The sequence below is a fragment of the Caretta caretta genome, chromosome 4 (genome assembly GCF_965140235.1).
Source record: "Caretta caretta isolate rCarCar2 chromosome 4, rCarCar1.hap1, whole genome shotgun sequence".
Taxonomy (NCBI): domain Eukaryota; kingdom Metazoa; phylum Chordata; order Testudines; family Cheloniidae; genus Caretta; species Caretta caretta.
In genome coordinates, this window is record NC_134209.1 from 47,959,680 (window position 1) to 48,031,768 (window position 72,089).

The 72,089-nt window shown below is 38.3% G+C and overlaps 1 long non-coding RNA gene across 1 annotated transcript; it reads left to right on the top strand.

Annotated features, from left to right (window-relative positions):
* The first annotated feature begins 29,943 nt into the window (after positions 1 to 29,943).
* LOC125635509 (uncharacterized) lies at positions 29,944 to 47,361 on the top strand. Its single transcript, XR_007356285.1, has 3 exons — positions 29,944 to 30,024; positions 34,897 to 35,018; positions 46,328 to 47,361. It is a non-coding gene; the product is annotated as an uncharacterized LOC125635509 (long non-coding RNA).
* Positions 47,362 to 72,089: the final 24,728 nt, after the last annotated feature.

Consider the following 72,089-nt stretch of genomic DNA (forward strand, 5'->3'; position numbering starts at 1 on the left):
AAATAAAATACCCAGCCACATAGAAGCTCTGAATTGATAGACAGAGCCAAGTTAGTTCTAATTGTATGTACAGTGAACACCCATAAAAAGTTCCACTACTTTGAAATATTTTACCAGTCATAGATATATTCCCTCTCTTTAAAATGGGGAAAGCCTTTGGAACAGGATTAATCTTTCAAACTGGTGGAACTTTTTAAGGGTGCCTACAATACAGTGTGCTCATTAATAACCATATGCCAAACAGTGCAAAATAAATGCATCAGACCCGCAACCTACTCAGACTGTGCATTGGGTTCAGTCTTTAAAGTGTTGGAGAACTTTAGTCCATGCTAATGAAAGTTTGGTGAGTGTGTGCCGAACGTTAAACTTGAACCTCCAAGAGAACCTGCAGGGCTAGGTTTATATTTGATTTGTGTAGATTGGATAGCAGGTATCTGTGCCACCTGGGGGCATATCCAATTGAGCTACTAGGTAAAATTCCAAATGTTGCTTGTCAGCAAAATCTTGGGAAGCTGCTTGTGTGAAGTGCCCAACAAATTAATGCAGTTGTAATTTCATGTGTGGTCTCCTTCATGTCTTATAGAGGAGGATTCTTTATACCTCTATGGTATGTTAACTCTGCAAACAAACCCAATTTGCATTAGCTTTCTCCACCTCTGACCATATCACATTGCACATTTGGCATCTGGCATCATCTTTAGAGCTTTATCAACCATTTCAGTCCAACTATTCTCTTCCCATGAAATACACATAAGATGTGGCTCTGAAAAATACGAACATGCCATCCAGAATATTTCCTCAAAATTATTCTGTCAGAGTGGGGAACCTCCATAGCAGCACATGCACACACAAGACAGGCAACAGTGTCACTCCCCTAACCCAAGCAAGCAAAAGCTCAGGACCATTCACACAGACTCTGAGCATCCAGTACCTACTTTGGGGCCTTTGCCCTTCCTCTCACCTCACTGCCCTTTGGAATCTTGACTTCTAATTTACAATGAGCCCATGCTTCTAGAGTTTTTCCTGCCTACTGCTACATCTGGACACTGCTCTCTAAAGGGATTTTCCCCCTAACATGGGGATATGAGAGATAGGGTTTCACTCATCACCAGGGTACTGTCTCTGGGGATTAACCCCTTCCAAGTCCTCTTCGTGGCTTGGTCAGGTCACTATCGTCCTCCCCTTCCACGGGAGCAAAGTCCTATCGGATAACTGTCCCAGTCTTTGGCACCGCTGCCCAGTCCTATTCCACTGGCCCAGTAACTGGTAGGGGAACCCAGGCCCACTCTCTACTCTGCATTCCAGATCAGGGACTTATGTCTAGCAACTGGGATCTGCTTTCTCCCAGACCCTGCTGCTCTTCCGTGAGACTGCTTCACACATATTCTGACTTCCCTCTCTGGGTTTACCAGCCCAAACTCCCTCCTCTGAGGGAGTAGCCACAGACTCCTTAACTCCATAGCCCCAAACACACCTTCCTTCTCCCAGTAAGTGACTGCAGACAATTCCTCCTGCATCCCCTTTCTACTGCCAACTTCCTGGTTTTATACCAGCCCCACCTGTTCCTTCTCAGCTGGGCTCCATCATCAATCAGCCTTTCAATCCCTGACTCTCCCCCAGGTTCAGCCTAGCAGGCTAATTAACCTTACAACCTACTCTAGCTTGTGTGAGGTGGGCACCCCAAAACAGCAAGTAATGTAGCAGGCTGTATTAACCTTCTGCCAGCTTTTTCTCTGGTATCTGGAGGAAGGAAAGGAGAACAATGGCCTTGCCCTTTTGACTCCTTCTTTTAGCTTTTCTCCTCACCCCAAATATGGAATGCAAGCCTAAAATGGTCTCTCCACGGGGTTTAGGGCAGGTTGGGAATGCTGTCAGAGATTGCTGACCTCTAACTGGTTAGGAGAGTGCCACACAGAAGATCCCCAGTGCACTGCTGGTATTATATAATGGAGCCCTATGAATGTACTCTGGCAGTATATAGTACCTTCCCCACTATGTATGAGTTTTGTGAATTGGAAGAGGCCGCGTGCATTCCATTCCGAATGGTTTTCTGAGAGTATTAGACAGAGTTCATAGTAATACAATTAATAGTTTATCCCTGAAATTCTTTCAGTCCATTGTATTTTTAAAAGGGAAAATATCTTTTTTCCATTACCCCTGTCCAGTGACATTTAATGGGTTCCTCTAACACTTCAATGTGTTCTTCCCCTGACCATATTTATTTACCAAGCAAAGAATGCACATCAATAATGGAACAATGTTCGCTAAACCCAAAATTTCATTTTGAGCAAAGTGATTTCACTCTACTTTTATTACCAAACATTCAACAAATATATATTCTACAAATCTTCCAAGTATCCAAAAATAATTCTGTAAGCATGTCTGCAACAGGTCAGCAATAGGTCAAGTATTCTGAATGTTCTTTAAATTTTGAAAGCTATTGCCTCAGGAATTTTTACGCGGCATGTCAGAAGTACAACTTTCTGTAAAGGCCTGCAGCTCTGGGTTTTGATAATAAACAAAAAAAGCCAACCCCAGAGGGTGACCAGGTTTCAAACTAAAAATTAAACACTGAATCTGAAGTAGAAAAGGAGAGTACTTCCTTGACAGTCATTTAAACAGAAATTCATCAATGTTGTTTTGATAATATTAACTTTCCTCATTTCCTTTAGAGACTGTGGTTGATTTTCAAACTTCAGTCAGGATCTATCAGGGAAAGAGTTTAATAACATTTCTTTTGTCAGACTGAAGTACAGCTTAAACCAACATACTTTGCCTGTGTGACTCTGTCCTCCCCCAACAGTCATGACACTAAAAGCCTGAAGTAATTTTCAGCCATATGTCTTTGTACCCATACCTCTTCTGGGATGGTTGTCACTCAACTCAGACAACAGGCCTCAGAAAAGTGGGAGGGAGCGTATTACTGCTTTTTAGTTAAGTAGCATTAGCTCTCTTCTGTTTACGAAGAAGATAATAGAAAACAGACTGTAGGCCAAATTCTGCTCTCAGTTATACAGTGTCCTCAGTGGAGTTCCTTCAGATTTATTCTCTGTTTTCATGAACATGGTGTGAAATCCTGAGTCCACTGAAGAGAATAGCAATTAGATAACCTATTGGATTTCAGTGAAGCTAGGATTTCATCCATGGAGTAAAGCCTATCTACTTCTAAATCTTCCTGTTCTTCTTTTGCCATCAAGTAATAACTGTGCAACCCAAAACCATTTTCTGTATTCTAATTATTGTCAGTAGTTATAAATTCAAATAAGCTTGATTTTTATCAACTAATTTCTATTTCAGACCTTTAGGGCAACATTCTGCCCTGACAGATGCACCTTGCCACCCCAATGACTTTAAAGTATGTTAAGGAAGACTAACAGTAAACTAAAGCCAAGGGGGAAATAACCTACAACACAAAGTGGACCAAGTATCTCTTCCCCCTCTCCAATAATCTTTTAGTCCAGGGGTTCTCAAACTGGAGGTCATGACCCCTCAGGGGGTCGTGAGGTTATTAGGTGGGGGGTCACAAGCAGTCAGCCTCCACCCTCAAACACACTTTGCCTCCAGAATTTATAATAGTGTTAAATATAAAAAAATGTGTTTTTAATTTATAATGAGGGTCGCACTCAGAGTCTTGCTGTGTGAAAGGAGTTGCCAATGCAAAAGTTTGAGAACCACTGTTTTAGTGAATATCTATAACAATTAGTAGAGGGATTCAGGGCTATGTGTAGCTCAGCTAAATTTACTTTAAACTCATCCCTAAATATTTAATGACTGCATCATAACATTTACAGCAGTTCTGAGAAGTGGTGAAAATATTTAAGCACTTATATTTCTGAGCTGCAAAGACAAGGAAATGTTACTTGTCAAAGAGATGAAAATTAGAGCTATACAGAGCAATTAATAAAGTCAATGCATAAATCAGTATGAATATTTCAGTTCAGCTGTTTTTTAAAACTCTTCATTAGCTGGTCATAATGGACTATTTTTGCTATTTACTTGAAAGAAATAACATATCAGTGTTATCAAGAAATTGAAGTGCACTTTTGCTCATTTTGGTATTCCAGAACAACTAGTGTCAAAAACAGACCACAATTCACTGCAGCAAAATTTAAGTCATTATAAATGGAATATGATTTTGATCATATTACTAGCAGCCCACATTACGCACAAGCAAATGGGGAGGCTGAGAGAGTTATACAAACATGCAAGAAAATCCTACAGCATGAAGATACATTCTTTGCTCTCTGAGTTACATATCAACATCCACAGCAACTACTGGATATAGTCCAGCACAACTCCTGATAGGAAGACAACTCAGAACTACTGGTCCAACTTTGGACAAAAATCTATCTCAAAAGTGACTCAACATGAAGAGGATAGCCAAGTCAAATAATAAGAAAAAAAAAAAAAAGCTTACAAACACTTTTACAACAAATTACACTCAGAGAACTGCTAGAACCTGGTGACCATGTTTGTGACAAGCTGGATGGAGAAAAAGGATGGACAACTCTAGCCATAGGAAAGAAAAAAGAATTCAGTACTCTGATTATATGTGATCAAGTCCAAGAGAGGACAGTTCAACAGAAATTGTTGACATCCACAGTTTGTTCCTCAAAAAGAACAATCAACAGAGTGAACTCTATAGATGGAGATGCAGAACAAGAAAAAGAAGACTCGAGGATTCCAAACCAACCAGTTATTGCAACTAATGGATGGCCAGATGACCAAGTTGTAATATGTTTAAGGTCATGTAGTTAGAAAACCAGTATGATTCAGAGACACTTAACAGATTGATATGTACTGAACTTCAAAGAGTGGGAAAGTGTTAATTTTGTAAATGGTAGGAATGTCTAACTTAAAGGAGAAGATGTAATAGAATGCTAAGCTATATTGTACTGCTCAGCTACTAGGTGGTGCCATGCGTAACATACCTTATTTAAGCTAACCTGAGACATACCTTGCAGAGAATTAAAGGATCTTATGGATGACACAGCTGGGGAAATCTCTCTGAGAAGGAAGCTCTGAAGCCAGTCCATATCTGGTACAGAAGTCTGACCTTCTAGTAGCAGTCATGCAACCTACTGTGTATAACGTATACATGATAGTGTTACTCCACTTTTATACAAACATGTATTCACTGTTTTCACTCTGCAATAATGTTGTGATGAACCAAGACCGATATTTCTCAGGGTCTTTTTTTTTTTTAATTTGGAAGAAAGTAAATGAGCATGCATATAATGCATAGATTAAAAATGGGATTAGCGGGGAAACATTTATCTCATAAAAGAACATTATTAGAAGGAAAACAAACCTTATTAACATACAAGAATATTAAACTCCATAGACTGAAAATTAATGGAAAATAATAGTTTAGTAGCAATGTGAGGCTCAGAATAAAAGGACTCTGTGCGATTGTATGGGCAATTCTGCAGATTCCATAACAAACAACAGTTACAATTCTGGAAGGGCCCAAAAGACGACAAAAATTCCTGACATAGCTAATGCCACATGCTTTTGCAATATTCTACTGTATTCCAAGTAGTGTTGCCAGATGTAGTAGCCAGAAAGCAGACAATCAAAACCAAACAAACAACCCCAAAATACCAGCTATTTATTGGTTAAGACATCTATTCAATAAGACTAGCAGCCTATAGGGATCTAGAATCACTGGCTACTGGATCTGTGACTTTCCTTTGATTTTGTTTTGAATACCTAAATAACATTTTCTATTGGGCCATATGGAGCTTGCTAAGCTATAGATAACATTAGCAGTTCAAAAAGCTGTGAACTGCTTTAAAAACTGCCCAAGGTATAGTTACTTTGGGCAAATGGGAATGAATACACCACTGAACAAATACTGGAAGTCATCTTTTTTCTCTCCACTCCTCTCCGAGAGACCAAAGGTGAACATAAGGGTAAAAAGCTGGGTAATTTTGTGTCTGGTCCTTTCTCTAGTACTTTTGTAACAATCATAAGAAAGCTGGTCACTGCATCATGACACCATGAAGCTGGTAGCATCTTTCTCATTAGCAGAGAACCTGCTGCTTAACAGGAGCTGCTCATTCTAGGTTTGAACTTGTTTAGAAGAAACAAGTGGAGGGGAGTGGGGTAAACTATATGCTATTAAAAATAACAAGCCAAATTAGGGGCAACAACGACTGAATATTGCTGTTCAGCATTTTTCATTCAAACTTTTTTTTTAAAGGAAAAGTGACCTTTTAAAAAAATACAATAAATGTCCAAAAAATTTCTATTTCTAAAATTTCTGATTTTTTGACAAAACCCCAGAAGATTGAAATTTCCACTGTTTCATATTTTCCTCCTCTCTCTTCCTTTCCACTACCTTCCCTCTCCCACCATTTTGCCACTAAGAAAGGGAGGGGAGGAAAAGAGGAAGAGAAGTAAAAACCTGTGAGGGGTGTTCTCATTTTTTTCTTGTTCCACTAAAAAAAAAAATTGTGAAAATTTTCGAAATTTTTCCCCACCAAAAATATTTTTTTCCCATTTTCAACCACTTCTACCAACGAAACCTCTGGAAGTATATCACTTTACTAGGCATCTCTCAGTGCCTCATTTCTGCAACACCCCTTCTGCCAAGTCACACCGATTTCCAGAGATAGAACCATTCAGGAATTCTCTGCTTTTCACTAGGGTACAGTAGGGCTCTGCCTCTCCTACTCCAACCTGCACAGCATGAATGAACTGCCTATCAGCAGGTTTCTGCAACATGACAAACCTGACTTTGTGGAAGCAGACTGAAAGATTTTCCACTATGTTTCACTAGGGATGAAGTATGCCAGATCTGTTTGATATAAATCAAGAGGACAATAGTAGAGCAGAGCAAACTGATTTAAAAAAAAATTGTTTAAAAAAAATTGACAATTTCAACCTTCACCAAAGTCAGACACATGTAGAAACAACAGAATTAGCTGAAAACAAATGCAAAGAGACTGAGAAGCTTATGAGAGCAAGCAAAGCAACTCAGGAACTACTCCACCTCCATTTCCCCGCTAATCACATTCACACATACAGATAACATTATTTAGAAACAAAATACAAAGTAAGGCATAACTATGAAAAAATTACTCTTAATCCAGATACCAAACTAGCATGGACTTCAGGGCAATTATTTTTCATTTGTACTAGGCAAAAAACAGACAGTAAAGCGTATTCAGTTTAGTCTGAATGTGGTTACATAATAATAGACCTATTAAGCTATTTCTAGCTATAGATTTATTTTGTTTCATTTTATTTTTGAGGCGCTCACTTTTGTTTTCCAAATTTATATGCTCAAGAAAAAAGTTTTGTTACCCCTGAACTGAGAGTAACCAACACTTTCACTACAAATAAACTCAGAACAAAATGTTGCAGCATTTTCTGTAACTGTGTACTGTGTCCATCAGAATGGAGCTCAATCTGCCTAGCCTCCAGGCACTACCCCAGTGGAAGTGTTTGATAACACCACAGTTTCTTGTCTCAGAGGGAAACATATTGCAAGGTACTATACAAGACAGACAGCAAAAAGTTTTAACTAATGGCTTTCCATTAACCACATTCCAATGCTACTATGCTTTTGGAAGACTGTCAGCTCATGGGCTAGCAGGATGTCTCATGACATCCTTTTAGCTCAGGACCTGCTCAGGATGTAGGTACATTTCAACAGCTTCCAGCAGACAACAGCCCCATCTGTAATTTTAATAAAATCTGTTTAAACATTTACTGCTGCTGGAAACTCTAGTACAACATCCTTCTGTCTGGCAGGCTACCAGAGAGCCAATGCAGGTCACAAATACCATGATATGAGTGATATAAATACATAGGCAGATAAAGAATGATTTGGTGATTCTCAAAGGAAAACAAAATAGCACCTACCTAGTTTTGTTATGCTGATTTTTATTCTGGAAAAATTTAAGGGGAAACATTTACCTTACCGTAAATACCCCTGCTTTCCTCCAGTCCCTCCCGTTGTACTTTATGTGTCTTGGTTTTCAACAGTTCTGTTGTCAAATCTCTTGGAGGTTTTAAAATTCACTTACCAAAGCAATAAATAGAGTATGTTCACCCATTATTCATATTTGGTCCCCTGTTTACCTTTGTTTCAAAAGGATTAAGTATTGTCTTCCTTTTATTATTATTATTGTTTACAGCAGCAGTTTTAATCATGAAAGGAAGATTATTTTAAAAATTAATTCTATATCCCTTGAAATCACCTCTCTAAAAATGTCTTTTGTGTCTTCGGCCAAAGACTTTTCCCCACATTCAGGGCATAGTAGGTTGAGAAGTGCCCTAATATAAATGGATAAAAGTTTCATTTAACCTTTCAATAAAATAAGAACTTGTTCTCAGGTAGTGCTCATCTCTGTAAGCAAGCCAGAACTGAAAGCTTGTTCAGTCTAGGATAGTCTCTTCTAAGCTCCACCCATCAGCCATTGGCAAGTTCTCTTAAGCACGTGTCATGTAACACTCTTCCCTCTACCTGCAAGACATTTAGCAGACATCTGATGAGATCCTACGAACAGGTCCTCTTCTGGGAGACGTTGGCCAATACCTTTTCTGAGATTTGTTCTCCACGATATGACTCAGCCACCCTTCCGTTAGACCTCCAGCTATACAAAAGTTATTCAACTCTTGCAGTCACTCTATACAAATTTAGCACTCTGCAGCAGCCATAGAAACTGTGACATACTATATACCATGCTTCCGAAATTCCAGAGGGCTTAGAACTCCTCTTTTGTCTTCCCACCAAGCTGGAAATTGATGGGCATGTCTCCTGAAGAAAATCTGCAGACTGGGAGTGTATGAATGGTGATGTTATCCCTGAAGTGAGCCTGTCATGGTGCAAAGGTATAAAATGGTCTTTTTTTCTTTTTTTTTTTTTGTAGCCCTCCCAGGGTTCTAGGTCTAGAGAGCATCCAAAATTTGGAAGGTTCATCTGAACTAGATTGAATCTTCAAAAACTTTTGAAAATTGTCCATAACTAATACATAGCATAATCAAGAGATCTCAAGAATAATTCAGGATAAAATCAGCCCATCTTACACATAGGATTTTCCACTGCAAACCTCCCCCTATCTCTTCTAGTACGATCTGTCTTTTAAGAGCCACAATTTGATTCAGAGAGAATAATAATCAGCTGTGCAGACATTGTCCGCTGGAAAACACAAGTGGCTTTAATGCTGATCCTACATAAATTCCAGCAATGTGACAATGAATGGTTTCCAAAGTGCACAAACTGCAGCAGGAAGAGGTTCTGAAACTGCAAATGTGGGATTTCTTTGTTGTATTTTTTTAATCTAATGAAGAAAAAAAATCAACACAGCAGGCAATAACATTCTCATCAGATGAGAACATTACTAAACAGATACACTGTAAATATGATTTGGCCTAGCAAAAAAGAGGTGTTTTCAGCTTCAAGACCTGTGTTAAGAGCAGGGGCATGGCAATTCTAAAGCAATCAAGGTTTAAATGCTTAGTAGAAATGGAAAGCTAAGTTCTGTAATCACATTTTAAAAATAGCCAATTTTCACACACACATCCTTTTTTGGTAGCCTTAAACTTCCACTGTTTGGGAAATGGCAATGCTGGGGGGAGTGGGGGAGCTTAATTTTTATGACTGAAATAAATTTGGGAATGGGCAGTTGTTTAAACATGTATTGTTGCACTCCCTATAGATATGCCTTGTGCTTTACAAACATATGCTACCCATTACCTGCTGTGTTGATTTTTCTTCATTAGATTAAAAAAATACAACAAAGAAATCCCACATTTGCAGTTTGAGAACCTCTTCCAAAGGCAGCTTGTGCACTTTGGAAACCATTCATTGTCACATTGCTGGAATCTATGCAGGATCAGCATTAAAGCCTCTTGTGTTTTCCAGAAGACAATATCTGCACAGCTGATTATTACTCTCTTTAAATCAAATTATGGCTCTTAAAGCACAGATCATGCTAAAGGAGAGAGTATTCACAATTGTATTGAGTATCTCAAGATACTTTGTATTATTTTTGTTCAAAGTCCCCATCCGTGGGATCAGCAACTGGGTAAGAAACTCAACTTTCATTTGTAAAGATAATAACATGAAGCAAGTTTCTAGCTTTTACAATTGCAGAGACAAGCTTAAAAGTATGAACCCCAATTAATCAAACATCAGAAGGCAAAAAAAAGAATAAAAAGGAAACCAACATTTAAACAAATAGGCAGACAAAACTTCATGATTTTTAGGCCAGTTTCATATTTTTTTTGGCACCTGAGTCATGGTTTTGGAATCCTTGAGTTTGAAAATATGGTTATCCCCAACTGCTTCTACACAGAGTTGCCAGCCTAGGATAATCTGCTTCCAAAAAAAAAAAAAGGGGGGGGGGAAAGAAACTGTCCTTGGGGTCCAGTGAAACTGGAGCTGCCAGCCACCAGAAGGAGAGAAATATCCAGGGAAGAAATTAACAAGATTTGGGAGAGCAGGGTGGAAGAGAGCCAAGCAGCAGGGAATTATGTGCAGAGGAATCAGGTAAGAAGGGGTCACATAGAATTATACAATTGTAGGACTGGAAGGGATCTTGAGAGGTCATCTAGTCTAGTCCCCTGCACTCATGGCACGACTAAGTATTATCTAGACCATCCCAGACAGGTGATTGCCTAACCTGCTCTTAAAAATGTCCAATGATAGAGATTTGACAACCTCCCTAGACAATTTATTCCAGTGATTAACCAACCTCACAGAAAGTTTTTCCTAATGTCCAACCTAAACCACCCTTGCTTCTTGTCCTATTCTCAGAAGTTAAGAAAAACAATTTACTTCTCTTTTCCTTGTAACAACTTTTTATGCACTTGAAAACTGTTCAGTCCCCCGCCCTTTTCTTTTCAATCTATCCTCGTAAACCATATTTTCTTGATCTTTAATCATATTTGTTGTTCTTCTCTGAACTTTCTCCAATTTGTTCACATCTTTTCTGAAAGGTGGCACCCAAAACTGGACACAATACTCCAGTTGAGGTCTAATCAGCGTGGAATAGATTGTGAGAATTACTTCTTGTATCTTCAGAAAAAAAGGAGTACTTGTGGCACCTTAGAGACTAACAAATTTATTTGAGCATAAGCTTTCTTGAGCTACAGCTCACTTCATCGGATGCATGCAGTGGAAAATGCAGTGGGGAGATTTTGTTTTCAACACTCCTGCTAATACATCTCAGAATGATGTTTGCTTTTTTTGTAACATTATAGTATTCACTCAAATTTAGCTTGTGATCCTCTGACGCCCCAAATCCCTTTCTGCAGTACTCCTTCCTAGGCAGTCATTTCCCATTTTGTATGTGTGCATTTGATTGTTCCTTCCTAAGAGGAGTACTTTGCATTTGTCAGAACATGACGAGCATAAGAATGAGACATTTCCAGTGTTTTTTTTTTAATGAAAATTGATCTTCATCCAAAAGAATCTTCAAATATTTCTTTTTTTTTCTCTCAAAAACTCAAGTATTTTTCAATTGAACTATATTTTAAGCTGGGTACAGGAAAAGGCCACATTTTACAGGTATATTGGAACATGTAGCCATTTTTTAATGCTTGCTACAGAATAGACCACATGTAGTGTGTAGAGGTGTGCAAATCATGTCTGAACAAGTCATGAGAAGAGTCATGGCTCTTTATTGCTATACGGATTGCTAATAAACATTAGAAAAATGTGTTCCACAGGGTTTATATTATTGTAGAGTGCTTAGGTCATATTTCTGACATATGGTATGCACAAGATATGGTAGTTTCAGAGTAACAGCCGTGTTAGTCTGTATTCGCAAAAAGAAAAGGAGTACTTGTGGCACCTTAGAGACTAACCAATTTATTTGAGCATGAGCTTTCGTGAGCCACAGCTCACTTCATCAGATGTGTGATGAAGTGAGCTGTGGCTCACGAAAGCTCATGCTCAAATAAATTGGTTAGTCTCTAAGGTGCCACAAGTACTCCTTTTCTTTTTAAGATATGGTAGTGTTTGTTCTATGAACTGTAGAAGGAAACTATCTGTATACCCTTATGTTGTAGAAGTTTACAGCCACTTATCACATAGGAAAGTCACTATATAAATTAACTAAAGCTTTCTCTTTCCACTGAAAATGAAAGGGCTGTTTGAAATGTAGATGAGGACAGGAGATGGCAGTTTGTCATCTCTAAACCTTGTTAATGAAGAGTTCTCTCAAATTCTAAAGTTTCTGTTAAACTCAGTCTTGGAATTTGACAGCTAAGGTACAGCAGGATCAGTAAGTGACAGAAACCAGCATGCCTTATTCACCCTAAAAGATATAGTCTACAACAACATGGCTTCATGCTAACTTTTATCTTACAGATAAAGGAAGTAGTGGTAGTAAACTACTGATGAATAAGCATAGTCAAACTCGTCAGACAACTGTTCTGAATAATATTTAACAGTTTGACACAATTTGAATTATGCTGCATTAAGTTAGCATCAGAATGCTAAAATAATGACTAGGGTTCTATAGTGTATATATAAAATCAGTATTTTACCACACTTCAGTTAAGAAAATAAGCATTTTAAACACACAGGTTTATATGAATATATAAAAGATGTGAATAGAACAATTTTCTCTGTGGATTAGAAAACTAACAGGGAATACAAAAAGAAATGAGGGATAATCAAAAAGGTCAATTTTAAAATGATGATCCCCATACAATTTTTCATTCCTATTAGCTGCCCTCATCATATTCCTTTCGTATTCAACATTCTAAGGGGGTGGGGATCTCCCTCAGCAAATGATGCAAACATGACTAGTAGATCCAAACACAGCTGTATATGCTAGCAAGATGTACTGCATGGGAAAGGCTGGCCTTTACTCATCCCTTACCCCAATTACTACAGAAATAAAACTGAGTCCCAACCTTGGACAGATCCTGTGTCACATTCTGAACTTAGAAGTCCAATGATATCCAGTGACCAGGATGATCTCCAGCCAGTTTTGTTGGGATTTAAGCTTAAATCAAGTAGCCAATTACATTTTTAATAGTAAACTAGGCCCTACCACTAGGGTGCAAATGGACTTAGACTTCAGAGGTTCACATGCATTCTGCTGCCCATAGGTGAGGGAATCAGGATTTAGAGATCCCACGGTTCCAAAGATGTCCTTGTGCATGGCAGACAGGTGCAATTTAGGGTTAAGGTAAAGATGGTGTGGTGTGATTCAAAGTTTACTGTAATCCAGAGGCTTCAGTATGTGATGCAGACACTCATACAAAACTGCTACAAATAATAAATCTGTATATCAGTGCTGGTTATACAGGCCCTCAGAAGTATATTCACTTGTTAAATGGAATAACACTACACAATCTCAAGCTCTGGCATCCTTCAAAATACATCTCATAACTACATCAGACTTTCTATAAAGAAAGTGATTAAAAATTCCAGAACTGAGAGTGTATTAAGGTTATTTGAAACAATCTAGATGCAGGCTCTTTGAAATGACAAGCGCCACTGTAAGAGTAGGTTTCAGAGTAACAGCCGTGTTAGTCTGTATTCGCAAAAAGAAAAGGAGTACTTGTGGCACCTTAGAGACTAACCAATTTATTTGAGCATAAGCTTTCATGAGCTACAGCTCACTTCATCGGATGCATACTGTGGAAAATACAGAAGATGTTCTTATACATACAAACCATGAAAAAATGGGTGTTTATCACTACAAAAGGTTTTCTCTCCCCCCACCCCACTCTCCTGCTGGTAATAGCTTATCTAAGTGATCACTCTCCTTACAATGTGTATGATAATCAAGGTGGGCCATTTCCAGCACAAATCCAGGGTTTAACAAGAACGTCTAAGGAACGGGGGGGGGGGGAGGAAAAGGGGAGACGGTGTAGGTAGGAAAAAACAAGGGGAAATAGGTTACCTTGCATAATGACTTAGCCACTCCCAGTCTCTATTCAAGCCTAAGTTAATTGTATCCAATTTGCAAATTAATTCCAATTCAGCAGTCTCTCATTGGAGTCTGTTTTCTAAGTTTTTTTGTTGAGGGATAGTCACTGAGATCAGAAATCGAGTGACCAGAGAGATTGAAGTGTTCTCCGACTGGTTTATGAATGTTATAAATCTTGACATCTGATTTGTGTCCATTTATTCTTTTACGTAGAGACTGTCCAGTTTGACCAATGTACATGGCAGAGGGGCATTGCTGGCACATGATGGCATATATCACATTGGTAGATGTGCAGGTGAACGAGCCTCTGATAGTGTGGCTGATGTTATTAGGCCCTGTGATGGTGTCCCCTGAATAGATATGTGGGCACAGTTGGCAACGGGCTTTGTTGCAAGGATAGGTTCCTGGGTTAGTGGTTCTGTTGTGTGGTATGTGGTTGCTGGTGAGTATTCGCTTCAGGTTGGGGGGCTGTCTGTAGGCAAGGACTGGCCTGTCTCCCAAGATTTGTGAGAGTGTTGGGTCATCCTTCAGGATAGGTTGTAGATCCTTGATAATGCGTTGGAGGGGTTTTAGTTGGGGGCTGAAGGTGACGGCTAGTGGTGTTCTGTTATTTTCTTTGTTAGGCCTGTCCTGTAGTAGGTGACTTCTGGGAACTCATCAGGCTCTATCAATCTGTTTCTTCACTTCCACAGGTGGGTACTGTAGTTGTAAGAATGCTTGATAGAGATCTTGTAGGTGTTTGTCTCTGTCTGAGGGGTTGGAGCAAATGCGGTTGTATCGCAGAGCTTGGCTGTAGACAATGGATCGTGTGGTGTGGTCAGGGTGAAAGCTGGAGGCATGTAGGTAGGAATAGCGGTCAGTAGATTTCCGGTATAGGGTGGTGTTTATGTGACCATCGTTTATTAGTACTGTAATGTCCAGGAAGTGGATCTCTTGTGTGGACTGGACCAGGCTGAGGTTGATGGTGGGATGGAAATTGTTGAAATCATGGTGGAATTCCTCAAGGGCTTCTTTTCCATGGGTCCAGATGATGAAGATGTCATCAATATAGCGCAAGTAGAGTAGGGGCGTTAGGGGACGAGAGCTGAGGAAGCATTGTTCTAAGTCAGCCATAAAAATGTTGGCACACTGTGGGGTCATGCAGGTACCCATAGCAGTGCCGCTGATTTGAAGGTATACATTGTCCTCAAATGTAAAATAGTTATGGGTAAGGACAAAGTCACAAAGTTCAGCCACCAGGTTAGCCGTGACATTATCGGGGATAGTATTCTTGACGGCTTGTAGTCCATCTTTATGTGGAATGTTGGTGTAGAGGGCTTCAACATCCATAGTGGCCCAGATGGTGTTATCAGGAAGATCACCGATGGATTGCAGTTTCCTCAGGAAGTCAGTGGTGTCTCGAAGGTAGCTGGGAGTGCTGGTAGCGTAGGGCCTGAGGAGGGAGTCTACATAGCCAGACAATCCTGCTGTCAGGGTGCCTATGCCTGAGATGATGGGGCGCCCAGGATTTCCAGGTTTATGCATCTTGGGTAGTAGATAGAATATCCCAGCTCGAGGTTCCAGGGGTGTGTCTGTGCGTATTTGATCTTGTGCTTTTTCAGGGAGTTTCTTGAGCAAATGCTGTAGTTTCTTTTGGTAACTCTCAGTGGGATCAGAGGGTAATGGCTTGTAGAAAGTGGTGTTGGAGAGCTGCCAAGCAGCCTCTTGTTCATATTCCAACCTATTCATGACAACAGCACCTCCTTTGTCAGCCTTTTTGATTATGATGTCAGAGTTGTTTCTGAGGCTGTGGATGGCATTGTGTTCTGCACGGCTGAGGTTGTGGGGCAAGTGATGCTGCTTTTCCACAATTTCAGCCCATGCACATCAGCCTGCACATCTATGTAGAAGTCCAGTCTGTTGTCTCGACCTTCAGAAGGAGTCCACCTAGAATCCTTCTTTTTGTAGTGTTGGTAGGGAGGTCTCCGTGGATTAGTATGTTGTTCAGAGGTATGTTGGAAATATTCCTTGAGTCGGAGACATCGAAAATAGGATTCTAGGTCATCACAGAACTGTATCATGTTCGTGGGGGTGGAGGGGCAGAAGGAGAGGCCCCGAGATAGGACAGCTGCTTCTGCTGGGCTCAGAGTATAGTTGGATAGGTTAACAATATTGCTGGGTGGGTTGCGGGAACCATTGCTGTGGCCCCTTGTGGCATGTAGTAGTTTAGAAAGTTTAGTGTCCTTTTTCTTTTGTAGAGAAGCAAAATGTGCATTGTAAATGGCTTGTCTAGTTTTAGTAAAGTCCAGCCACGAGGAAGTTTGTGTGGAAGGTTGTTTTTTTATGAGAGTATCCATTTTTGAGCGCTCATTCTTTATCTTTCCCTGTTTGCTGTAGAGGATGTTGATCAGGTGGTTCCGCAGTTTCTTTGAGAGCCTGTGGCACAAACTGTCAGCATAGTCTGTGTGGTATGTAGATTGTAATGGATTTTTTACCTTCAGTCCTTTTGGTATGATCTCCATCTGTTTGCATTTGGAAAGGAAGATGATGATGTCTGTCTGTATCTGTACAAGTTTTTTCATGCAGTTGATAGATTTCCACTCTATATGGCTAAATGCAGTGCCTTGCATAATGACAGGTTTCAGAGTAACCGCCATGTTAGTCTGTATTCACAAAAAGAAAAGGAGTACTTGTGGCACCTTAGAGACTAACCAATTTATTTGAGCATAAGCTTTCGTGAGCTACAGCTCACTTCATCGGATGCATACTGTGGAAAATACAGAAGATGTTCTTATACATACAAACCATGAAAAAATGGGTGTTTACCACTACAAAAGGTTCTCTCCCCCCACCCCACTCTCCTGCTGGTAATAGCTTATCTAAAGTGATCACTCTCCTTACAATGTGTATGATAATCAAGGTGGGCCATTTCCAGCACAAATCCAGGTTTTCTCCCCACCCACCCCCACAAACCCACTGTCCTGTTGGTAATAATGGTAAGAGTAAGTTCTGTTACTAGGAGCCCATAACCACAACATGTTGTGATAACATTCTTATATTTTAATTTTAAGAAGGTTGATTAATGAACATACTTAAAAATAACAAATAAAGGTATTGATATTATGTCTATGGGATGAGGATGGGGGTGAAGAGAGAAATGAAGGCCTTAATCTAGTACAAGTGCCCCACACAGTGAACTGCATGATCAAGACCTATGTTAATATGTTGAACAGCCAAAGGAAAGTGCAAGTCTTCAATGTAAACCCAAACAAAAATGTGTCATAATGAAGCAAATGGTCACACAGAATGGTTAGCTGCTAGATTAGAAGTACACATAAGCAATTACAGCACATAAGAAAATCCTCTGGTAGTGATATAAAAGATTCTACACCGCTGTTTCATACTAATGGTTAAACAAAGCTACGACTTCTGGAAAACAAATTATTCAAGTCACTTGTATTGCAGTTTATGGGTTTTGCTAAACAACTCTATAATAGTAAAGAAAGTAGAACGATTTGATGAAAACAAGAAAATATAAAGGTGGGGTTTGCAAAGACACTACATTATCAGAAAAAAATCAAACAAAAAACATAACAGAGCTGTTTTATGTCAGTCAATGATGTTCCAGCACACTGAAAAGAAGGGCCCTGCACAAGCTTTGCTGACCGAAGAACTGAAGGTAAAAAAAAGGGAAATCCCAGAGAAGAGGTTGTTTGGTAGCTTACAGTGTTGAAATCCCCCAAGCAAAAACTGGGACATTCTAAGGCATTTACATTGCAGATTTATGAATCTTGGCATCTAGGAACAAAACCCACAGTAGCAATGTACAGTTATCAATATAAAACCTCAAAAGAGACACTTTGGTTTATGAAAAGGTGAAATCTGAAACAAAACTTGTTCACTGGGTGGAGGACCTGCATTCTTTGTTTGAAGCATGGATTATATTCACATCAGCTTTTAAAAAGTGAACCAAAAGGACTGCCCAATAAAACTCAGTGTAAACAGCATGGTGCCTTCAACAAATTGCTTCCCACAGGTCAAACACAGCTGGACAGAAGGGCTAATGGATCGGACAGATGGCCACTGAGAAGAGACTTATCACAGATTAGTACTTTGTTTTGTCTCTAAGGGAAGACCACAGTAATATCAGAACAAGACTCTGTAATAAAGCCTTGAAATAAAAATACCCTCAGCTGAAGTTTCTATCTCAAGAGACCCACTGGTCAAACCTATCAAGCTGAGCTAGAAAATTTATCTACAACCAGATTTCACTTGTAAAATGGGCTTTTAATTATTTTATTTTTTTAACCCAAGTGATGACTTGATTAAGCCTAATTTAAATAATTTCCAGATAGTTACAAGTTTTTAATAATTCAAGTATAGCACGTTAAATGTATAATTGGCACTTGTATTTCAATAACAGGTTTAACCCTAGCTACTTAGAAATGAATCAATAAATGGTAAAGAGTGCTGAGACTTGAATACATTATATTAGTTCAGCATAGCTTTTCTTTCCCAGGAAATTGTATTTATATGAAGTTAAAAGATGCGCAGTGTTGTCAACACTCACTATTTTATCGTGAAGTTTGCAATATTTGGTGTTTTTCTTAAAACCCCAGTTCTTGCAGGGGAGAAGGGGGAATGATTATGTGACAATCTCAGATTTTACTGAAGAAAAAAGGTAAATTCTATCTCATCATGGTTATGCAGAAAAACTTGAAAAATGTGAATGACTGTGGTACTCCAGAGGCTCAAAAAACCAGAAAACAAATTAAAAGAACTTCAATTTTTGTTTTGTTTAATTTAATTTTGTGATTTTCATGGCAAATGTCAAGGTTCCTCCCCCACTCTGAACTCTAGGGTACAGATGTGGGGACCTGCATGAAAAACCTCCTAAGCTTATCTTTACCAGCTTAGGTCAAAACTTCCCCAAGGTACAAAACTAAAAGTTCTAAGACTCCATTCCTGGTCTATCCCCGGCAGAAACCAGTATAAGACAGACACACAGACCCTTTGTTTCTCTCCCTCCTCCCAGCTTTTGAAAGTATCTTGTCTCCTCATTGGTCATTTTGGTCAGGTGCCAGCAAGGTTACCTTTAGCTTCTTAACCCTTTACAGGTGAGAGGAGCTTTCCCCTGGCCAGGAGGGATTTCAAAGGGGTTTACCCTTCCCTTTATATTTATGACAGCAAATCTCACAGATTCTGGAGATCTGAATCATGCTTTTTGGTCATTTGGGGTTAACAATACTGGATAGGTGAAAGAAGGCAGGCAGGACTAATAATTATAGGCTTGAAATTTTTAAGATAATATCGAAGGTACTTTCATAGCTCCACTGCTGTGAGTGCCTCACAATCTTTTATGTATTTATCCTCAGAACACTCCAGGACCATTATTCCCATTTTACACATGCACAGAGAGACTAAGGCCCAGATCCACAAAGGTATTTAGAATCCCAACTGTCATTGGCAATTGGGAGCCCTAATATGTTTGTGGATCTAGAGCTAAGTGACTTGCCCAAAGTCACACACTTGGATTGACCAAGTCCCAAGCTAACAGCCGAATCACTAACGCATCCTTCCTCTCTGCAGTACACCAGTCTTTCTTTCCAGGTGCTTTCAAGCTTTACATGAACTTGCCAGTCTCGCAGGCTACAGAAAGAAACTTGTTTTAATGAGTTGAACGCTAACAAGTGTAGAGTTGCTTTAATATTTGGTTAACCATAAAAGAGGCATTCTAGTTTATGACAAGTTGACACCTGAAGTAAAAATTTGTACACTGATTGATTGGACTATCCTATTTCTTTCTTTGAAGACTAGATTGTATTCCAATTGGTCCACATCAGATTTTAAAAAGGGAGCCAGCCAAAGGGATGAGGTTAGCATTAGGGCTGCTCTAACTTGAGACAACTGTCCCCAGAGGTCCATACAACACTCAAGAAGCATAGTGCAGGTCACCTTCCCCACCTCTGACATGCCCTCTGAGCCAGGGGATGCAGGTGGGAAGAAGAAGAGCTGGCTGCACTAGCTTTACATTCACTGGAGACTCCCCCATGTCAACAGAAGCCCCAGCAAAGGATCTGAGCAGCACAGAAGTAAGCAGACAGAGGCAAATAATCCACCGCAAAGTATTTATTGTGCCATTTGACTGATTCAGAGTAGGGACTTCAACCTAATCTCCCACATTCCAACTCAAAGTTCTAATCACCAGGCTATTCTGGGGTTGGGAGCAGAGGGCTTGCGCTCTCTCGTTTTTCATGAAAAGTTTTGAGAGGTTTTAGTTTTGCCCCAGTGTGGAATGGGAAATATTATGAAATCTTAAAAGTTTTTGCAGGACAAAAAGCCATTTTCTGCTGAGCTTGAATGATAATGCATTGCAAGGGGGCTGAATTAAAGTTTCAAGGTTAACCTCAACTCTGGCGTGCTGGACTTGTAACATAAACAACATCCTTTTAACTTAAGTTGTGTAGGTTTTTGTTGTTTTTTTTCTGACTGTAACTTCCTCCGTGGGGAGGGGGAATTTGTTTTGTTTATTTTAGGAGGGGGGAGGAAAAAAACATGAAAACACAAATTTAATTCTTAGGTAACAACCTCCAAACATCAGGCATCATTAGCAGGGGGTGAACCTAGTCCATTTCTTTCCCAGTGTGACACCAAAGGAATGATGGGGCACCGAGGCCTGCCATGAGCCTCTCCTTCTCCCCCACCCCTCCCACTCCAACTGCTCTGGCAGCTGCTAGGCATTCCAGGCACAGTGTGTGTTGCTGTTGTGCCGGGGCAGCTGCAGCATTGGCCCAGCTCTTCAGAAGTTTCAGGTTTCACAGCCTGTGAAAATTTTCCCGTGGAACGCACTTTAGAGAAAGGAAACGACAATTTTCAACCATTTATGTCTCAGAAAAACCTGCAATGGAATTTCATGGGACAACCCCTCCCCCCCCAAAAAAACAAAACAAAACAAAAACAAAACAAAACAAAAACAAACAAACAAAAAACCCCACCCCACACTTCTGTAGCACATGGGCTTTCCACTCATGAATTTCAAAGGTCTGCTGCAAATAATAAAGATATCAGTGCTGCTCAAAAAAGCACTACCATTATCATCACAAGAATCTTTTACAGTGGAAAAGTATTACACAACCCAAATAAAGGTGTTGCTACCAATTCCCCCTCTAGTAAAGGAAATGTTTGTCAGTTATTTTAACATTTGCTCAGATGATTTGAAAATTAGGACTAATAAACCATAAAATAGGCCTGATAAAATCTCAGCCTTTTGTTGTCACCATCCTTTATGGTGGTTCGATATTTGTGCAGAACTTTGACGATGTAAATTGCTACATAAGGACTCAGTATTTTATTATTCTGTAATTTATCGTACTTGAGTTGCCAATATAAAAGTGATGAACAATAGATCAAACTCAAAAGAAAAACATTGGGAAACAACTTGACTCATTCATCCTTTAGGTTTCCCTCTAGATATAAGCCAATAATCTGGGATGGGAGTATATTCATTTATTTACAATTAATCTGAGACTGGATCTATTCAACTCAATAGTTGTTGTCCTAATACAAAATACATAGATAAAAAGGAGGTGAAGACTGTTGTATAATATAATATTGGTAATGGGGTAATGCTCAGTCCCAGTTCACTAGTGCCCCAGAAACTGCCCGGACCCGCTTTATTTTAGTGTTCAACCTGTATTTTGTTCCAAAACTTTTCATCAACACCAGTACGGTTCAACATTACAGTTTTTAATCCCTATGTGTTTCAGCCCCTCTTTACCAGGGCTCTACGAGGAAAAGCAATTGCACTATCTTGGGAGCTTTTTCAGTCTAGCTCAGCTAGCTCTATCCTCCCTTTTTCATATTTTCTTCCGGGCTTTTATCAGGTTAGCCATTTGAGGGCTAATTAGTTCCTTCCTCCCCAGCCTCTTCTTCTGATTAGCTAAATTACTCAATCAGGCATCACTGGAGAAACTAATTGATGTTACAGTGCTCAGAATGCTAACCCACCTGTCAGGCCTTAGCACTCTGTCACTGTGTTACTGTAAATTCATAGAATCATAGAATATCAGGGTTGGAAGGGACCCCAGAAGGTCATCTAGTCCAACCCCCTGCTCGAAGCAGGACCAATTCCCAGTTAAATCATCCCAGCCAGGGCTTTGTCAAGCCTGACCTTAAAAACCTCTAAGGAAGGAGATTCTACCACCTCCCTAGGTAACGCATTCCAGTGTTTCACCACCCTCTTAGTGAAAAAGTTTTTCCTAATATCCAATCTAAACCTCCCCCACTGCAACTTGATTCCACAGAATAATGCACGTATGATGGATAGGGTACCAGTCACTGACTAATCATATTTGATATTGATTGGACTTATTGATAAATTGGCACTAAGAATTATGTTGTTTTGTTTTCAAATTACAACTACGTGAGAGATCCTGATAAATTGCTTCAGGGTTAACACTTAAAGCCAATACAATGAAAGCCTAATTAGCATTCTAAAAGGTCCTCAACTAGGAAAGGTAGGAAAAAAAGAACCTTAACCTGGTTTGCAAGATTCATGTGTCAGGCTAGGATGAGGAAGATTTACATGTTCATGGGCTTTAGCAACAATGAAGAAGTCACTGTGTGGGAGTGTCAGAGAATTGTACAGGTCCCCCTTGATATTATCACATAGCTCTGAATAGGTCCATGCAATAGAGAATAAAAGTAGAACGTACAAGGGATTTGGAGCCAGAGAAGGGAGGTCTAACACATAACCAATCTTTCTATGAAAATGTTACAAGTAATTTCATGCCCCAGTGGGTAATAAACATATTGACACCTGGCCACATCAAAGGAGTCGATGGAGTAGGGGCACAGGTAAAAGATCCATGAAAGCTTCTGATGACATATGGCCCCAAAATTAGACCCCTATGATATAAATGAATATTGGCTGAATTCATTATAATTGCTATCTGTCCGATACCCAGTTTTAGGCTAGATACAATGTCAAAGACTTTTAAAATTTTTGTTATGATACAATTTTCTCTGCCTTTCTCTAATTACAACAAAGCTTATTAATAGGTGGTCTATGAGATTTTGGGATGGTGTTTACTATACTCTATCAGAAGGACAGGTAATGAAGATAGATTTATGTGTGTATGTTTTAGCCCATAACAGGGTTCAGAGCCAACAGCCCAGCTCAGTGAAGCTCAGTCTCCATAGGTGCTTTGTTTGCAGTGAGCTTGAAGCACAGTACAAGCCAGAAAATCACAGATAAGAGAAGAGTTTGAGTGACTAAAGAACAGGAGGACTTGTGGCACCTTAGAGACTAACAAATTTATGGAAGCATAAGCTTTCGTGAGCTACAGCTCACTTCATCGGATGTATTCAGTGGAAAATACAGTGGGGAGATTTATATACATAGAGAACATGAAACAATGGTTGTTGCCATACACACTGTAACCAGAGTGATCACTTAAGGTGAGCTCTCACCAGCAGGAGAGCGGGGGGGGAGGGGGGCACCTTTTGTAGTGATAATCAATGTGGGCCATTTCCAGCAGTTGACAAGAACATCTGAGGAACAGTGGGGTGGGATAAACATGGGGAAACAGTTTTACTAAAGAGACTATCACATGTACCATACCTATACAAGTCTCTTTTCTGTGGAAAGAACACATTGTTCTTACTATGTCTCATCTTGCAGACTGAGAAAACAAACTATGGCCCTGCTGCAAAGAGAATTATGTTTTAGCCTCAATATAAATAAAATTACACAGATATAGAAATAACTTAGAACTTTTTTTTAATCCTGACAATAGAATGTATCATAAAAATTTTGCTTCTGAGCCACTGTTAGCTAAACAGTTGAAGAAGCAGTATCTTCCTTTGCTGGCATAAGAAAGCCTACCTATCAATTAGCACTTCAGAATATTGTAGCATGAGCTCATCATTCCTACAGTTCAGGTTTTCAGACAAAATTTCTGTCATTCTGATGGTTGTTATGCAAAAGCCAGGTAAGACCTTCACAGTTTAGCTTCATTGATGTATAAGGACTTTTTCTCAATATATAACATTCTTACAGTCACTAAGTAGTTCATTTTGGTCACACTTTTCAACAGTGAATTCTGTTTTTCCCTCCCTCACTTCTTTGGAAACATCTGCTAAAATGGCTATTTCTGAAAGAAGAACCTTACTAAGTTTAGTTACTGTTGTGAACCATCTGCCTGGTGATAACTCATATTATTCTCAAACCCTATGTCTGTCATACCTTTGATTAATTGTTGTTACTGCTGAAACAGGAATAATCTGTTGGAAGAATAATATAGACATACAAGTCAACACATCAAACCTATAACCATATGTTCACTCTTCAAGCAAATCCTCCTGAAGCATTGTAAGGGATTTATTTTAGTCTGCTCAATGCCAATAGATGGCTTCCATTTCTGATCTTGGCAGTTAATAGAACATAGCATGACATTAAAGAAAATCAATAGAGTTCTTATTGTTTCCTTTGAGCTTCTACTTCAAGATTTAGTGGATATGTATACAGATAACTGTTTTTTTTTCCTTCTGCATCATCAGGCATATAACACAGGAATATTTATTTTTAGTATTCTATCAGTAGCATTTCACAATGCCCAGAACTTGTCAAACAAAAGTGCAAGTGAGATGCATATTAATGTGAATATATATTCATGTGGCAGAGAGGTAACCTAGTCATAATAACAATTTTTTTAAGTGTAATGGACAATTAGGAAGGCAGTGCTTTTAAGCACAACCTTGATTACTTTTGGTGTATACATGCTGACTGCAAAGGAGTGATAAGAAACTAGAAGCTGCATAAAGGTAAGTTAATATACAATCCAATGTGCAAAATCCACAAGGGACTAACTGCTGAATAGCTTTGTGTACAAATTATGGGGTATATACACATCAGTCAATTTGTTTCATTAGTGATGGGCAAAAAACCTCAAAAGGTTCAGATAATTTCTCAGTAAGCTTCCCTTTTCTAATAGTTTTGTTTATATCTCTTTGGTCCAGAAGTATTTTAAAGTCAGGCTCTCACTAGAATTTCCTGGTTTTAGCTAGGTAGGAAATAAAACACTGCACGTTTTTGTCTCTTAGAATTAGGGTACTTCTCATTTAGGGCCAAGTATCTGATCCTTTGAAGTGAGCAAAAGTCTTCCATTGACTGCAGTAGTCATGGGATCAGGGTCCAAGTCTCAGTTAAGTTCAAAGTGGGGCAAATATTTAATGTTCTGAGTTCTGACATTTGTGTTCTTAGTAAAGGTTGTGTCTGAAATCATTTGCTCATACCTGTTTAATATATAGGGCACTGTGTCTCCTCCTACTTTCCATTAAAATTTGGAGAAAGGTCAGCAGTGATATGGATTATTTCAAAATATTTCTACTTCACATTTCTAGGTTCACCAACACACAGAAGAGAAAAGCCTTTAGAACAGCATAAAAAAAAAGTCAGATCATTAATTCAGAAATATTCTTATCCTGAGGAAACAATCATAATTAACTGCTTGCAGGAAGCTATTTTTCTTTATAGTAACTTCAGCAGACAAACTAAAACACAGAAACAAAGAATAATATATTCCAAGATCTATATCTTTGATTTCACTAATTGGCACTGGAAACATTTGCTTTCTAAAGGAAGTGAGAACTTAATAAAACAAGTGGTGTGGAGGAGTGAGGGGCATGGCTGAATAGTCAGTTGAACAAATGTGGCCAAGATCTTCAAAAGTGACAAGTAAAGGTCAGTATTAGGATTTGGGTTCCCTACTTGGGACCTGGTTGTCAGAAAGTGATACACACCTGTCCTAAAGACCAGGCCCCTTTAAAGTGTCTCAAATCCAGATTTTCAAAGTCAGGTGTAGAGTTGATCAGGAATTTTCTGATGAAACAGGGTTTCCATTGGAAAATGCCAATTTGTCGAATGCAAAATGTTTCACAGAAACAGATCAGATTTGATGAACTTTCAATGAACCACAGGTAGAGTTCCACTGGAAACCTGTTTGCTTTCCTGCCATCTCATCTGGTGGGCTTCTGTGGAACTTGGGCTTCCAGGACTGCCCCAGGGTTGAGAATTCCAGGCTTCCAGGAGAGCCCTGCCAAAATTTGAAGTGTTGAAATTTCCCACAAACTGGAAAAATCCATGTTTCAGCCACCTTTAGCTGGATGAACACAATTGTTCACATACATACCATAATCACTAGTTCATGAGCAAAGTCAAGCTTTTGCATATCTAAGTGGCTACATGGTCACTGTTGTATCAATTTAGATGGAATACATGGGCTAAAGCTGTTAACATAATAACCCAGTCACCATCTAACATTAAACAGTGTTTAAACAAGTTTTGGAGTTTGGTATACAGATACCTCAGCCTGGTTAGTAACATGGCAAATACATCACTAAAGAGCCATTTAACCGTTGATTAAAAACCAAGAAGAGAAAGAAAAACTGTTAAAACATTTGAAATGTAAAATAATAAGGCTTTCATTTTAACAACATTTTTTATTCCCTTTAGCTGGAAAGAGTTTTAGAAGGAAATAAACCCCTAATTTGACAGTCTCTTACATGGTACCAAAGAGGGTAATAATTGTCAGCCCAAAGGTGTTTGGGAATCAGCTGAAGCTGGTAGGGGTGGCAATGTCATCTGGGGCACTCTCTTTCTGGCTCATCAGGACTGCTCTCCAGATCAGGGTAATGAAGGCCCAAGGTCCCAGGAAACTGAGGTAGTTAGGATCGGGAAGCTCACTCCGATAGCCTCTGTCTGTTATTCTCATTTGTTCTTCATTTTCTTCTTTTCTCCTTTCTCCACAAAATCTTTTTCTTTTAAAGGATCCAAAAAGGGAGTGATAGGTAGAATAATCTATCCTCCTCATTATTTTGTCCAGCAATTAGGCCTAATATCCAACAAACCAGTTTTGGCTCATTAAATTCTGGCTCTGCATCTCCTGTTTTTAAAAAGCATAATTTCAACTCAGTTCTTGAATTGTATCAACTTGGCATTTTTGCTTAGGTAAATTGTGTTATTCGGCCTCCCTTTTGTATCTTTTCCTATGAACAATTGCGCATAATTCAAGCTAATTTGTAGGCCCAATAGTTTAACAACACAAATTCATGATTTCGCGGACATCATATGCTGGAAGTTTAAAAATCAAGGTCATGTGACCTAAAGATCTGGTGCAAAGCTCATCTGAAAAGACTGAACATTTTAAACTAAATTATTTATTATGTATTTAATATAGGGCCCAGTGCTGATCCCTTTGAAGTCAATGGCAAAACTTCATGGAAATTTTCATAGATTAGGGCTAGAAGAGACCTGGATAATGATGTAGTCTGATCTCCTTCATAACAAGGGCTTAGATTTACAGGGCAATTCCTGCTTCTAACCCAACAAGTTTTAGATAAGTTAGAGCATACCTGTATGGAAGCAGAATCAGGCCATTGACCTTTGCTTACTTTTAGCTATTTGTTAGTATGTGTCAAGGTTCCTTCCCCACTCTGAACTCTAGGGTACAGATGTGGGGACCTACATGAAAACCTCCTAAGCTTACTTTTACCAGCTTATGTTAAAACTTCCCCAAGGTACAAACTATTTTACCCTTTGCCCTTGGACTTCCACTGCCACCACCAAACTTTATCTGGGTTCCTGAAAAAACATAGTTTGGACACATCTTTCCCCCCTAAATCCTCCCAACCCTTGCACCCCACTTCCTGGGGAAGGTTTGGTAAAAATCCTCACCAATTTCCATAGGTGACCACAGACCCAAACCCTTGGATCTTAGAACAATGAAAAGCATTCAGTTTTCTTACAAGAAGACTTTTAATAGAAGTAAAAAGGAATCACCTCTGTAAAATCAGGATGGTACATACCTTTCAGGTAATTAGATTCAAAACATAGAGAATCCCTCTAGGCAAAACCTTACATTACAAAAAAGACACACAGACAGGAATATTCATTCTATTCAGCACAGCTATTTTCTCAGCCATTTAAAGAAATCATAATCTAACACATACCTAGCTAGATTACTTACTAAGTTCTAAGACTCCATTCCTGTTCTGTCCCCGGCAAAAGCATCACACAGACAGACACAGACCCTTTGTTTTTCTCCCTCCTCCCAGCTTTTGAAAGTATCTTGTCTCTTCATTGGTCAGTTTGGTCAGGTGCCAGCGAGGTTACCTTTAGCTTCTTAACCCTTTATAGGTGAGAGGATTTTTCCTCTGGCCAGGAGGGATTTTAAAGGGGTTTACCCTTCCCTTTATATTTATGACAGTATGTATAAATATATATTAGATTAATGTAAATCTACATTACCAAAGACACATTACCACTTTTTAAATTTCCTCTATTTTATTTAGTTTGTGATATAAGTCATAGGATAGTGGACTACAATTTTTTAGTTATTAAATTAATGCAAAAGAACCATTTTGATCTCATAAAATACTACTCTATTACATCAAGTCAAATAACTAAACAATCTGTTCTAAAAACCTTCATTTTCCTTGAGGTTATTCTATTAAAGTAATTTGTTACAGGTATTAGTAGTATCAGACTTATTAGGTACTGGGGGTAATCCATGCCCAGGGCCATCTGGAAGGTAATACCCTGGGATCAAATTTTCAAACACTCCTAAGTAATTTAGGAGCTTAAGTCCCACTGATTTTTTGTGGGAAAAAACCCCACCCCCCGACCGACAAATGTTTTACCGATCAAAAGCGCCGGTGTAGACAGCACTTTACCAGTGGGAGACGCTCTCCCGCTGACAAAGCTGCTGCTCCTCATCGCGGGTGGTTTTATTTTGTTGACAGGAGAGCTCTCTCGACCAGCTATGCTGCTATAAGGTGCACAGTGTAGACATAGCCTTAGGCTCCTCATTCACTTAAGCACTTTTGAAAATGTTACACCTAGCCTTTTGGTGAAGACAAACAGAGGTCCAATGACTTGTAATTGAATGGTAGATAAATCTGTTAGAACTGTATCAAAGGTGGTTTTCCTATCAAATAACTATTCTCACCCTCCAGAGTTTATGTAATAATTCTGTTAATATTAATTAGATGATTTTAATCAATACATTTCACTTTTTAAATTATTTAGTTATGGACAAAACACAACATTGTTGTAAGTGGGCAATATTCCATTGAAGATAATGGAGTTGTACCTGATTACTATAATTCTGATTTTGACCCGAAGAGTATCCCAAAGAAAACTGCAAGGATACCATTATGTCTCCCTATACAGGAAGCAAAACCTGTACTTTGAGTCTAAAATCATCTGTGATTAAAAGACGAAAGCAAAACTGAATATTAGCAATGCTGCCAAGAGAGACTGCCATCATGCAGGTGCCTCTTTAGTTATTGGCTGCTGAAGTTCTCAGAACAAAATGTCTCCTGAGTTCTGAACAGAGGGAGCGTTCTTAGAATGCTTATAAATGCAGAACATAGGTAACAAGCAATGTTTTCACAGGTATCTCCATCCATGTCTGGCCACAGAGGCAGTTTTTGATCTCTCAGACCTTTCAGATGCAAAATCTACCCTTTTGTGACAAATGTCCATTAGGTTCTCTTAAATCCTCAATTTGAGCATCGCTCTATGGACTCTACTATGAAATTAAGCAAAGATTAAATGATTATTCTGACCAGGATGGTTAGGTACATAAAATAATCGGATAACCTGGCATGAAAAATACTGTTGACAACATTTACCAGGTGAAAAAGTGGTAAAGTCTAGACTGCTAGAAGGGACTTTATTTAAATGTGTCACACAATACAGTTGACACAGCTGCTCAGTATATTAATGTTTATCAGGAAGCTGATTAGTTAAGATTGCTTTTTCTCCACTTTCTACTAAAAATAAAGTTGTTTAAAGCTCTTGTCCAACCACAGTCAATAAGTATCCAATTAGCTATTGTCATAAATATAAAGGGAAGGTGTAAACCCCTTTGAAATCCCTCCTGGCCAGGGGAAAGCTCCTCTCACCTGTAAAGGGTTAAGAAGCTAAAGGTAACCTCGCTGGCACCTGACCAAAATGACCAATGAGGAGACAAGATACTTTCAAAAGCTGGGAGCAGGGAGACAAACAAAGGGTTTGTGTCTCTCTGTATGCTGCTCTTGCCAGAGACAGAACAGGAATGGAGTCTTAGAACTTTTAGTAAGTAATCTAGCTAGGTATGTGTTAGATTATGATTCCTTTAAATGGCTGAGAAAAGCATTGTGCTGAATAGAATAACTATTTCTGTCTGTGCATCTTTTTTGTAACTTAAGGTTTTGCCTAGAGGGGTTCTCTATGTTTTTGAATCTAATTACCCTGTAAGATATCTACCATCCTGATTTTACAGGGGGGATTTCTTTATTTCTATTTACTGCTATTTTTTATTAAAAGTCTTCTTGTAAAAACTGAATGCTTTTTCATTGTTCTCAGATCCAAGGGTTTGGGTCTGTGGTCACCTATGCAAATTGGTGAGGCTTTTTATCCAACATTTCCCAGGAAAGGGGGGGTGGAAGTGTTGGGAGGATTGTTCATTATTCTTAAGATCCAAGGGTCTGGGTCTGTAGTCACCTAGGCAAATTGGTGAGGCTTTTTACCAAACCTTGTCCAGGAAGTGCGGTGCAAGGTTTTGGGAAGTATTTTGGGGGGAAAGACGCGTCCAAACAGCTCTTCCCCAGTAACCAGTATTAGTTTGGTGGTGGTAGCGGCCATTCCAAGGATAACGGGTGTAATATTTTGTACCTTGGGGAAGTTTTTGACCTAAGCTGGTAAAGATAAGCTTAGGAGGTTTTTCATGCAGGTCCCCACATCTGTACCCTAGAGTTCAGAGTGGGGGAGGAACCTTGACAGCTATAAATAATAAATCAATATCTTGTTGAAAAAGGACAGAATAATTAAGATCCACTGTTATGTGCAGTCACTTCAGAGCTCAATTACACAGTACGGTAGTGATGACCCCTTCAACCACATGTCTTTAATAGCCCTTAGCAAATGGAGCTTTGTCTTTCACACACAGCTAATTCACAACAACACAGCAACATAGTCTCACTATAAGAGTGAATTTTGGTGATCTGTACATTCCTTGTTTTAGGTATCATAACACTTGTGACCATCTGTATTTCTAACTTAGTCAAGGGAGAGAAAGCAAGAGAATGGGTGAATGTCAAATTATCTAAAAAAGGGGTTTTCAATTCTTTTCAATAGCATGGATCATATCTGAACAGAATCAGTGGTCAAAGAGCAGTCCTCTCCCAGCCACAATCATGTAGATCACTTCCCCTTACCACGGCATTTGAATAGCACCCATGTTTACATGGAAAATATCAGGAAAAGTATTTAATGTATTTTCAGCTTCTTCTAATGCAATTTTGCAGCTAAAAACAAGGAGGAGTCAGCATTATGGGACCAGCAGCTCTCTGCAAACCACTGGCAACTGTTTTATTATTGGCCACAGTTTAGGAACTTCTGAAAGATTTGAAACCGCTTAGTAAAACTTTTCATAGATTCATAAATTCCAAGACCATGTTTTTTTTTCCTTTTCTCTAGCCCATTTAGGCAATGATAAACTACTCATAGTATTGTCCATAAAGTGATCTGTTTCAAAAAATACAAATAGCAACCAATCTTATAAGAGCAATTAACTGCCCTTTCAATTGTGCTTCCAAAAAAATTTTGTGCTTCTAGAGCTTGTTTAAAAAGTTGGTTTAGTGTCTTTTTGTAACCCGTAGTTTTACAAGAAAAAAATACAGATTAGAGATATCTTTTTCAGAGGTGCTGAAGCAATAAGAGTATAAGTGTTCAGCAGCTCAAAAAGTCAAGCCTTTCATGATTAATCCAAAAAATATCAAACCTGTCAATACAAATTGTCTTATCTTCTCTTTTGTATATATTTGTTGCTATGTGAAATCTCATTTCCCTTGTCCATTAAAATTATTCAGAACAAACAGTAGTGAAGATCCAAATAAAATCAGTGACTGAACTGACTTCTCTCATGCTGCAGTACCCTTTATCTCTTAGAAATGCCTTGCAAAACAAAATAAAATCCCAAATCCCAAAGGAAAGGATACAGTTTCGGCTCTGAATCTCTGTCCACAAAAATCAATGATAATACATATTAGGGAACATCATCAAAACCCAATATCCTTTCCTGTTCCTACTCCACTGAATTAATCATTTAGGGCCTCCCATGGGATTTTCTCTTACTGAGTTAACAAGACAAATGAACACACCTGAGGTCTCCTTCCTATACAGAACAGAACATGGCATACATCTGATCTGAGATTTCTTAGCAACTTAACAATAGAGATAATAGCTAGAAACTACTTGAAACGTGCAAGTGCTCACATGTTCTCACAGAATTACTGTTTACCAACATGCATTGTGAGTACTGATGCTGCAATGTCATCCTCAGAAGTCCTCTACTTCCGGAAGTGGTTCTCAGAATATCACACTGTAAGCCAATTGGTGTTTGTGATGATATACTGTCAATATTCTGAAATAATGGATCTGGGTATGATACAGGTGAGAATGAGAAAATGCAGCATTCTGGTACCATCAAACGGTATTCAATTGGGCAGCAGCAAATCTCCCATACTGTCTGTTTTGTAGTCCTTTGAAATTAGCATGTACAAACCTTCCTGAACTTGTTTGGTTTCTCCCTCCTAAGAGGAGAATGAGCTCCCTGTGGACCTGAAAAATTGATAAATGAAGTAGACAGTGAAGTTGACACTTTGGTGATTGTACAATCCTGATTCCAGAAAGAACTCTCACAACAAAATGAAAAAAGCAACCTTGACAAAGTCAAACATCATAAGATAAATAATTCTTCAAACTAATGATCAAGATCCCTAATTAATTAATTAATACTTTTAATAAGTATATATACCCATATACACATACATACACACACACACACTTTCCTATTTGTGTATTTGAGCCACGTTTAAGAAATAAACTTTGGCTTTCCAGTCATATCTAACTACATGAGGAGAGATGTTACTACCGCTCTATTATGGTCTGCCAAACACTTTCAGGAAGAACCTTGCAAAGAGAAAACTGTCCCTCTTATGAGCAAGAAAAGAAAAAAAGCATTCAAGGTTATTGGATCAGTTATATGGAGGCTAACCAAAAGAGATTGCAAAAAATGTTTCCACAGGGAGACAATTTTGTGTCTACTAGACATGCAAGACGTACCACCATCTGGCTTTTGAAAAATAGTATGCCTCTTTTCAGGCAGCCATGATCAGTTCAGATCACTTATACATTTAAAATCCAAGTATGAAACATATCATGAGAAATATGGCTCAGATTTTTCACTTTCAACCAAGAACTACTACAAAACCACCACATTTAATAAAAAGTTACCAAGAATTAAATTTTAAAACATGGCAGTAAAAAGGGATGTGCTTTACAAGGGGTAGGCAATTTTCAGACAAAAAGGTGCACTTCTGACCAGTCTGATCACAAATCATGGCATTAAAACCTTTAAAAAAAACAAAAACACATACAGTCAGCTCCTCAGATGGTATAAATAGCATAGCTTTGCCAATTTACACCAGGGGAGGTGCTGGCCCATAAATCAAAACTGTCACTAATTTCCACTAAGCTAACTCAGTTTATCTTCTGGACCATTGTTGACTACGCTGATCAATGTCTGACTAGCACGCAAACTATTTCAAATTATCCAAAGCTCTGCACAGGTGAGTCACTCACAAATGGATGACACTGAAAGAGGACAGGACACCAAATCCTTAGGTAGTGTAAACTGGCACAGCTCCATTGAAATCAGCGGAACCATTCCAATTTATATCAGCTGAAGATATGGCACAGGGAATTCTCATTTTAAAAAAAATGCTTATTTAAAGATCACAGTCTCTAAGAACGCACAATAATGGAAAGCAAGAGTTTACTTATATTAAGGTGTAACTAGCTCTTAGAGAAACAAATGTTAAGTTGCCTTACTACTATCTTGACTACAGATAATGACAATTTTTGCCAGCCACACCTTACCTTTTAACACGAGGATGCCACAAGTCCACAAAATTTACAAAATCATTGTGATTTAATTGTGCCTCTCCTAATCCTAAATCATCAAAAGGCAAAATATAGTTCAGGGAATTTTTTTTTTAATATTTATTACTGTGTTCTGGGCTGCTGGAGTGTCAAATTAGCAGTAAATCATGTTGTTGCAAAATTTGGTCCCTCACCCATATTTCTGTAAGGTGACAAGTGCTAGATTAACTTTAACTATCTGAGTGAATAAAATGCCTTTATAATAATTGACAACAAGCTTTTAAATAATTGGGACAAAGATATGATTGTAAAGAAATTGGAAAGATTATTTCTTATGGAGCTAGAGGATCTAATGGATATAGCAGTACTGACATGGACCACAGGTAAGAACAGGCATCTGACTGTCATCTGTAAATTGGAGCTGATCTCTGTCTAAACTGGGTAATGCCTGGATGAATTTGCTGAGTCCATCTTGGCCAGGACTTGAGACTCTTACTGTTGGGGATGAAAAGTATATGTTGTATTTGGAACAATTTATCAACAGTTCCTGATGCACTGGAGCAGTTATGTTAATAATACATGGGAATACTGGATCCGACATTGTCAATTGTTTTGGTTATATTAGAAAATGATCTAGAGAAGGAGGTTGATGTGATTTAGGCACTGGAGTGAGACACAAGAGATAAAGTTTAATTCCAGGCTGTGTCACAGACTTCCTGTATGACTTTGGGCAAGCTGCTGACTGTCTCTGCCTCAGTTTCCCATCTATGAAAATGAGATCATACTTCCTTTCTCTTGCTCTTGGCTTGTTTATTTGGATTGAAACCCTGTCTCTGATTTTCTGTTTGGAGAGCGCTAACACAATGTGTCCAAGCCACAGTTGGGACTTCTAGGTGCTACTTAATACAAATAAGTACATAAATGCTCAGGAGATATGTCAAGTCAACATCTGCAGCTAAAGAGCCTTAATTTAAATAACGGGTATTCATTTTCTCTTTCATGTCCTCTTATGTGATTCAAAAGACATTGTATTTCCGATTTGTGCACATTCTCCACAGAGGATACTACTAGAGCAGTGGAAAAGTATTGACAGCGACTATTAGAGCTATTTTACGAGTTTGGTCTCACCCTGTACTGAATTCTTGGTAAGTACTATCACTTGATTTTGCTCTTGGAGAGTTAAAAAAAATAATGTAGGAGATTAGCACACTGGTGGAGAACAAGATGGGCCATATTTTCATTTATACTATAAAGCTGTTAGCTTCCTTGAAAACAAACAAAACAAAACAAAACAACAAAACAGTCTGACAACCCTTCCACAACTTTGGACTGACAGCAGTTGCTGGGGATGATATCAGTTGGCCAGTTGTGGTCAAGGAGTGGCCAATTTGTTTGGTTCTTTGAGAATTTATGGACAGACCTCGACTCTATCATACCACCAAAACAGCATACTGCATCTTGCTGTTGCCAATTATTTGATGTGCTAGAGAGATTTCAGACTACTTTCAAAGAGATAACTATCTAGATTAATTTTGTCCTAATGCTTGCAGTTTGGCTGCTTGTCTGACACAGTTCCTACTGGAATACTGGGAGGTGCTGTGTTTGTAAGTTACATAGCTTTGATGTCTATTGAAATATGTACTGAATTTTTAAAAGGATGGATCTTCAGAAGATCACAAGAGAAATGTCTGAATTGTTATTGCACCACAGCAGAGGTGGTATAAATGTTTTCTCTCAGTGTATGCTGAATTACCTAATTAGAATGGTGGGTTAATAGCTAAACCCAAGTCTGAAGTAAGTTGCATGCATGAAAAAGTTAAGATTGGAAAAGATAGCTTTCAAAAAGGGATTAAAAACACTGACAAAGATGATCCAACGAGAGCTGGAACTGATAATATAATACTGTAACCATGGCCCTGATATTGTGGCCCTCTCTCATAGTGGTGACCACTTACACTCAAAGTCCCATTGACACAATGAGCGGCACTTACATGAGGAATCAGTGTGGATAACAATTGCAGGGCCCCAAATTACTCTTCTCCATCTGTTCTAAAGAAGGATTCATGGTCCGTTCATGTTAGTTTTCTTTAGGGATGAAGGAATTTCTTCTAAATTTGCTAAACCTAGCAAATGATAGATTCATTGCCATATTAGGGAGAGATTATGAGTTCCATTTTGAAAAGAATAATTGTTTTCTTTTAGATGCTTGACGATGGAACAATGCTGGGCTTGTGGACTGTAATTCAATGCCCTACTGAACGTCTGGGTATAAAGACTTCAGCAGATGATGCTAAATCATATGTAAGAAAAAAATCAGGCGTGCTCTCCATTATAGTCCATCAAGAATTAAATCTTGGGCACAACAAGTAGTAATGTTTGTCTTTAGCCAGCTTGGATTTCTGGCATTCATCACAAGCCAGCACCCCAATTTTGTGTGGGGTGCTTACTACAATATATTAAGGTACATCTCCTGAAAAGTTTAATTGCTCGATTTCCATACTTGCCCAGCTTGTCCACAACAAATAGTCAATAGAATGTTTAATATATGGTCTGAGCACTCCATAAATTCGCTGTTTAGAGGATTATTTTTAACTTGTAGGCATACAGGGAGGGGGAAATTAGAAGAGGAACAGTAGTTATATTGATCTGAATGTTCATTAACAGGAAGATGTTTGTCATGATGACATTCTATTATTGACAAGTCAGAAAGCATATTTAATGTTATGTGTTTTAGGATAATTTGACATCTCTTGTACAGGCAGGGTGCACTTAATGTACTAGAACAAATCTATTTAGATTTTAGATATAGCAGGATATGGTTCTGATTGATTTCACCATCAGTTCATTGTGGGTGTCTTAGCCTACTCAGAAATAGTCATTGGCTCTACCTCAAAAAGCACCAGATGTACCATTTGCATAAGTAGGGAGTTATATGTAGACTTTATTTTTTGGCTGTTTCCAGATTTATGATACTAAATGATTTTGGAGACAGTTTCCTATATGTCGTGAACAGGATATTAAATGTCTTTCTAAGCTATTTGCTGAGGTATTCTAGCTAATGCAATTCCCATGGGATGAAGCTGATGTAATTTATAATCTAAATAAATATTTTATCAACTTGCAGTATCTATTCTACTAGGAGCCACGTTTTTGTCTCACAAATCCATTAAAGAACAAAAAGGCAGCCAACTTATTTTATGTTCTTTCCCAGTGATGTCCTCTATTGACCTTGACATGGACAAAAGCATGGAAGGAAACTTTACATAAACTTGTGGAGTGGAACTGATCTAAATATACAAGGTCTCTCCCTTGTAAGGAGAATAAGAAGAAACTAGTAATCCCCAAATTAGAAAATTAGAAATACAAATTTGGTTAGGAAAAAAAAACACTTTTACAAAGGAAACTATTGAAATTAAAAACAACAGACAAAAATATGCTAAGTCCTGCTGTTGCTTTGTCCTGTAGCACTCTAATAGTGTTGTAGTAGCCAGGCAAGGTACTAACAAACTTCAACAGGATTTTATTTTTTAAAGTGGAAACCCCTTTTCCAAGCTGCTGCTGCACCCTGAATAGCTCACCCTCAGCCTCTTCAACTCCTCCCCCTTCCTTCCTGTTTCCTGTCCTTTCAGACTCCCAACAGCCAGTGCTTCCAATTCTAATAATTACAAGCAACATCTAAACACCACATTCCCTCCTCTCATAAGAAACTCTCCCAATTACAATAAACGTTGTTCCAACCACAGGAACAAATAGGAAACAAGGCACTATACTGTTGGTAAAATATTACACTAAAAACACTATAGATACTACATAACATAGTCTCTAGTCCAGACAGGTGGTCGTCTGGGTCTGACAGGCCATCTCTCAAGCCCTGGTTCCAGTGCAATGTCTTGTTGTGTTGATACTATGATGAAGTCATCCAATGCAGACTGGGTGTTGGCATAATCTCTTCTTGGTGCATAGGCAGGTGTAAGATAAGAAGCATTCTATACCCTCCCATCAGAAAGTTGATAGGTGTAAGGTCCCTTCTTCTCTATGATTTTAAGAGGAGCTGTGAATTTATGGTCCCCTTTGCGTAAAATTCCAGGTAGAACCACACTGAAACTTTGTTTCCTTGGCACCCCACCGTTTGTCTGGGAAAGCCTTAGACTTTGCTTGGTTCTGTTCAACTGTTTTTCTCAATGAGCTGGTCTCTAATCATCTCATCTGCCATATTCCCAAAGTCACAAATTACAATCAGACTCCTCAGGGAAGCAATATACTGCATTAGAGTTTCCCCTGGTTTCTGCTCACGCTGACGAAATCTGTAGCGATTAGCTACTACATTCACTTTTGGTACAAAAAAAGTTCTTTAATGCAGTGAATGCAGTCTCATATTTATTGTCTGCAAGGGGAAAAGTGTAAAATAAACCCTGCCCTTCTGCTCCAAGGCAGTGGATTAGCAGAGCATGCTTTCTTACTTCAGAAATCTCTGTATCACTGATTCCAAGCAGATAAGTCTCAAACATATGGATACAGGCAGTAAAAGCAATAGAAGGCTTACTGCAAAATGCCACTGTGGAAGGTTACAGAGTAGAAAAATGTCAGGAAAAAAGAGACTGAAGAAGCTGGTTCCTTCAGCAAAATTCTCCTCGGTCACTGACCTTGAACAAAAACGTTGGTGTGCTCTAAATCAAGCAAGATCTAACAACTGTCCCAACTCTTGCCGCATCTGCCATGGATTATATGGGTCTTACAACAACTGAGGAACAGCCAGAGTGTAGAAATGCCCTGGCCTTACCTCTTTGCCCTCTGCCCCCATTCACACCTGGCCTACTTTTTACAAGTTCCCGTAACTGAGGCTCCTAAAAAGGGAGATGAACAGCCACTATATCCATGCAGGCTAGAAAAGCTCCCTACTCTTGGGCATTCTGCGTGGGAGTTCATAATTGTTTTGTAGGTTTCAGAGGAACAGCCGTGTTAGTCTGTATTCGCAAAAAGAAAAGGAGTACTTGTGGCACCTTAGAGACTAACCAATTTATTTGAGCATGAGCTTTCGTGAGCCACAGCTCACTTCATCATTGTTTTGTAGTCACTTAGTGTTACTGTAGCCAGAGTAAAGCGGACACAGTGAATAGATGAACTAAGCACAAGAAATGCTTTCTCCTTCAACTTCACCTGCAACCACCTAGGGCAAGTCATAATCTATCCCAAGGTCTGCAATCTGTACAGAAGGTTGTACCTATCTGCTATTCTCAGAACATTAAAAACCATTCAGGGAGCCAGGACTATAGAAAATGCAATACATTTCTAAAAGAAACTTACTGTCTCAATCTTAAATTCTTTCTCAATTCTGCAATGTAATATGTTGTTCATCTGAGCAATGTTACAGCACACTATAGAGTGATTTCCCAGCTATGTTTAAAAAATATTCAGCTCCTTAAATATGAATTAATCACAAGAATGTAATTATAAAATAGGTTGTTAGCCTCAGGCAGAGGAACAGACATTTTGCTTTCTACTATGCCACTTAAATAGGCAAAATATTTAAAAATGTGGGTAACAAGGAAGATATGAAGCTTTTTTAAATTAAAAAAAATATTTACATAGAGAAGTTTAATCTTAAATAAAAAATACTTCGAATGTTGTTTTACAGTGGCTATTCTACAAATGTGAAAAATATCCAGGAATGCAGTACTAGAACTTAAAACATTTTTATACGCAAATGACTAATCAGTAATTGTCAATAAAAACTAGCAGAAAAAGTCCTTTAAGGCAGCAGTTTATCTTGAATGCAAACCTGGTTCTGAAAAGACAAAGGGGGAATTCTGCACCATCAAGCCCCCGCTGCCCCCCTTTTTTTTCCTTCAAAGAACTCACATTTATGGGAATCCTAAACTGTGACTTTATGCTAAATAATTGAGAAACTTTGCAATTATGGGGAAAATTGCTCTGTATTAAAAAGCATAAGTACAAGGATGAAAATTACATTTGCATTTTGTTGACATCTGATTAGACATGCTGGTCTTAAATACTGACAAGGCCATCAATAAATTGGAAATTAATGAATGAGGTAATTCAAAACATTTCTGTATGACAAATCTTTAATGTAATTACCCTCAATAATGCCATTTCAAGACAACGAGCATGGGGTAAATATACTCAAATGGCAGTTTTAGTAATATAATTACATTTGAGTTAAGGAAACATATTTAAGTTACGCAGAAACCTGCTAGTTTATACCCTTTAAAGCAAATTATTACAGTCCAATTGTACTTGGAATTTTTTGCCAATCATTGGATAATGTTACTTATTTCAACTCAACTATTGAAAATGTTTGTTAAAATCAAGAGATTTCTTTATTTTTGTCTCATATTTTTGTGCTGAGCTATTTCATTCAGATTCACAACAGTCAAATTTTATTCATTCAAATCATCAGTTAGAATTCCAACATTCGAACACCCACCTCTCTCAAAGGTCTGCAATCATCCACATACAGCATACATGTATGACCTTCTGAGACTTGAAGATAGATAGATGCAGGAATATTAGCACATACTGGTAGTTTGGGAAATGATAGCTTCACAATAAAGCCCTACTCCACACAAATGAGTAATTTTATGCATGTGAATATTGCTACTAAACTGGACTAGTCACATGCATGTTTGCAGGACTGAAACTTAAAATGGCAAGACATCGACATAGGGTCATGATCTATGTACATATCTTAACATTTCTTCTGTCATGGTCCAAGAAGCCTCATAGCATAGGAATCAAATAAAGTTTTTACACCGTTACCAGAGCTGGGATGAGGGAATGAAGTTAGCAGGAAAGGAAAGCAACATTTTCCTAAAATTTTGCAGTCACATCAGTTCTAGGAGAAAAAACATTCCCTACTAGAGCAGGGAATATTGACTCCAGTGGGACTGATCACATGTTTAAAGTTAACCATGTGCTTAATGTTGGATTGTGGTCCATATTGTTTGATCCATTGCAACTAAAGTCAGTAGGAGTTCTTCCACTGACTTCAGTGGTCATTGGATCAAGCCCGAAATGACTAGAAAATCAAATGAAAAAGGGCAAGCAACTTCAGTCTTTTCACTTATAGGATTTCATTTATTATTTTTCACATTAAGAAAGAAGGTCATAAAACTGCTAATGATAACCACAGACATCTTTATAAATGCATCAAAATTCCACAAATAGGGCTTAACAACTTTATTTTGTAATTGCTAGAAAAAAAAAACATTTCAGCAAACATTATGCTAAGCCATAAAACTAATTCCTTTATTAACAGTAAGGATAGGTACTTAGTAAATTACTAATCATATTTCAAAATCTAAACTATTAGAGAAAACATTAGAGAAAAGAATGATTATTTAAAGTACCTGTATAAGCTAATGAATCATACCAAAAGCAACATCCTCAGACTATCTACTATCTTCACACACTGTTCCTGTGTGACCCTGTGCAAGTCACTTAGGAGCAGATCCTGCAAAAAAGATTTCTGCTGGAAGACCCCTGCATCTGCACAGAGCTCCAATGACTTCTGCAGTCTTCTGCATGGGCACAGCTTCCAACTGTAGGGTCTGGCCCTTAATCTACCTATGCCTTGGCACCCCTCTGTAAATTAAGGACTTTTTTCAAATGTGTTTCTACAAAACCTACCACAGCCAGGGCTGGCCCACAACACTTTGGCACCTGAGGCGGGGAGCTCAAATGACGCCCCCATGTCCCCTCGCTAAGGCCAAAACTTTGAAAGGTCTCAATTGTGCCTTCTTCCCGTTCTACTCCTCTCATGGTACTGCTCTGCTACCTACCCCAATAAAGAAGAACTAACAACTTAAAATGCCTTGTTCAAAAATTTTAAGTAACACTTAACTTTCAAACACCTGAACAGCAAAAGCAACTTTTCTTGTCTGCATAGTAAACACTGGCATTTTTATCTGTTTGAATAATCAAAGTGGTGCTTTCCGTACCTTCTTGGTTGCAAAGATTTGAACTGCTTCCTGAAGGTCCACAGTCTGGGCCAGCTCATGCTCTATTGAGATGGTTGCAAGGCCGAACAGCCTCTTCTGTGTCATTGTGGAGCGTAGATGTGTTTTTATTAACTTCAGCTTGGAGAAGCTGCGTTCACCACTGGCAACTGTTACAGGAAGTGTTAGAAGTTATGTGCAGAGCAACAAAAGCATTTGGAAAGAGGGTGGTCATCTTATTTGTGCACATATATTCCAGAACAGCCTTTGGAGTTGATCCTGACGAAATGTATCTTGAAAGGGTTTTCAGTTCATCACCTAAATCACTCGCATCAATATCACACACATCATCATGTGTCAACACTGTCTCTAGTGCCCTGCATTCCTGGTGTAGGTCTTCTTCAGGTATAGTGTGGATTTTGGGAATATCATACAACATCCCAAATATATTGCTGTGTTCATTGAGCTGCATGAAACATTCTTCAACTGACTGTATAGCACAATCTAGCACCTGGTTAAAGAATTCAACTTTGAATCATTGTTTGGGGTCACTTATGGGATTCTCATGTCTCATCATCAAAACGTCTTCTTCTTCGATGACTCTTGTATTCTTGAATGGGTGGGAAATTGCTTCAATGTGAAATTTCTTTGCCAACTTCTGTGCACTCTTCAGAACATTTTGAAATCCCTCATCTGACCAGTAAGACTGTAGGTATGACTTTGCTTTGTCCAGTTAATCCATTGCTCCAGATATATCAAGGTCAACCCCTTGGAGTCTCTTGCTTACAACATTTATTTCAAACAGTATGTCATGCCACAACACTAAGCCACATAGAAATTTTAAGTCATGTATGTTTCTGGTGATTCCATTTCCCTCTGCCACTGTTCTCCCACGAACAGTTCCTGTCATAGCATTATCCTTCATAATGGCAACTATGGCATCATCTATCTTGCCAATACGGTGTTTGATAGGCTTTATTGCCTCCACTCGACTTTCCCATCATGTGGCACTCAGTGGTCTCAGTGTCAGAGAGGATGTTCCCAGATGTTGCTTCAAAATTTGCCATCGATGAGTTGATGCAGAGAAAAATACAAAGATGCTTTGAATTACATTAAAAAATTCAGCAGCCTCACGAGAAGCTGATGCAGTATCACTGACCACCAAGTTCAATGAATGAGTACTGCATGGGAAAAAAAAAAGGTCGAGGGCTTAACTCTCGGATCCATGTCTGCACTCCTCTGTTCTTTCCTCTCATGTTGGCACCATTATCTTAGCCCTGACCTCTCATGTCAGCTATCGCAATTCCCGTATCTTCCAGCATTTTAAGAAGCACATCTGTCATACCAGCTCCTGTAGTATCATCAATGTCAATACATTCTAGAAAATGCTCTCTGACAGTCACCATTGCAGGGACATTTTCACTAGGTTCTGTTGTTGCTACAAAATGCACCATTAAAGTAATTTGTTCCATATGGCTGATGTCAGGTGTGCAATCTGGAATAACAGATTAATATCTTGCTGACTTCAGATCTGCCACAATCTTCTGTTTGACTTTTGTTTCCAGTAACTGTATGATCTCATCTTGAATTGTTTTTCCAAGGTAGTGGTTGTGTACATTTCTTGGGTGGTGACTCTTCTTAGATGCTCCTGGAGTACAGCATCGAACTCAGCCATCAGCTCCACAATTTTAAGGAAGTTTCCATTGTTTGGCACATACAGCTGATCTGAAGTGTCACGCAGTGCTAGGTTTTGGGTAGCAAGCATTCTTAAAATGGTAATGAGCCTTCTCAGAACATTTTGCCAGTAAAGAGACTCTGATGCAATCTTATCTTGAAGCTGATCATCTAGTCTCATCTCAAGCTCTTTCCACCTATGGAATGCTCTCTGGTGATTTGCTGCCTTCTCATGGCATGCCAGATTTCTAGCCAGATTTTTCCAGTCTTTTGTTCCTGTAGAACCCAGTGTGGCTGGAACATTTGACTGGAAGAGTTTGCAACAAAAAACAGTATGCAGCATTCTAGGTTTTTGAGTATATAATCCATGGCCTCTCTACTTTGTCATCATTGGGGATTTCACACCAGTAATGTGTTGGATGGAAACTTCTATTTTCATTGTCTTTGGGGAACATGAAGTTTTTCACTTGCTGTGGCCCATACAGTACAAGGAAGTCCCTCAGGCTACTGCTCAAGTGGGTCCACAGTCCTGGATCATCTAGATTTAAGGAATTAATCTCAGCAGCAGCTGTTTCTTCTTCCTCCACCACACTCTTCTCTGATCTACACTTTTCTTCATAGTGTGCATGGTTACATCCATTGGAGATGGAGATATGGATGCTGCAGTAGCTGCCAGGTCACCTGCACTCTGACAAACTGGAAGATCAGGCATCTCCTCACCACTCGCATCCTCACTGGGGCTGGAAGGATCACTGTGAACATTTGTGTCTATGTATCTCAGGAGATCTCCTTCCTGCTTAGATAGAACAGCTTCCTTTGCTTTCTTTCTTTTTCTGAATGCTGCCCAAGAAGGGCATTTTCTTCCTTCACTCATGACTGCTGTTCTGTGCCAGCTATAGTGGCTCCCAACACTCAATTGAAGGGGACAAATAAGCAGGGTGGTAGCAGGGGCTAAGTGAGGGAAGATATCAGCATCTTAAGGGCCTAAATGGCTCCTACTACTTCAGTCGACTGCCTGTTCTCCTCAAGTGGGTTCAGGGAAGCAGCAGGAAACAGGAAGCTCCCTGAGAAGCTGGTGTTAATCAATCCAGGCTCCTGGGGATGCTAGAGAGGTACAGAAGAGTCTCCTCCTCCTCCTCTCTCTCCCTGCAGCTCCTGCTGCTTTCTGTTATTCCCTCTCACCTTTCCTCCTGCCTGCCTGTTATGTCTTTGTGCCCTCTTTCCTCCAGTACAGCACTCCACCATCTCTGTGCATCTAGAGCAGAGAGAATACATATGCATCAGCAGCAGACACAATTTTCTACACTCTGGGTCCTTGTGGTCCCACCCACCCATCCACAGTCTGGCACCTGAGGCAGCTGCCTCATTTCGCCTCATTGTAAGGCCAGCTCTGACCACAGCAGGGATTCACCGTGGTTGGGATCACTTTTGAAAATGGGACTTGGGCCTTAAGTCACCCATGAAAACTTTACCTCGGGCTACAGTTCAGTCAAATATTGTAGAAGACTTAGTGCAAGAAACCTGTATATTGTAGTGCCACACAAACTATGACCCTGGAGACATGTGCAGCAGGAAAGAAGCAATAGTTTGAGGTAACCTATGTGGAACAGGAGGAGACAGAACTGGAGGACATGGGACAGATTTTGGAGAGGCTGGATGAGAGGAGAAACAGTGAGAAAGAAGGGAATGTAAATTATAAGCAAGCCAGTTGGAGAGCGATCTATGGATTTTTTCTCTCTCTCCTAACATTTATTTGAAGGTAGTACTCAGACAACACATTCAGGGTCAGGACCCATGGTGCCAGGCAATGTACAAACAGATAAACAGAGTCTTTGTCGTTTAAGACAGACGACAATTTAAGGTAAGGTGCATGTCTCGGGCTATGTCTACACTATGAGCTAGGGGTGCGATTCCGCTGCTTAGGCACACAGACCTGTGCCAGCTCTTAGCAAGCTACTGAGCGGATAGCAACGTCGTCATGGTAGCAGTGCACCTGTGATAGCACAAGTAGCAGCAGCAGAGCTGTGGCTGAGCCCCGCGGAGCAAACGGGCCGGTACGTATTCAGCATGTGCCGCCGCTGACACGACTGGTGCTACTACGGCTATTTACTTGTGCTAACTTGATGAGAGCCGGCCCGAGGCTGCGTGCACAAGCAGGGGAGTCATGCCTCTCGCTCATAGTGTAGACGGAGCCATCGTGTCTTCAGAATACAAAAACAGATGGCACATTTAAGGTCAATTCCAGATCCGAATGTAATGTCAGATAGACAGGTGTAAATTTCAGATGAGACGATTTCTCATCTGCTCAGAGTTTCAGACAAAAATCCCTGCTGGAGGAAATTTTGCTTTCCTTTCATAAAATTTTTTTCACAAGTGATTTGATTCCCATTTTCAATCCAAAGAGAGTAACCTGTGAATACAAGGAGACGTACAATGGGAGTGCTGCCAAGATCCAGGCTAGCTATACCAGGAAAGATTATATATCTTTTTCAAAGAAGCGTAAAGTTTATGGCAGAAGAAAAGTAGTGTGTCTGAAGCAACTGCCTCAGAATTAGTTGTCATTAACCATGTAATGGTCTAAAAGTTTGCTAAAGAAGTCCAAAGCGTTAATATTTCTTAGTTGCAAATATGAATGCTTTAATTTCAGTTCACATTCTCCTGCCTGAGCTAAGATGATCAGGGTTTGAACAGTGTTTCCAAAGAAGTACAGACATTAATCATTCTTTTAGAAAGCCCCCATGGGAAGATGCATCTTAACAAGGCTAATTTTCAGCCTTTTCTATGATTTATGTTGTACTGATGAATCTTTTGTTTTAATCTCGGAGGGTGAAATCTTGGCCCATTGAAGTCAATGGCAAAACTCCCACTCCCTTCAACGGTGTCAGGATTTTGCTCTGAAACTCTTCAACAGCTGCCAACTATCAGCTAAGATTTCACAAACTTCATAGAAGAGCAAAACAAGACCAGAACACTCCTGCCCCTTTCATTCAAGTATCCATTTCAGAGGTTTATTGAGGCATAAAGGTAGGGGCGCTGAACATCAAATGATAAGCAATTGGATCAACTGATTGTATAGTACATTATTGTATTATAAAAGTGTATAGAATGGGGTCTCTTCTGAAAGCTAATGACACAGTGGTGATTAATACTGTGAAATGTATGTACTAATACTATATAAAGAATACTCATTGATATTAGGCTGTACAGTCTGCCCAGACAGGAGGGAATGTCACAGATATCTACCGCTCTCTTATGTAAATGAAGCATGGCAGAATCAAAAGAATGGAAGCCCTATTTACATACAGGGGGATGGGAAGCCCAAAGGAAAGGAAGAACAACATGAGGTCAGCTTCCAGGTGAACACAGCAAGCCGAGCACGCAAGAGAGCTTCCTGCTTCTTGAACCACCTCACCAAACTTTGGAAGATTTATGCAAGGACAGAATCCATCTTTGGCATCCATCACTAGACAGACATCAGGGAACAGAGCCCTGGCAAGCTGAGAAAGATGGCTCCTTCAATCAAGTCTCTGGACCTGAATATAGGGGAGAAATCTGCTTAGGCAAAGGTCTTTCAACTAAGACAAGGGAAGCCGCACCTTCTTGAGAAGAAGAATAAACAAAACCTGTATTTTTCCAGATTAAGTTTTAGAAGTTTATTGTGTGTGTACTTAGATTTATTTCCTTGTGGAGTTTTACACAGACAAATGCTTTAAAGTGTATGTATGTGCACCTTTCAAAACCCTACCTCTCCATTAACCATACCAAACCTGTTATAAAATGTATTTCAAATACTGTATTGAGGTCCAGTGTTCCAATCATTGCTGTTTGGTCATATATTTTAGTACAAGTCATAGTTTTAATGCAGATATTTTATTAATAGAACATTAAATATTTGTGATATTGATAAAATGTCAGAAATAAATGGATTTGCTTTGAAACAGTCAAGATGCTTTAATGACAGCTATTACAGTGTTGGGTGAATGCATCATTCAATCTCAATAAGTTGCATTTTGTCGTAGACATGGAAAGGTTTAAACCTGATCCACCGCCAAAAAAAAAAAAAAAAAAAGACTCCCAGTGATTTTTAATGAGCTTTTGATCAAGTCCCATCCACTTGCGCATGTGAATTCAAATTCCAGACTAGAACTGGGCTCATACTCAGTGATAAACATGAAGCATGTTACACAGGAATGCAACAGGGTTTTTTCAATATAAAAACTTTATTCAGTAGCTGAAATTTATCCTGTTTTAAAGGTTCAGAACAAGGCCTTATTCATTACTTTTGTCTCACTTAAGTTCTCAAAACAGGGCTTGTGCTGGCTCCTTTCCACTGGGATGAATTTCGCCTAGCTAGAAGTGCTATCATTTCGATGAGATGATGTCTGATCATTTCTACCTGAACAAAAGCAAGTCAGTATCCCTTGGCACTTAAACAAAGGTAACCAATATTGCAGCTAATGCATTTTCTCATTATGTACTATAATGTCCCAAAGCTTTGGCTCACTACTTATGAAGGAAGCCCAACGAGCAGAGTAATTTAAGGGAGATGAACAATACATTATGGAATATACTGTAGCAAGCAATCCAGGGACAAGACAATATACTATACAGTGTTGTTGTAGCCTTGTCAGTCCCATAATATCAACTTCTATTGGTGAGATATATCTTTTGATATATATCTTATATATATATCTTATATCTTCTGTTGGTGAGAGAATCTTTTGAACTTACACAGACCTCTTCCTGAGGTCACTCTGTGTAAACTTGAAAACTTGTCTCTCTCACCAACAGAAGTTGGTCCAATAAAAGATATCACCTCAAGACAATATACTGTAATACATCTCGTCCGCTTCAGATTTCTTTGAAGATGGCTGTTCTATTTTTGTTACCTGTTACTCTGACATATATTAAATCTGAGGCTCAGATAGTGGGACAAACAAAAGACCTTTGTAGACTGATGTTGCATGTAAGCAGGAACACAAACTTGTTCAACAGAATTGGGCTAATTGCAGAGATTAATAACAGATTTTTGTATAATAAGCTTTTACATATTTGCTATTTGACCAATTACCCATTTGTTTCATATTGTTCTAAGAAAAAAATGATTTGTCAAATCTATTCTTAACCTTCCAAGTTTGACAGCACTCCTTTCCCATTCACAAGCATTCTACCATCCCCATCAGACTAACTCTCAAATGCTCATTTTTCTGACAGCATATTTCCCTTTTCCTATTGTCTGCAGGCCTCCCAAGAAGAGCAGGGCAAAATTTTTCAGACAAATAGTTTATTCACCCAAAAAATGGAGGTTTAGCCCAACCATATCTCTTCATGAATTCTGGCTGAATTTGACAAAGTTTCAGCTACAAAAAAATAATGCTTTTTTTGAAAAAAAGTCAAAAACATTTCAACACTGTTAAATGAAAAATTTAACTTTTCACTTTGAAATGTTTTATTTAGAAATTTTGCTAGATTTATTTTTTTTAAATGGTAACAAACCTGAAAATTAAATGTTATGAGTTGAACAAAACATTTTTTTATTTGAGATCAAGCCATATTTTATTTCATTTTGGCAAGAAATAAAACCAAGACATTTACTTTGTGTCAACCTAATATTTTTTTTAAAATAACCCAACAGAGTCTCTGTTTTGCCAACAAAAATAATCAGTTTTTCGCTCAGCTCTACTCCCAAGTTCATGAGCCTTACAGCTGGTTAAAAATAAAGATTTTTGCAAAAACAAAATTAGAAATAATTTTCTCCCCCACAGACTTCACAGTGGAATGACTTATTTCAAACTTGTGACAATTTCAGGTTTCAAAAATATATGTTTTTCTACTCCTTTCTTTCCTCTTTCATTTTCCATTTTATCACTGAAATGGGGTGGAGGAGGAGAAGATAAAAAAATTATGTGGGCTTTTCATTTCAGCTTAATTAAAAATACAGAATTCTGGGAAAAATTATCACAAAGATTCTCATTATCATAAAAATGGCCATTTTTAAACAGATTAGCTTACACTGAAATCCGATACTCACACTTAGCCTTGCTTTTCAAGTTCACCATCATTCACCCATATACAACTTAGCACTCTTCTTAGCAATGCTTTGCTTTAGTATTTAGACTATTTCTATAGTGTAACGATTGTCAAAACTTTTTAGGCTGTGTACTCCTTTCCAAATAAGGTAGTCTACCGCATACCCCCACCTGAGATAAGGTCATATATACCTGTAATTAGATATCCAAGTCTTACTAAATAATGACATTTATCCATTACAGGATTTTTCTCACATACCCCTTGATGAGAGCTCCCATACACTTAGGCATATGAATACCCCAGTTTGAAAACTACTGCTCGGGCCTGTGTGTGAATTACTAACTTAACTAGTGACATGCTTCTCCACCTCCTTGCCTAAAAAGTCATCAAAGAGACTTCTAAACTAAACTGCTTTAATAAACTACATTAACTAAATAATATGAAAACACAGTAGGTTACTTAAGGTTAATCAGTGACAACCACAGACCAAATATGGCTGCTGGGCATAAGGTAGCATCATGTTTGTAATTGTATTCCTCAGACTGTTTGTGTCTCTTGGGTTTCTTCTCTTAATAAAAGGAGTACTTGGGGCACCTTAGAGACCAACACATTTATTTGAGCATGCTCTAATAAATGTATTGGTCTCTAAGGTGCCGCAAGTACTCCTTTTCTTTTTGCAGATACAGACTAACACGGCTGCTACTCTGAAACTTCTCTTAATAAAAAATTCAAAATATGCTAGATTACATTTCTGATTAATTCTTAAATACCCCCCAAACCATTAACAGTTTAATTAGTAAAAAACCTCAAATACATTTGTTTTCTTAAACTATAAATGCAGTCAAATCCTATATAAAGTTATTTAAAAATAAAAAAAAAGACAATCACATGGATGTCTTAAGAAAGAGTTCAAGTTAAGAGCACAGGTTTGTGACAAAATTAGTGTCAATCATATCCAGGCATAAGGTCTATAAGGTATATTTCTAAGGGTTTCTGCTGAACAGCTCCTATTAATACTAAAGAGAGCTGTCCAGTGTAGGCCATGTCCAATGAGTTGAAAATATTCCCCCTTGAATATGGAAAGTTTTACTCTGAGTTTCTTTAAACTGTGAAAAAGCTTGATTTTACAGGCTCTGTGGAATGATTAGCCTTGTGGAAGAAAGATACCCAACAGCGTTAAGCAATTATGCAGAAGCATTTGTATTGTGGAAGCTAAAGGTTTATTATGCTTTCAGATTTATAAAATAATGCCTCAGTATAGAGCTAGTTGATTCTTTTAAAAGTGTGCATTCCACATTTAATCTATTCCTGTAATTTAATCGTGATAGGTTTATGCATTATACCAAGGTTGAATAAGTGTGTAATTATCTGAAAGCAAGATTTTTAGGCATGAGATAATTACAGTGCTACAGGCTGTCCTCACAATATAGACACCGATAGATGAACCAATTAATTTTTTTAACTGTTTATGCTTCATGCTACTCTCTTCCATATTCCTGGATTCATGTAAAGGATTATGTACACTTCCCTATTTCTATGAGTTTAAACTGGGATTACTTATCCAGTTTAAACAGAAGGATGTCCATTGCTGTCAGGGATTAGTATCTGTTTATATGTCCTGGATTCTGTTTGATCTTTGGTTATAACCCAGACTTTGTGGTCATGATACAGCAGTTGTGTAGAGGATGGTCTAGCAGCATGTGTTGCTGGCTTATGCTACACTAACCAGTAGGCTCATGTCACTTTCATGGAGACAAAAGATACCTACCTCACTACACTAGAAGAGTTTTTTCATTTATGGCAGACAATCACTAAAAAGTTATTAATTTATGGTCATTATGATGCTCTTTACCATAGTGGTTCACTTCCCTCACAAGCACTGTACCACAACTTATATCACCTCTGCTTCTTATGGGCCCAGCACTGGTCATAAATGAAGCCCATAAGAAGCAGAGGTGATTTCAGACAGAAAAGATGAGGCAATTAAAATAAGATTGACAATAACAGTGGTCAGACTACCTGTAACTGAGGGTGTGGATGGGGCAGACAGTTAACTCCAGGGGCAATAGATTCAGCAGCATTAACATAGGTGGAACGTACATTAACCAAGACCTTAGCCATTTTTCATTGTTGTACATGTGACAGATATGGCAATTTCCTGAATATCTTTGGCAGATCTTATTGAATTAAGTTGAAGAATCTTTGAGTCCATTGTATTAAATGCAACATTTGTGTATTGTTGTCAGCCAGGATTGCATGTAACCTCTCTAGGTGGGAGATGTGATTTGAGGGCTGACAGTTCAAAGGACTATACTGAAAATGTGCCAGACAAGAATGGATTTTTGGGAAATCCAAAGTGCAAAGTAGATTTAGTTGGGTATACCTAGGGAGAGGTTAATGAAAATTTTCCATCTCTGATTGTACTATGAAGCTATGACCTGAAGAAGAGGGCTATTGTCTCCTGATCATACCAATCTCCAGAAACAGGTAAAGCTACAGCTGAACTGCCTATCCTGAGTTCTGGTTCTGAATCTGAGCCAGATATGAATTTTAACTACAGGGGAAAACCCAGTTCTGAGTTTTGAAGGACTGAAACCTACCAGAGCCAGAGTTGACCTCTAATAATCTTTTTAAAACAATAATAGAATGTACATGCATGTTAATCTATAATGGTTTCTTTTGACATTAAGAAAAAATGTGCTTGCTTAGAAAGAGCTATATGGTAACATATAACGGCAGACAATACACTGGCCATTGTCTCTATAGAGAGACAAGCGTAGTGCAGATGCTGGCTTTTAGGCAGTCTGGGTTGATGGGGATACCATAGTGTAGGCAACAAACTGCAGCCTAAGAGCTTCTCCCTCCACAGTCAAGTGGGAATGAAACATGGGTGTCATGTTGTCAGGAGTGACTCGCAACCATGAGTGCCAACCTCAGGGCAGACTCTCAGAAACAGGGAAGACACCCCGAACTGGTGGTATGTTCTATAATTAGATGTCACCAACCCAGTAACAAATTTTAACTCCTGGATCACTAACAGTTTTACCACAGAGTAATAGACAGTCCCCTTGGGCTCATCAGTCTATTTTGCCACCGAGGCAAACTGGATTTAATGATAATTGGTCACCTATGCCAAAATATTCAGGTTACTTCCCATCCCAAGGGATCAGCCACATACCTCAGATCAATTTGTATCTCGGATAAAACACCAAAGACAACACTTATAGCCAATCTGGTTATAAATTAACTAAGGGTTTATTAACTAGGAAAAAGAAAAGAGTTATTTACAGAATAAAGCAAGCAAGCATATATACACAAACAAGTTACCATCTATGGTTCCTATTAGGGTTGTTGATTAATAGCAGCTAATTTACGGGATTAACTCAAAAAAAATAACTCAGATTAAAATTTAATCACAATTAATCACACTGTTAAACAATAGAATACCAATTGAAATTTATTAAATATTTTTGGATGTTTTTCTACATTTTCAAATACATTGATTTCTATTACAACACAGAACACAAAGTGTACAGTGCTCACTTTATATTGCTATTTTTGATTACAAATATTTGCACTGTAAAATGATAAAAGAAATAGTATTTTTCAATTCACCTCATAAAAGTACTGTAGTGCAATCTCTTTATCATGAACGTGTAACTTACAAATGTATTTTTTTTTGTTACATAACTGCACTCAAAAACAAAACAAAGTTCAATCAGTCCTACTTCTTCTTCAGCCAATTGCTAAGACAAACAAGTTTAAATTAACGGGAGATACTGCTGCCTGCTTCTTATTTACAATGTTACCTGAAAGTGAGAACAGGCATTCACATGGCACTTTTGTAGCCAGCGTTGCAAGGTATTTACATGCCATATATGAAAAACATTCATATGCCTCTTCATGCTTCGGCCACCGTTCTAGAGGTCATTCTTCCATGCTGATGATGCTCATTAAAAGAAAATAGTGTGTTAATTAAATTTGTGACTGAACTCCTTGGGGGAGGATTGGATGTCTCCTGTTCTGTTTTACCCGCATTCTGCCATATATTTCATGTTATAGCAATGTTGGATGACCCAGCACATGTTCATTTTAAGAACACTTTCACAGCAGATTTGACAAAACACAAAGGTGGTACCAATGTGAAATTTCTAAGGATAGATACAGCACTCGATCCAAGGTTTAAGACTCTGAGAGGGATGAGGTGTGGAAAATGCTTTCAGATGTCTTAAAAGAGCAACACTCCAGTGTGGAAACTGCAAAACCCGAACCACCAAAAAAGAAAATCAACTTTCTGCTGGTGGCAACTGAATCAGATGATGAAAATGAACATGCGTTGGTCCATTCTGCTTCGGATCATTATTGAGCAGAACCTGTCAGCATGGATGCATATATTCTGGAATGGTAGTTGAAGCATGAAGGGACATATGAATCTTTAGCGCATCTGGCATGTAAATATCTTGTGATGCCTGCTACAACAGTGCCAAGCGAATGCCTGTTCTCACTTTCAGGTGGCATTGTAAACAAGATGTGGACAGCATTTATCTCTGGCAGATTGTAACCAAACTGTTTGTCTGAGCGATTGGCTGAAGTAGGACTGAGTGGACTTGTAGGTTCTAAAGTTTTACATTGTTTTATTTTTGAATGCAGTTATTTTTTGTATATAATTCTACATTTGTAAGTTCAACTTTTATTATAAAGAGATTGCACTACAGTACTTGTATTGGGTGAACTGAAATATGCTATTTCTTTTGTTTTTTATTGTGCAAATATTTGTAATCAAAAGTAAATCTAAAGCGAGCACTGTACACTTTGTATTCTGTGTTGTAATTGAAATCAATATATTTGAAAATGTAGAAAACACCCAAAAATATTTAAATAAATCGTATTCTATTATTGTTTAACAGTGTGATTAATCGCATGATTATTTTTTTAATCTCTTTAAAAGCCCTAGTTCCTATAAATCACAGAGATGTAATAATCTGTCAATTCAAAATGTCTTTCATGGCAGACTCAGAGCAACCCCTGTGGATCTCTGCCTTCATTTAGTATCTCTGTCCCTGTGAGAGTTCAAACATCAATGAAAAAACTTCTTGTGACCCTGTTTTATCATTTACATTTAGCCTTCCAGTCCGTGAGACAAGTTTCCTTGCAAATAATATTTCCAAGGTGATAGGGCCATTCACCAATCCTTTGTATTGTGATGTTCCTCAATGGCCCATTTAATCCTGATAGGCTTCCTGAATGGGCAGCGGCAGGAGAGGAACAATTGCCCGTGTCTAGGTTCACAAATTCTGAACCCCGTGTCTGGGTTCAGAGCAGGCATTTTCAAAGTTATAAAGCAAAATGGGCATATTTCCTCACAGCATGGAATACAGGCATTACAAGTGAAATTAATTGTGAGCGAGATTACCAAACCTGAGCCATTCTTTTTAGGTGACAAATCTGAGGAAATGTCCCCGGTTGAGGCGTCAGAGAAGATTGCGGAAAAAAGTGATAAATTAAAAGAATAAAAAGTCACCTGGACCAGATGGTATTCACCCAATAGTTCTGAAGGAAGTCAAATGTGATATTGCAGAACTAGTAACTGTGGTATGTAACATATCATTTAAAATCAGCTTCTGTACCAGATGACAGGAGGACAGCTAATGTGATGCCAATTTTTTAAAAAGGCTCCAGAGGCGATCCCAGCAATTACAGGCCAGTAAGCCCAACTTCTGTACTGGGCAAACTGGCTGAATCTAGAGTAAAAAACAGAATTATCAGACACATATGAACACAATTTGTTAGGGAAGAGACAACATGGTTTTTGTAAATAGAAATCATATCTCACCAATCTACTAAAATTCTTTGGGGGGGGTCAACAAGCATGTGGACTGGGGGTTTAGTGGATATAGTGTACTTGAACTTTCAGAAAGCCTTTGACAAGATCCCTCACCAAAGGCTCTTAAGCAAAGTAAGCTGTCATGGGATAAGAGGGAAGGTCCTATCATGGATTGGTAACTGGTTAAAAAGATAGGAAACAAGAGGATTTTCAGAATGGAGAGAGGTAAATAGTGGTGTCCCCCGGGGGTCTGTACTGGGACCAGTCCTATTTAACATATTCCTAAATGATCTGGAAAAAGGGGTAAAGAGTGAGGTGGCAAAATGTATGGAGGATACAAAACTACTCAACATAGTTAAGTCCAAAGCAGAATGTGAAGACTTACAAAGTGATCTTAAAACCTGGGTGACTGGGAAACAAAATGGCAGATGAAATTTAATGTTGATAAATGAAACGTAATGCACATTAGGAAACAGTGTGAACTATACATATAAAATGATGGCTTCTAAATTAGCTGTTACCACTCAGGAAAGAGATCTTGGAGTCATTGTGACTAGTTCTCTGAAAACATTCACTTAATGTGCGGCAGCAGTCAAAGAGGCAAACAGAATGTTGGGAATTATTAGTAAACAGATAGATAATAAGACAGAAAATATTATATTGCCTCTATATAAATCCTTGGCATGCATACAGATCTAGTCAGCCCAACTCAAAAGATATATTGAAATTAGAAAATGTACAGAAAAGGGCAACAAAAATGATTAGGGGTATGGAACGGCTGCCATATGAGGAAAGACTGGGACTTTTCTGCTTGGAAAAGAGACGACTAAGGGTGGATATGATAGAGGTCTATAAAATGACTGGTGTGGAGAAAGTAAATAAGGAAGTGTTATTTACTCCTTCTCATAACACAAGAACTAGGGGTCACCAACTGACATTAATAGGCAGTAGGTTTAAAACAAACAAAAGGAAGTATTTTTTCACACAACACAGTCAACCTGTGGTATTCCTTGCCAGAGGATGTTGTGAAGGCCAAGACTACAGCAGGGTTAAAAAAAGAACTAGATAAAATGCGTGGAGGATAGGTCCATCAATGGCTATTAGCCAGGATGGGCAGGGAGGTTGTCCCGAGTCTGTTTGCCAGAAGCTGGGAATGGGTGACAGGGGATGGATCACTTAAGGATTACCTTGTTCATTCCCTCTGAAGCACCTGGCATTGGCCACTGTCAGAAGACTGGATACTGGGCCAGACTGACCATTGGTCTGACCCAGTATGGCCATTCTTATACGTTCTAATGCATACTGCAACTTACACGTATTTAATAGAGTCTAAAGACTGAATACATTTATATAAGAATAGTACCTTTTTTGAACAAAACTAACGTAGAAGTAAACTTGTTTGGTTTCCAACTATGACTTTGTCTGTGCTCAGCTGATGCTTAAAGACTTGGCAAGAGCTGACACCTGGTTTACAAGTATCACAATGGGTCTCTGCCCAGGAGAGGTGATGCCTGCAAAGCAGAAGCGTAATAGTGCGTAACTTGGTGGACCATGGAGGAGAAATACAGGGCAGTTGCCCTGAAACTGTGACAGTACACAATTGCCATGCATTAGTAACAGGCAGAGATTGCCTTTCTATGGCAGAAATGAACAATGTGCAAAGTTTCCAATTATTGTTAATACTTGCATTGTTCTATTATACAGACACTCTTAGGACAGATGTGAGATGCTCAGTCTTCTACATATATGTGTATCCAGGCCCCGCCCCCTCCACAAACATCACAATACCATCTCACACCTGTACATCTTTGAATGATATTTCTTTTAGAAGTCACTGTAAATATCATCCTGTTCCAATCTACACAAACAGGGTCACATGCTTCCGTTAATGTACTGATGTAAATCTCATTAGCAAGAATAGGAATTATGAGCCCACACTGAAAGAATAAGCAACACTGTCATATTATAGCACTTCATGTTTGTCAAGTATTACATAAGAAAGTTATAGACTGCTTCCCATTTCATACTGGCAATATGCATCGATTGCAACAAAGAAGGAGGTGAACGATTTCTTCATAGCAGCAGTTGTCATTGTCAATCAAGAAGTATGAGAAAAATAATCAAATCATGTCCTGAAACTACACCGATATTTTACTTGAATGTTGTTGTGAAGTAATGTGTCTGATGTTTTAATCTAACTTCGTTTCCCAGCTATAATTTTAATTGCTACTTTAAACCAATCCCACATCCTTAAGGGATGTTGGACTCTGATAAAAACAAAAGTATGAATTTGTTTTTTGTTTTGTTTTTTTTATAAACCAGAACATGCTTTGGTAATAGCAATTCCTTTTATTAGCACCCTGCTGTTTGGTTTATTAAAAAGAGTGAAGAGAGTTCTGCCAACAGATAAGGAAAACAATTATTCTTCAACACATGAAAAAAATAGGAATATTAACCCTCTCCTATCTTTTCTGTCAACAAAACAATGAGAAGTTAGAATGTAACTGGTAACATGCAACTATTCCCCATTTTGAAGAACCAACAGATAATAGAGATCATTTTTTTCTTATACAAAGGACAAGGTCCAGATGAGTATCAAAATATCTTAATAAGGAAACCATTTGGGAAGCAGAACACTATCAAGGTGCATCACTGAAAAACAGAGAGAGTGGTTTCACATCCTGGCAGACCAAAAAAACCCCCAGAATATTTAACTAAGTGAGGTGTAAACTAGAGTATTCTGGGACAATTTAAAAATCACATTAAATACATAGAATTCACAAACTCAATATGTAATGAGCAACAAGAATTTATGTTACATATACATTATGTAAAGATGACAACGGTATACACCAGGCCATTCAGTGACCTAGAAGTTAGAAGGGCAACATTAGTACTAAGCAATATACCTTATCATTTCTATCAAAGATCTAGAGGTGTGTTGGAAAAAGGGGCAACAATATCAAACCACAGAGCACTTATCTGGAAAAAAAATCTAGATTTCCAAGTTCTACACAACTATTTATCCAATTTTTTGAAGAATTTTTTTGCTGCTTCCCTCCCAATTCATTCTGAGAATGGTAAAGGCAGTTTTCTGGATCAAAGAGAAAAACTGACCAATTGTATCAGACCAGTGTTCTAGATAATCTGGTATCCTGTCTCCAGTAGTGATCATTACCTTGCACTACATTTTCTTTTAATGGTCACATTTTGGATAGCCCACCTATAGGAGAACTTCCTTCCTTTCCACAGGAATCAGTGATTGGTTTATGACTTGATATCTGAGGGTTTATATCCCTGTTCACTTTTGTATAATCTTACCTAATGCAGTTGTAGCTGTTCTCATTTCCAATATGAACATCAATCCCTTTTGAAATCCTATTAGACTCAGTGATACCTTGTTCCAGCAATTCAGTCTCTGATGGTGCCTCATCTTTACTATTCTTAATGAAACAAAGTAGGGAGATGATAAAAGCTCCAGAAAATCATTTACCTTTGCTTCAGAGTCCTTATCCTCCTTATTTACCCTCTTTACTTACTGGTAATTCAGCATGGTCACTAATTCTTTCAGTCTGCCTGCTTCTGATATTAAAACAAATAAGACATATTTCACGTACATCTAATTGCTCTTTAAATTCCTTCCTGACCTTATTCTTATATTTTACCCATCACACTTCTCTTGTGATCTTCCTCAATTCTATTGCAATTTCTATCCTAACCTTCACTGGCTACAGAAACATTTTTGTATTACTGACACCTGCTCGATATGCCTTTGCCTGTACTAGTATCCCTCAACACCTGTTGCTTTCCTGGCTCCTAATATAAGTAGCACCTCCCCATACAAAAAAAAACCTGGTCAATTTTCTTTGCCAAACAGCCTGGTTCCACTTTAGTTAAATTGGCGACCATCCTATTATATAGACATTTCCCGATTCCTTCCCCCCCAAGACTTCCTTAGGTTCAAGGGAATTTCTAACTGTACCTTTTGTACCATCTTTTCATTTATGCACTGAGCCCTTGAGTCAAGTTCTCAAAGTGATGCAAACTGTCAGTTCTATTAAAGTCAGTGGAATATAAGAACAGAGAATTTCTCCCCATCTAGTTGGCATGGAACCATAAAAATTAAATAGAGTGACTAGAGCTTTCTTTGAGTATTCTTAAACTAAAAAGGACCAGACAGAGAGAAGGGGGGAGGGGGAGTTGACTTACATCCTAAGATACATTAACTCAGATATTATTTTAGGTACAGCATTCAATATTAGTTTTCCAGTTTTGCCTTAGAGAATACTAGCTTTAAGTCTGCAGCATTTGTTATAGACCGACTACTGCAGGAATAGAACAAATACTGAGGAAAGATTGGTTACTTACGGCAGTTTAGAGACATGCACAAGATTTAGATCTGAGTTCCAAATGTTTGATTTGAATCTTGGGTAATATATACTTTCAGGTCATTATGTCCAGAGGGAGATACCAGCAAGTATTGAAGACCTGTACACCATTCATCATATCTAGGGTACAGTTTTCCTTTATTTATTTCACAAACATGACTGAAACACAGACGGAGAAACCATTGTACTAGTATGAAGAGCCTTTACCTAGGCATTTAAACCATTTAATCTTACTTTGTACTGATGTTACTCTGAAGTGTGTTCTTTGCATTCTTAATTAGCAAGGGGAACAGATGGTGAAGCTTTTAGTTTAAGGCAACATGACTATTATAGTAATCTATGGTGCCTGTGATTCTTCACTGTTATAGGAGTTTACAGTAGTGTAACTGTTGGGAGGAAATTAGACTATTTGTTTTTAGGTTGCTAGGGGAAATTTTGGTAACTTTTTGTGGTACTGATACAAAATTCATTAAAGTTAATTGAAAGATTCTGATTGCTTCTTTTGCTTCTTTTAGTCACAGGAGAAGAATTTAGAGACATTTACAATACAGAATAAGACCTAACCAGGGTTGCATATAGTGCAATCCTACTTCTCGTGTGCTATAGTTACCTTGAAGATTTAGCGGTAAGAATGAAAAGATACTTTTTTATATTTTATTTTAAAGAAAAGATAGCAATATAATTAGCTTTTCTAAAAGAAAGGATGTGTAATAATTCAATCAGTGATCTGAAGTAAATATTGATTCAATAATTTTCAGTTATCTTTAGGTTTCATGCTAGTTTAACACCAAGAATTATTTAAATACGCTATGCCACATTACTTTTAATATTTTAATTATATTTCTATCAGATATTCATTTGACTATTATCTCCATAACTTGGCATTTTTGGATCCTAATCATCTCAAATCTGAAAGTTCTTCTGCATCACCCATAAAATGGCATTTTGGCTTTAACATCATGCCTTTCCTCCATACAGACTCAAAATATGCAACATGGAAGAGAATTAAAAAAACAAACACCAAATTACGTTCTTGTAGACCGAAGACCAACATAATATAAGCCTTTCTTTGCTTACCAGGTCTCATGGCTAATCTTATCAGTTGCTAATGCTTTCAAACATTCCACCTTCCACCCACAGGTCCCACTTAGCCTAGTTGGAGAAAAGAACTACATTTCCTGGAAGTCTTAGCAAAAAAAATAATTCTATAAATAATTCATGTAAAAACTATAACATAGTAAAGCGACAAGGTGGGTGAAGTAATATTGTATTGGACCATCTTCCGTGGGAGAGAGAGAGAAGCTTTTGAACTCTCTCACCCCAATAGAAATTGGTCCAATAATAGGATATTACCTCACCCATCTTGTCTTTCAAATATCCTGGGACCAACACAGCTACAACTACACTGCATATGTAACATTTTGCAGCCCAGCTGAATAATCATAGAATCATAAAATGTAGAGCTGGAAGGGACTTCAAGAGGTCATCAAGTCCAGCTCTCTCTACTGAGTCAAGACCAAGTGTACCCAGACCATCCCTGACCAGTGTTTGTCTAACCTCTTCTTAAAATGTTCAATTACAGGGATTCCAGAAACTCCCTTGGAAGCCTATTCCAGAGCTTAAATATCCTTATAATTATAAAGATTTTCCTAATATCTCACCTGAAACTCTCCCTTGCTGCAGATTAAGCCCATTACTTCTTGCCCTACCTTCAGTGGACATGGAGAACAATTAATCATTGTCCTCTTTATAACAACCTTTAACACATTTGACCACTATCATGTCCCACCTTAGTCTTCTTTTCCTCAAAGCTGGACATCCCCAATTTTTTAAAATCTTTCTTCATAGATCAGATTTTTCTAATTTTTTATAATTTTTGTTGCTCTCCTTTGGATTCTCTCCAATTTATCCACAACTTTCTTAAAGTGAGGAGTACAGAACTGCACACAATATTCTAGCTGAGGCCTCACAAGTGGAGAAAAGAATGGGACAATTACTTCCTGTCTTACATATGACACTGCTGTTAACACACTCCAAAATTATATTAGCCTTTTTCACAACTGCATCACACATAACTCATTTTCAGTTTGTGATAAACTACAACCCCACATCCTTTTCAACAGCACTACTACCTAGCCAGTTATTCCCCATTTTGTAGTTATGCATTTGATCTTTCCTTCTGAAGTGTAGTACTTTGCACTTATCTTTATTGAACTTCATCTTGTTCTCCAATTTGTCAAGATTGTTATGAATTTTAATCCTGTCCTCCAAAGTACTAGCAATTCCTCCCAGCTTGATGTCATTTTCAAATTTTATAGGCAGACTCTCCACTCCATTATCCATCATTATTGAAAATATTAAACTTGCATTGTACCCAGGACTGACTGCTGAGAGAACCTCACTAGATATGTCTTCTCAGTTTGACAGTGAACCATTGATAAGTCCTCCTTGAGAGCAGTCTTTCAAGCAGTTGTGCACCCTACAGTTGAGTATCACCTACTGAAATGTTAACAATGAGATTGAATAGAACCATCTGTTTCCCTGTGCAGCCTAGCTGTAGAGGGCAACTACATTCTAGAGGCAACTGGTTTGCTTCTAACTCGACTAGTAAAGACTGAACTAAGAGCTCTCTTAACCCTCCTGATGCCGTATTTAAAAGTAAAACTTTAGAGCGGCTTAGTTTGGTTGATGGAAAGAGAATACTTGGAAGGTACAGAGAAAAGAAGTGACATGGATACAGAGGTTAAAAATCAGAGGCAGTCAGTTTGCTCTTAACTTACTATTGGGACATTGAAGTTCACTCCGAGTTCTTTTCAGCAGTAGGGCTGCTTCTACCTTTGCCCAATAAAACTCACAGGATGTGTTGTTTAATTACACTTGAAAGAGTGTAGAGAGAGGAGAATAAAATATTTTATTCTCCTTCATACTTCCATCAACTTCATCATCCATTAGGAGGACAATGGGCTCAATGTACCCCTAATATAAATCAGTGTGTAAGTCAATGAAGTTGCATTTGACAAGTTAGGCTTCATTTGATCCAGTGGACACTGGGATCTCTTTTTGGTCAGTGAGCTCTAGCTACCCTCCATTATCAGCTGGAGCATGTCTGACAAATAGACTCAAGAAGCTAATCAGATTACAGCTGAGGATGATGCTCGATGCCCATGACCTAATACTGATTTATATGAAAAGGTACTGGAACAATTTATTCTTGTTTCATTGCAGCCAATGAATTAGACCAACTGTTTTTCTTCTTCACCTCTTACGATTTGTATTTTTAGCTTCGTATGCTTTCAGGGCCTTGAGATTTTAGGAAAAGCTTCTTGTGCCACTCATTATTTGTCCTGATATCTTTTTGGAAGGGTCATTGTTGGTGGATAATCCTAGATCCAACCTTTTCCTAATAGCATTGGTTACCTTGAGTCCCCAGGCTGAAGAAGATAGGTTTTGTAGAAATAGTCACAACTTAGAGTGAGATTTTACTAGGGGGACATTCATTTCATACAGATAATTACTTTCATGTTTTTACATTATTTGTATTCTATATATTAAGAGCCAAGATAATTCTTAAGTGACTTACTTGACAAGAACTTACTTGGCATCATTTACACAGTTGTGATAGATTCAAAGAATAGGAGCACATTAAGTAGTACTTAATAAACATTAGATCGGACCTCATAGTTCATCTTCTTCACTCCCCCTCCACTAAGCAATTGTCCTTTCCATCAGAACATCTCATTTAGGTGAATGATTTGCTTCTTTGGGCTGCATTTGGTCACTCTGATTTTCTTGGTTCTTGGGAATTGAGACATATTCAGGAATTATGTTGCTGCTGCTTATTTATTTATTAAAGCATAAGTGGGAGAGTATGAAATTTTATGCAAGGCTGCTTTTGTGGGAGATTAGTGCCATGGACAGATGGATTTTTCATTACCTGCTGTAACAGACTGCATATTTGCAAAAGCAGCAGTAACACCACATTCTATCTTAAAAATCAAGGGTCAATCCATCTGTAAGGAAATTGTTTTCCAGCCAGATGTTCTGCCAAACCGAGGGCAAGAGGATGGAATTCTCAGATAGTTGAAAAATATTGGCTGGCAGTGTGTGAAATGTAAATGGTGTAGGCTATTTGTTATTGTCTGATGTGAACTCTGCATACATTTCATTTTATTATACAGGGTATATGGATTATTCAGTTTATTACTGTGGTACATCTCACTAGGGCAGGGATTCCCAAGCTTTTTGCACAGTGGATACGACAGCTTAGAAAAGAGATTTTTTCAAGGACCACTGGTCCTCACTTTCAGTCACATGGACTAACCTTATTTCTTATTGGTAATTGAATGAATATCCAGTGGCAGCTACAGAAAGCGCAGACAGAGAAAATAAATGCTATTTTCACCCTAAACGTATTTGACTGCAATGCAATAGATGGAAACAAGAATGAGACTAGCATCACCTGACTAGTCAGCTCAAGTCCAACAGCAAATGCTACCATGTTTGTGTATCGGTGCCATAGGGCTAACACCCACTTAGCAAATAAGCCAGTGAACTACAAGAAAACAGACATTGATATTTTATATTCACATTTTTAAAAGTAGGCCATGTGGAAGAACCAGGCCTTCCATCAGACAAAAAGTAGAGGGGGATCTGGAACCCAAACTTGTAGTTCCAGGTAAAAGACTCAGACTTTTTGAATTCCTCGACTTCGGAATTGAACACAGTATCCCAGCACTGCCAAATACAACTATCACCTTTAGTGATATTTAGTGGTTATTTTGCCCAGGATCCTTGTCAAGTTGATGGGTTATAATTACTGGTCCATCCCACTTATTCTTTTTATATAATGGTACAACACTAGCTTTCTTCCAGTCCTCTGGAAGTTCTCCACCTTTGCAAGAATTATTGGAGGGGGGGGAACCAAAACATTAACTGTCCAGAGAGCTCCCTAGACCTGATGATTTCAAAATTTCTGATTTTGGTAGCTGCTGTTTAATATTTTCCTGAGTTACTGTTGGAATGGAAAATATTTCATCATCATCATCATCATAATCTGATATCAATAATTAATTTTCCCTCCCCAAATCCTGAAGAGAAATATTTATTAAACACTTGTGCATTTTTGTATTAATGACAATTCTACCATTTTCATCTAGTAATGGGACAATACCATTGTTAGAATTCCTTATGTTTCTAGAACACATAAAAAAATCTATTTTGTTTTTAATTCTGCAGGCCATAGATTTTTCCTTGCATCATTTTCTTCCCTTATCGGTTTTCTACAATTTCTAGTTTCTACTTTATGTCCATTGCTATAACTTCCCATTTAAAACAAATATTTATAGCTGCTTTCATCTCTCCTCTACACCACTTTGGTTTAACTAGAATAATAGATGGCATACATCAAGAGAAGGCTAAAGTGTTTTTAACTAATTCCCAATTATTATTTTTTTAAAATTCTGTTTAAAGTCTCTCCCAACTGATTTAGCTTAATTGTTTTCACCTTTATGGCCCTTTTAAAGCAAGTGTGTATCTACACACACATACACACACTACTAATTGGGACTTTATTCAGTTTGCACATAATAAATGTGATGAAGTCATGATTACTTGCTCCTAAGCAAACACTAATTTTTAGTTCTGTAATCAGTTCTTCTTCACCTTTCAAGATGAGATCATTATAGAATTACTCTGTGTTGGATGCAAACTTTGAGTTAGGAAATTGTCATCTAATTTTTAGAAATTCCACTAACTTTTTAGTACTTACAATCTGAGAGCTCCGGTACACGTCACTTCAATTGAAGTCCACCCTAGTAACAGCTTTCCCCCATACACATTATAGGCATGTGCTTAAGGAGCCAGTTACCCTGTTTTTAGTATGATTTGGTGATCTCTAGCAGACATTAACTAGTACCTCATGTTGTGCTTTATCTGTTAGGAGTAACAACAAAATAGATGTCCCTGACCAAAGAGGGCTGCTGTTCTCAGAGGCCTTTCCTTTGCACCTCTCAGCCTCAGAAAGAGGACACACTCTTTTATTCAATCCCATACTAAATCCTGGGACAGGAAGTCAACCTTTATTCCTTTCCTGCTTCACCATATCAGTCACATTTTGACCAGCTTTCTGTATCCTGCAGTGCCAGACCTATATGTTCAACAAGGGTCGCTATTGATTCCTTGGTTTCAGAGCCCCTGTCCAGCTTTGGTGATAGCAACAGGACAGAGTGGTACAGACAGTTGTTGAGTTGAAAGTAGCAGATATAGTTGGCAGACTGGGGAAGATTAGAAAATAAAGCACTCTGAGGTGATAAATTTGTTTTACTGGGCTTTTTTAGTGTGGCAATATATAGTAGGTTTCATTAGTTTGTCAGAAGCCTCCCCCCAGGTCTGGAGACCCCTTACAAGAAGTAAACATCTAGCCCTTTTTGAACTAGAACACTAGCATGATCCCAGGACAGATCTTTCTACCCATCATGTCCCTTGCATAGGTCCCCAGGGGTCTTCAGGCCCATTGTAACTCTGGAAGAGGTCTTTAGGTTGTAGAAAAACTACATATTGCTGTTCAGAGAAGCAAAAAAGGGAAGAGAGGGAGGAGCAGAAGAGATGGTGTGGAAAGAAAGACGACAGAAAACTTACATTTCAGGAAAGTACCATAATTTTTAAACAAGAAGGGCTGCATCCATAAAGGACTGTGGCAGTCTGTACAAACCACTTATGAGTAAAAAGCCTTTTGCTGCAAACCAGGCATTAAGGCCATCATTCACATGGAGTACTTCTGAAGGACATCCTAATTTGATTATTCATATACTGAACTACTTGATTAGGTATTTAGCCAGAAAGCCACAGTTCATGCAAATATTTGGCTGCTCTCTGGAAGAGATTACTGAAGGGATAAAATTACCACAAGGATGATGCTTCATTTGTTAAAGAAGGTTGTGTAACATAAGTGATTAAAAAGTGCTTCTGGTTATGAGGCTCTTTGATTCTATTATTCTTATCACTTATACTGAATAAGTCTAGTGTTCCTTAGATTGTTTTCCCAGCAACTCAAACAAGCGATCTCTCAGTATATTCCCTGCGGTGCCATTCTATTTCCATCCATCTCTGATTCTGGTAAAGAAGGCTAGCATGAAGCGTGGAAGGAGATGTACAAGAACTGGTCCTGCCTTCTTTGCTAGAACATTCTACGTGATTCTGACCAGCTGCAACTGGAAAGAAAAGGAAATATAGGATATAATTCCCACATGGATGACAGGAGGACAAACATCCAAGTGGACTGCTAGCCATAGGGTGGCACACAGTCATATCCTGTAGAATTCGCACACACTCTCCACTGTGAAATTTAAACTATATTCAGCCTTGTTCCAATCAAGGTGAACTGGGAAATTGGAAATACCAGGCAATTTATGGACTCAAGTGTTTAGGGCTGCCATAGCACAGCTGATTAGGGTTAGCTCCCTAAACTTCACTCTGTGCATGAATATATTTGTGTGTGTGTGTGTGTGTGTGTGTGTGTGTGTGTGCTTAAGATGTCTTCTACTAGAAAACAAAATGAAAAGTCTGTGTGGAAAGCACAGATTCTTCAACTGAAGACTGGAAAGGAAAATTCTAGTTGTAGTCAAGTAGTGCCCTCTGTTGAGGATGTTTTGAAGGCAAGACCAGAACATAAAGTTCCCTCTCGTTAGTACACCTATTCTATATAAAGACAGACTACCTTTCTAGTGTTCAATCTCTCCAGCTGTATGCTCAAGAAATCAGAAAAGACAATCTTGCACTTTGGCAAGCATTATGCACTTTATACTGTTCCACTCTACCCCTTTGCCCCCAGCACATCAGTAGATCTACCTCTGGGAATATAAGATTGCATGTGAGTATCTATAACATCAGCTTTTCTCAGTGGTGGGGAGATGTAGTTGCTGCCTTAGCATCCTCTCAAAGGTGATCTTCCAGCAAGGGGAAAAAAATGAACAGAGCTGAAGAGTCTTCCAGTCCTCCCCAGCCTCAGTAGTCCTCCAGCCCTCTTTACGCTAAACAATCTTTTCCTTAGATCTCTTGGGGCCCAATCAATATTCCTTGCAGCCTTTCCTGATTTCAACCATCTCCCCCATGGTCTGTCTACTTCCTTTAGAACAGGCCTATGTCGGCCTAAGCTTGCTATTAAAAGGACAGTACATCCTGTGACACTAGTTCTTACACTGTGCTCCGGAGAGTTTATGGAGCCACAGTCTTTTATACCTCAACAAAAGTTATTGCTTAGAATGTGTTTTGCCTTTGAATTCAGAATAGGATGTTGAATTTAATATTCATTCAAAACTACTCAATGCAATTTTACAATGACAACCAAAAATAATGAATAATATATTTCTATCATCCATTAATAACCATCCATCCATTTAGAAGTTACATCCTAATGCATTCTGGAAATCTGCAAATTAATTATGCAAAAACCTCAATGAATATAAAATTGAAATACTTAAGAATTTAAGTGATACAATTAAAACCTATTGCAAAGTTATTTTCTCTTAATACAGACACATCAATCTTAATTTCAGCATTGCAATTTAGAAACAAAATCAGCTCTCATATCTTGTCAAAATATTGGCAGTTTGAGAAATAGCCACATTTTTATTGTCTTAATTATGTTGTGTTATTTCAAGTGGGAAATTTAGAACCTTATTGAAACAGAAGTGGCTTCAGAAAGAACACACTAAAATGTACAATATATATAGCAGGGTAAGAGCATTAGGTGTCATATCTGATTTATGAAGAATACTGGTCGTTGCTCAAGAAGGGCAATCATATCTGCATGTGACAGGACGTAAAAATTCTAAGCATCAGACCCTGTAATACTGGCAAATAAATATATGATTTATGATGGTTGAGCTGTAGACCAAGTTATCAGAAATATTTTTGAATTGTAGGGTTTTTTTCTTTAGTAACAATGTTATTTTAAATTGTTTTGCTTCTTTCAATACTTGAATATTTTGGGACAAAGACTTACGTTGTCTGCCCAGCAGAGGAGAGCTCTGGCCTCATACAAACCATATATTTCAACTCCAGATGGAAGAGGAATTGGGTATCATGAAAAGGATTTGTTCCCTCTTGCATTCCACACAGCTCTGCTCCAATGGGACACCTAGTAGATAGGGTTAAAGGTAGGCCAAGACTGAGCTCCTTTTATTGCTAGCCAACTCCAGTACTGCTTTTAAGAACACGAGTTTTCTTGCCACTCACCTTTTTCCCCAGCACTATTCTTTCCCTGCCACTGGCTTCCTGTGGTCAATACACTATTCTTTCCCTGCCACTGGCTTCCTGTGGTCAAATACAACAGTGTATTTTCGCTTATCCCTATATATAATGTTTTATGGAGATTATTCTTCATTTATCATTCAGTGATGAAAATTAATCACAGATAGTACAAAAAAATCAAAGCAATTGGGCACATGTCTGCAGATCTATTTAGATGTGTAGTGAAATGGTTAGGTGGGTGAGCTGATCTTAATGTGCAAATACTTTTAAAAGCTGATGGAGGCATTAGTGTTGATGGTCTCAAGGATTAAGATCAGCACTAAAAAGCCAAGAAGTCCTGAGTTATCATTCTACTTCTGCAATTTATTTTATATTTATATTACACAATATAAAATCCCAACAAGATATGGTACGTACATATCATTCCCATTCATTTCAGAGATAAGAATAAGTCTTAAGGGTATTTCCACACTGCAAGTGAAGATGTGATTATAACATAGGAACTATACCCATGCTAGCAAATATAACAATAATAATGAAGGCATGACAGCATGAGCTTCAGCACAGGACAGCAACATGAGCATTATAATTCCAAATTATCTGGACAAACTGGAGAAATGGTCTGAAGTAAGTAGATGAAATTCAAATAAGGACAAATGCAAAGTACTCCACTTAGGAAGGAACAATCAATCAATTGCACACACACAATGAGAAATGACTACCTATGAAAGGGATCTGGGGGTCATAGTGGAGCACAAGCTAAATATGGGTCAGTGTAACACTGTTAAAAAAAATAATTCTGGGATGAATTAGCAGGAGTGTTGTAAGCAAGACACAAGAAATAATTCTTCCACTCTACACCATACTGATTAGACCTCAACTGGAGTACTGCGTCCAGTTCTGGGCACCACCTTTTAGGAAAGATGTGAACAAATTGGAGAAAATCCGGAGATGAACAACAAAAATGATTAATGGTCTAGAAAACATGACCTATGAGCAGGGCCATTCCTAGGGGGATATGGGGGCTGGGACAAATCAGCACCGGCCGGCTTGGCGGCCCCACTCTGCATCCAGGAGTGCTGCAGCACTCCCCACATGCCTAGTTCCTGCGCCTATGTCTTCCAGGACCGACTGTGCTGGCCAATCGCACCAGCCCATGCCCCCCGCCCTCCCCCCCCAAAGCACAGGGCCTGCAAGGGTTGCCCCAATTCGCTCTACCCAAAGGATAGCTCTGCTTATGAGGGAAGATTGAAAAAAAATTGTTTTTTTTTTGTTTGTTTTACTTTTTTTTTTTTTTTGAAGAGCTGGTTGAACATAACTGTTTTTTATATTTTTCAAAACCAACAGACCAGCCAACTTGAGAAAAATGTAAAATATTTCCCCAAGCACTTTTTCCTGTTTTCTAACTGTCTTAGAGAAGGGTCACTATTTCAAAAGTTTGAAATTTTTATTAAAACCACTTGCAAACCTTTGTGAAAATTTCTTTCTGCAGCTCCATTTTTTTCCTATGATAGTAAATTGCATTTTTAAACATACTTAAACAATAAGATGCACCATACTGTATAAGCCTGTAGATGTGGCCTGATTTTCATGTCAAATTTGAAAAAGCCATATTTGAAGAAACTCTTTTTTAAAATTATAAATGTTTAAAGCTAAATGTTCAGTCAGATGCTCTCTAAGGTTAGAGAGCGTCCCATGAATGAAGATGTTCTAGCAGCAAAGCTATCTAAAAAAGCCATTTAAACAAAACAACTTGAATTTTCCAACCTGTACTGTTCATTACATTATGATTATTCAAGCAATCTTTTTCATACTTAGTTTGTTTTACATCCCTCTGATATGTTATAATCAACCCAAATCTGTTCATTCTGCATTTTCTGAGTCCTGAGTGTGTGATTTTTTTTAACATTAAAAATTGCATTAACGCCTTTTTTTAAAAAACACATAAGTAGTATACGTCTATAAAACAGATTATAGAAGGGTTAACACATTTAAACAATCAAATTAAATAAAACAAATCAAGGCTTGTACTATCATTTCATGGGATTTCTGTTACCGAAATTTTTGTATTATACTGCTTAGTCTAGCAATTGTATCCATTAGTTTATTTTACTGTAGACTCATGAAATGAATTGGCTTTACATAAAAGTTTTAATATTACTCTTTCATGCTGACAGCAATGTGTGCAGTAGAGCTCGAAGTTTAAAGACTTATGTTCCTCCTGATTAAAGAAAGTTAATATTTTATTTTTCCCATCCTCCTTTGTAAACAAAGTATCTAGTGTACTGAAACATAAAAGAAAAGGAAGCCCTCCATTAACATAATTATGTTGACCCAGCATTATAAAATGGCCTTGCACTTCATTGATTTCCTTTCCAGTGCCCTAAGTTCAATCATACAAATGAGAGGGAAAACTTCTGCAAACTCATCACAAATGCAGGAATAAATATTTAGCTTCCTCCCCCCTTCCCTCTTGACACCAAGACTTTTTGAATACAAGGCTTTAGCCTTTGCATTACCTTATTGATTCCTTAATGTAAGATCTAACTTGCTTCAGGGGGCACTATAAATACAGTGTTGCTAAAGCCTTGCAATATCAATATTCATTTATTACTATTGATTAGTTGCCAATTCTAAATTCTGGACCATGGATTAACATATGCTGAATAACAGCTTTGATTTATGAGGTTGAAATGGGCTTTAACAACCTACACAGAATATGGAAATGTTCTCTATTATCGAAGTAATTATTTCCATTTCTTAATATACAATTACTTAAAGTGGCTTATGCTTTCAGCCTAGCTAAAAGACTTAGAATTGCAAAACAAAACTTGATTTACAACCGTTTGTCAATTACAATATCTTATAGGGCCACATTCATCTGTTGCATAAATCCATTGATATTCTTTGGAATAGGTTCCTGGATAAATTTCACCCATTGAATTCAACAAATTATATAAGGACAAAAAAGAGATGTGTGCAAAAAAAACAATGTGCACCTATTTTGTCTCCACATTTATGCAGTATATGGTCATGCAATTATGTTGTTAGGTGGGCAGCAACCTGACACATCTTCAGGGATTTTTAACCTTGTTT